This window comes from Ylistrum balloti, unplaced genomic scaffold (assembly GCF_031769215.1).
Source record: "Ylistrum balloti isolate Yb309-2 unplaced genomic scaffold, AGI_CSIRO_Ybal_v1 Utg370366, whole genome shotgun sequence".
In the NCBI taxonomy this organism is placed as follows: Eukaryota; Metazoa; Mollusca; class Bivalvia; order Pectinida; family Pectinidae; genus Ylistrum; species Ylistrum balloti.
Genome location: NW_026782258.1, coordinates 307,827 through 379,915, shown reverse-complemented (window position 1 = coordinate 379,915; position 72,089 = coordinate 307,827). Strand labels below are relative to the sequence as shown.

The 72,089-nt window shown below is 35.9% G+C and overlaps 1 protein-coding gene across 1 annotated transcript; it reads left to right on the top strand.

The window, feature by feature from the left end:
- Positions 1-30,816: 30,816 nt before the first annotated feature.
- On the top strand, positions 30,817-69,703 carry LOC132553909 (rho guanine nucleotide exchange factor 17-like). The gene is made up of 22 exons (XM_060218198.1): positions 30,817-33,048; positions 44,431-44,508; positions 50,438-50,614; positions 51,846-51,962; positions 57,822-57,914; positions 58,403-58,576; positions 58,965-59,015; positions 59,764-59,867; positions 60,020-60,108; positions 60,523-60,635; positions 61,374-61,489; positions 61,903-61,994; positions 62,637-62,710; positions 63,156-63,361; positions 63,743-64,026; positions 64,502-64,622; positions 65,887-65,973; positions 66,136-66,203; positions 66,642-66,790; positions 67,772-67,946; positions 68,666-68,839; positions 69,402-69,703. The coding sequence occupies exons 1-22, from the start codon at positions 30,817-30,819 to the stop codon at positions 69,701-69,703; spliced, it is 5,076 nt and encodes a 1,691-aa protein (XP_060074181.1).
- Positions 69,704-72,089: the final 2,386 nt, after the last annotated feature.

Here is a 72,089-nt window from a genome sequence, read left to right as displayed (position 1 = left end):
TGGTATATTTCCTGTTCTAACAAAACAGTGGTATATTTCCTGTTCTAACAAAACAGTGGAGTATTTCCTGTTCTAACAAAACAGTGGAGTATTTCCTGTTCTAACAAAACAGTGGTATATTTCCTGTTCTAACAAAACAGTGGTATATTTCCTGTTCTAACAAAACAGTGGAGTATTTCCTGTTCTAACAAAACAGTGGAGTATTTCCTGTTCTAACAAAACAGTGGAGTGTTTTCTGTTCTAACAAAACAGTGGAGTGTTTCCTGTTCTAACAAAACAGTGGAGTGTTTCCTGTTCTAACAAAACAGTGGAGTATTTCCTGTTCTAACAAAACAGTGGAGTATTTCCTGTTCTAACAAAACAGTGGAGTATTTCCTGTTCTAACAAAACAGTGGAGTATTTCCTGTTCTAACAAAACAGTGGAGTATTTCCTGTTCTAACAAAACAGTGGAGTATTTCCTGTTCTAACAAAACAGTGGAGTATTTCCTGTTCTAACAAAACAGTGGTATATTTCCTGTTCTAACAAAACAGTGGTATATTTCCTGTTCTAACAAAACAGTGGAGTATTTCCTGTTCTAACAAAACAGTGGAGTATTTCCTGTTCTAACAAAACAGTGGAGTATTTCCTGTTCTAACAAAACAGTGGAGTATTTCCTGTTCTAACAAAACAGTGGAGTATTTCCTGTTCTAACAAAACAGTGGAGTATTTCCTGTTCTAACAAAACAGTGGAGTATTTCCTGTTCTAACAAAACAGTGGAGTATTTCCTGTTCTAACAAAACAGTGGAGTATTTCCTGTTCTAACAAAACAGTGGAGTATTTCCTGTTCTAACAAAACAGTGGAGTATTTCCTGTTCTAACAAAACAGTGGAGTATTTCCTGTTCTAACAAAACAGTGGAGTATTTCCTGTTCTAACAAAACAGTGGAGTATTTCCTGTTCTAACAAAACAGTGGTATATTTCCTGTTCTAACAAAACAGTGGTATATTTCCTGTTCTAACAAAACAGTGGAGTATTTCCTGTTCTAACAAAACAGTGGAGTATTTCCTGTTCTAACAAAACAGTGGAGTATTTCCTGTTCTAACAAAACAGTGGAGTATTTCCTGTTCTAACAAAACAGTGGAGTATTTCCTGTTCTAACAAAACAGTGGAGTATTTCCTGTTCTAACAAAACAGTGGAGTATTTCCTGTTCTAACAAAACAGTGGAGTATTTCCTGTTCTAACAAAACAGTGGAGTATTTCCTGTTCTAACAAAACAGTGGAGTATTTCCTGTTCTAACAAAACAGTGGAGTATTTCCTGTTCTAACAAAACAGTGGAGTATTTCCTGTTCTAACAAAACAGTGGAGTATTTCCTGTTCTAACAAAACAGTGGAGTATTTCCTGTTCTAACAAAACAGTGGAGTATTTCCTGTTCTAACAAAACAGTGGAGTATTTCCTGTTCTAACAAAACAGTGGAGTATTTCCTGTTCTAACAAAACAGTGGAGTATTTCCTGTTCTAACAAAACAGTGGAGTATTTCCTGTTCTAACAAAACAGTGGAGTATTTCCTGTTCTAACAAAACAGTGGAGTGTTTCCTGTTCTAACAAAACAGTGGAGTATTTCCTGTTCTAACAAAACAGTGGAGTATTTCCTGTTCTAACAAAACAGTGGAGTATTTCCTGTTCTAACAAAACAGTGGAGTATTTCCTGTTCTAATTAACAAAACAGTGGTATATTTCCTGTTCCTGTTCTAACAAAACAGTGGAGTATTTCCTGTTCTAACAAAACAGTGGAGTATTTCCTGTTCTAATTAACAAAACAGTGGTATATTTCCTGTTCTAACAAAACAGTGGAGTATTTCCTGTTCTAACAAAACAGTGGAGTATTTCCTGTTCTAACAAAACAGTGGAGTATTTCCTGTTCTAACAAAACAGTGGAGTATTTCCTGTTCTAACAAAACAGTGGAGTATTTCCTGTTCTAACAAAACAGTGGAGTATTTCCTGTTCTAACAAAACAGTGGAGTATTTCCTGTTCTAACAAAACAGTGGAGTATTTCCTGTTCTAACAAAACAGTGGAGTATTTCCTGTTCTAACAAAACAGTGGAGTATTTCCTGTTCTAACAAAACAGTGGAGTATTTCCTGTTCTAACAAAACAGTGGAGTATTTCCTGTTCTAACAAAACAGTGGAGTATTTCCTGTTCTAACAAAACAGTGGTATATTTCCTGTTCTAACAAAACAGTGGAGTATTTCCTGTTCTAACAAAACAGTGGAGTATTTCCTGTTCTAACAAAACAGTGGAGTATTTCCTGTTCTAATTAACAAAACAGTAGAATATTTCCTGTTCTAACAAAACAGTGGAGTATTTCCTGTTCTAACAAAACAGTGGAGTATTTCCTGTTCTAACAAAACAGTGGAGTATTTCCTGTTCTAACAAAACAGTGGAGTATTTCCTGTTCTAACAAAACAGTGGAGTATTTCCTGTTCTAACAAAACAGTGGAGTATTTCCTGTTCTAACAAAACAGTGGAGTATTTCCTGTTCTAACAAAACAGTGGAGTATTTCCTGTTCTAACAAAACAGTGGAGTATTTCCTGTTCTAACAAAAAAGTGGAGTATTTCCTGTTCTAACAAAACAGTGGAGTATTTCCTGTTCTAACAAAACAGTGGATATTTCCTGTTCTAACAAAACAGTGGTATTTCCTGTTCTAACAAAACAGTGGAGTATTTCCTGTTCTAACAAAACAGTGGAGTATTTCCTGTTCTAACAAAACAGTGGAGTATTTCCTGTTCTAACAAAACAGTGGAGTATTTCCTGTTCTAACAAAACAGAGGAATGTTTCCTGTTCTAACAAAACAGTGGAGTATTTCCTGTTCTAACAAAACAGTGGAGTATTTCCTGTTCTAACAAAACAGTGGAGTATTTCCTGTTCTAACAAAACAGTGGAGTATTTCCTGTTCTAACAAAACAGTGGGAGTATTTCCTGTTCTAACAAAACAGTGGAGTATTTCCTGTTCTAACAAAACAGTGGAGTATTTCCTGTTCTAACAAAACAGTGGAGTATTTCCTGTTCTAACAAAACAGTGGAGTATTTCCTGTTCTAACAAAACAGTGGAGTATTTCCTGTTCTAACAAAACAGTGGAGTATTTCCTGTTCTAACAAAACAGTGGAGTATTTCCTGTTCTAACAAAACAGTGGAGTATTTCCTGTTCTAACAAAACAGTGGAGTATTTCCTGTTCTAACAAAACAGTGGAATATTTCCTGTTCTAACAAAACAGTGGAGTATTTCCTGTTCTAACAAAACAGTGGAGTATTTCCTGTTCTAACAAAACAGTGGAGTATTTCCTGTTCTAACAAAACAGTGGAGTATTTCCTGTTCTAACAAAACAGTGGAGTATTTCCTGTTCTAACAAAACAGTGGAGTATTTCCTGTTCTAACAAAACAGTGGAGTATTTCCTGTTCTAACAAAACAGTGGAGTATTTCCTGTTCTAACAAAACAGTGGAGTATTTCCTGTTCTAACAAAACAGTGGAGTATTTCCTGTTCTAACAAAACAGTGGAGTATTTCCTGTTCTAACAAAACAGTGGAGTATTTCCTGTTCTAACAAAATAGTGGAGTATTTCCTGTTCTAACAAAACAGTGGAGTATTTCCTGTTCTAACAAAACAGTGGAGTATTTCCTGCTCTAAGAAAACAGTGGAGTGTTTCCTGTTCTAATTAACAAAACAGTGGAGTATTTCCTGTTCTAACAAAACAGTGGAGTATTTCCTGTTCTAACAAAACAGTGGAGTATTTCCTGTTCTAACAAAACAGTGGAGTATTTCCTGTTCTAACAAAACAGTGGAGTATTTCCTGTTCTAACAAAACAGTGGAGTATTTCCTGTTCTAACAAAACAGTGGAGTATTTCCTGTTCTAACAAAACAGTGGAGTATTTCCTGTTCTAACAAAACAGTGGAGTATTTCCTGTTCTAACAAAACAGTGGAGTATTTCCTGTTCTAACAAAACAGTGGAGTATTTCCTGTTCTAACAAAACAGTGGAGTATTTCCTGTTCTAACAAAACAGTGGAGTATTTCCTGTTCTAACAAAACAGTGGAGTATTTCCTGTTCTAACAAAACAGTGGAGTATTTCCTGTTCTAATTAACAAAACAGTGGAGTATTTCCTGTTCTAACAAAACAGTGGAGTATTTCCTGTTCTAACAAAACAGTGGAGTATTTCCTGTTCTAACAAAACAGTGGAGTATTTCCTGTTCTAACAAAACAGTGGAGTATTTCCTGTTCTAACAAAACAGTGGAGTATTTCCTGTTCTAACAAAACAGTGGAGTATTTCCTGTTCTAATTAACAAAACAGTGGAGTATTTCCTGTTCTAAAACAGTGGAGTATTTCCTGTTCTAACAAAACAGTGGAGTATTTCATGTTCTAAGAAAACAGACGAGTGTTACATGATCTAACAAAACAGTGGAGTATTTCCTGTTCTAACAAAACAGTGGAGTATTTCCTGTTCTAACAAAACAGTGGAGTATTTCCTGTTCTAACAAAACAGTGGAGTATTTCCTGTTCTAACAAAACAGTGGAGTATTTCCTGTTCTAACAAAACAGTGGAGTATTTCCTGTTCTAACAAAACAGTGGAGTATTTCCTGTTCTAACAAAACAGTGGAGTATTTCCTGTTCTAACAAAACAGTGGAGTATTTCCTGTTCTAACAAAACAGTGGAGTATTTCCTGTTCTAACAAAACAGTGGAGTATTTCCTGTTCTAACAAAACAGTGGAGTATTTCCTGTTCTAACAAAACAGTGGAGTATTTCCTGTTCTAACAAAACAGTGGAGTATTTCCTGTTCTAACAAAACAGTGGAGTATTTCCTGTTCTAATTAACAAAACAGTGGAGTATTTCCTGTTCTAACAAAACAGTGGAGTATTTCCTGTTCTAACAAAACAGTGGAGTATTTCCTGTTCTAACAAAACAGTGGAGTATTTCCTGTTCTAACAAAACAGTGGAGTATTTCCTGTTCTAACAAAACAGTGGAGTATTTCCTGTTCTAACAAAACAGTGGAGTATTTCCTGTTCTAACAAAACAGTGGAGTATTTCCTGTTCTAACAAAACAGTGGAGTATTTCCTGTTCTAACAAAACAGTGGAGTATTTCCTGTTCTAACAAAACAGTGGAGTATTTCCTGTTCTAACAAAACAGTGGAATGTTTCCTGTTCTAACAAAACAGTGGAGTATTTCCTGTTCTAACAAAACAGTGGAGTATTTCAAAACAGTGGAGTATTTCCTGTTCTAACAAAACAGTGGAATATTTCCTGTTCTAACAAAACAGTGGAGTATTTCCTGTTCTAACAAAACAGTGGAGTATTTCCTGTTCCTGTTCTAACAAAACAGTAGAGTATTTCCTGTTCTAACAAAACAGTGGAGTATTTCCTGTTCTAACAAAACAGTGGAGTATTTCCTGTTCTAACAAAACAGTGGAGTATTTCCTGTTCTAACAAAACAGTGGAGTATTTCCTGTTCTAACAAAACAGTGGAGTATTTCCTGTTCTAACAAAACAGTGGAGTATTTCCTGTTCTAACAAAACAGTGGAACAAAACAAAACAGTGGAGTATTTCCTGTTCTAACAAAACAGTGGAGTATTTCCTGTTCTAACAAAACAGTGGAGTATTTCCTGTTCTAATTAACAAAACAGTGGAGTATTTCCTGTTCTAACAAAACAGTGGAGTATTTCCTGTTCTAACAAAACAGTGGAGTATTTCCTGTTCTAACAAAACAGTGGAATTTTTCCTGTTCTAACAAAACAGTGGAGTATTTCCTGTTCTAACAAAACAGTGGAGTATTTCCTGTTCTAATTAACAAAACAGTGGAGTATTTCCTGTTCTAACAAAACAGTGGAGTATTTCCTGTTCTAACAAAACAGTGGAGTATTTCCTGTTCTAACAAAACAGTGGAGTATTTCCTGTTCTAACAAAACAGTGGAGTATTTCCTGTTCTAACAAAACAGTGGAGTATTTCCTGTTCTAACAAAACAGTGGAGTATTTCCTGTTCTAACAAAACAGTGGAGTATTTCCTGTTCTAATTAACAAAACAATGGAGTATTTCCTGTTCTAACAAAACAGTGGAGTATTTCCTGTTCTAACAAAACAGTGGAATGTTTCCTGTTCTAACAAAACAGTGGAGTATTTCCTGTTCTAACAAAACAGTGGAGTATTTCCTGTTCTAATTAACAAAACAGTGGAGTATTTCCTGTTCTAACAAAACAGTGGAGTATTTCCTGTTCTAACAAAACAGTGGAGTATTTCCTGTTCTAACAAAACAGTGGAGTATTTCCTGTTCTAACAAAACAGTGGAGTATTTCCTGTTCTAACAAAACAGTGGAGTATTTCCTGTTCTAACAAAACAGTGGAGTATTTCCTGTTCTAACAAAACAGTGGAGTATTTCCTGTTCTAACAAAACAGTGGAGTATTTCCTGTTCTAACAAAACAGTGGAGTATTTCCTGTTCTAACAAAACAGTGGAGTATTTCCTGTTCTAACAAAACAGTGGAGTATTTCCTGTTCTAACAAAACAGTGGAGTATTTCCTGTTCTAACAAAACAGTGGAGTATTTCCTGTTCTAACAAAACAGTGGAGTATTTCCTGTTCTAACAAAACAGTGGAGTATTTCCTGTTCTAACAAAACAGTGGAGTATTTCCTGTTCTAACAAAACAGTGGAGTATATCCTGTTCTAACAAAACAGTGGAGTGTTTTCTGTTCTAACAAAACAGTGGAGTGTTTCCTGTTCTAACAAAAAAACAGTGGAGTATTTCCTGTTCTAACAAAACAGTGGAGTATTTCCTGTTCTAACAAAACAGTGGAGTATTTCCTGTTCTAACAAAACAGTGGAGTATTTCCTGTTCTAATTAACAAAACAGTGGAGTATTTCCTGTTCTAACAAAACAGTGGAGTATTTCCTGTTCCTGTTCTAACAAAACAGTGGAGTATTTCCTGTTCTAACAAAACAGTGGAGTATTTCCTGTTCTAACAAAACAGTGGAGTATTTCCTGTTCTAACAAAACAGTGGAGTATTTCCTGTTCTAACAAAACAGTGGAGTATTTCCTGTTCTAACAAAACAGTGGAGTATTTCCTGTTCTAACAACACAGTGGAGTATTTCCTGTTCTAACAAAACAGTGGAGTATTTCCTGTTCTAACAAAACAGTGGAGTATTTCCTGTTCTAACAAAACAGTGGAGTATTTCCTGTTCTAACAAAACAGTGGAGTATTTCCTGTTCTAACAAAACAGTGGAGTATATCCTGTTCTAACAAAACAGTGGAGTGTTTTCTGTGCTAACAAAACAGTGGAGTGTTTCCTGTTCTAACAAAACAGTGGAGTGTTTCCTGTTCTAACAAAACAGTGGAGTGTTTCCTGTTCTAACAAAACAGTGGAGTATTTCCTGTTCTAACAAAACAGTGGAGTATTTCCTGTTCTAACAAAACAGTGGAGTATTTCCTGTTCTAACAAAACAGTGGAGTATTTCCTGTTCTAACAAAACAGTGGAGTATTTCCTGTTCTAACAAAACAGTGGAGTATTTCCTGTTCTAACAAAACAGTGGAGTATTTCCTGTTCTAACAAAACAGTGGAGTATTTCCTGTTCTAACAAAACAGTGGAATATTTCCTGTTCCTGTTCTAACAAAGCAGTAGAATAATTCCTGTTCTAATTAACAAAACAGTGGAGTATTTCCTGTTCTAACAAAACAGTGGAGTATTTCCTGTTCTAACAAAACAGTGGAGTATTTCCTGTTCTAACAAAACAGTGGAGTATTTCCTGTTCTAACAAAACAGTGGAGTATTTCCTGTTCTAACAAAACAGTGGAGTATTTCCTGTTCTAACAAAACAGTGGAGTATTTCCTGTTCTAACAAAACAGTGGAGTATTTCCTGTTCTAACAAAACAGTGGAGTATTTCCTGTTCTAACAAAACAGTGGAGTATTTCCTGTTCTAATTAACAAAACAGTGGTATATTTCCTGTTCTAACAAAACAGTGGAGTATTTCCTGTTCTAACAAAACAGTGGAGTATTTCCTGTTCTAACAAAACAGTGGAGTATTTCCTGTTCTAACAAAACAGTGGAGTATTTCCTGTTCTAACAAAACAGTGGAGTATTTCCTGTTCTAACAAAACAGTGGAGTATTTCCTGTTCTAATTAACAAAACAGTGGAGTATTTCCTGTTCTAACAAAACAGTGGAGTATTTCCTGTTCTAACAAAAGAGTGGAGTATTTCCTGTTCTAACAAAACAGTGGAGTATTTCCTGTTCTAACAAAACAGTGGAGTATTTCCTGTTCTAACAAAACAGTGGAGTATTTCCTGTTCTAACAAAACAGTGGAGTATTTCCTGTTCTAACAAAACAGTGGAGTATTTCCTGTTCTAACAAAACAGTGGAGTATTTCCTGTTCTAACAAAACAGTGGTATATTTCCTGTTCTAACAAAACCGTGGAGTATTTCCTGTTCTAACAAAACAGTGGAATATTTTCTGTTCTAACAAAACAGTGGAGTATTTCCTGTTCTAACAAAACAGTGGAGTATTTCCTGTTCTAACAAAACAGTGGAGTATTTCCTGTTCTAACAAAACAGTGGAGTATTTCCTGTTCTAACAAAACAGTGGAGTATTTCCTGTTCTAACAAAACAGTGGAGTATTTCCTGTTCTAACAAAACAGTGGAGTATTTCCTGTTCTAACAAAACAGTGGAGTATTTCCTGTTCTAACAAAACAGTGGAGTATTTCCTGTTCTAACAAAACAGTGGAGTATTTCCTGTTCTAACAAAACAGTGGAGTATTTCCTGTTCTAACAAAACAGTGGAGTATTTCCTGTTCTAACAAAACAGTGGAGTATTTCCTGTTCTAACAAAACAGTGGAGTATTTCCTGTTCTAACAAAACAGTGGAGTATTTCCTGTTCTAAATAACAAAACAGTGGAGTATTTCCTGTTCTAACAAAACAGTGGAGTATTTCCTGTTCTAACAAAACAGTGGAGTATTTCCTGTTCTAACAAAACAGTGGAGTATTTCCTGTTCTAACAAAAAACAGTGGAGTATTTCCTGTTCTAACAAAACAGTGGAGTATTTCCTGTTCTAACAAAACAGTGGAGTATTTCCTGTTCTAATTAACAAAACAGTGGAGTATTTCCTGTTCTAACAAAACAGTGGAGTATTTCCTGTTCTAACAAAACAGTGGAGTATTTCCTGTTCTAATTAACAAAACAGTGGAGTATTTCCTGTTCTAACAAAACAGTGGAGTATTTCCTGTTCTAATTAACAAAACAGTGGTATATTTCCTGTTCTAATTAACAAAACAGTGGTATATTTCCTGTTCTAACAAAACAGTGGAGTATTTCCTGTTCTAATTAACAAAACTTTTTTTTTTTTTGCCAATGGCAACAATTAAGTTTTAAATTAAAATAAAAAAAACAACCACTGGTTATCTCTCATAAGCCTTTGAGCAACTGGGGCCTGATGAATGAATTGAGTAAAATTATTTTTGTCGTGAAAAAGTCTCTGGCCCCACGACAGAAAGCTTATCATAAGTTCAGTATAAAAAATTTTGTAGCCCTGGATGTTTTGCTAGTGGATTTTTGCTATTCTAAATCAATTAATTTTAATTTCTCTCGTTCTACATGAATTTAATATTCAGATGAGTGTTGGAATCCTGTAGCTTCTATACCAACTTTGACATGTTGAATTGAGTCAATGCAAAGGTTGATTTTCAAGCTCTGGATGTGCTTCAATACTCGATATATCCTCTTTCATACAAATTGTGAAATTCAATTGTAACCAAACCAAAACAGTCGCTTTGGTAATGGATTGCTGGTGAACAAAGTCAATTCCAAATATTTTCTTAAGAAGAACATCATATTAACAATCATATGTATAGAACATTAATGTTAAAGGAGCACAGCCAAATGCTGGGAGGTAACCCTGCAAGTTGTTCATTCTGATTTACTTATTAATTTTTTTTCACGCATTTGACCTCTGTGACCTTGAATAGACGTCAAGGTCATTTTCATTTTCAAACTCTGTTGTTCCCATCCTTGAGGAGTTCCAGTCTAATATCATTAACCGAGACTTTTCCGTTAATTAGAAGATGTTGTTTAAAAAAATCTGACAGATGATGCATGTCACACCACAGCATAAGCTCACATAGCACAATGAATTCCCAGTCGAAGTTTCCCGGTATACTCCAATAAGGCTGGTTTGTAATGTTACAAATGTGAGCTACCCAGGCTGAGGAGATCCCTGCCGTTTTTTCAGAATAGTAGGCCATATCCCAGAAATGTAAAGGCCATCATTATATTAAACTTATAAGCCTTTTACTTATTAAATATTTCATAGCAAATTCATAGTAAAGTAGATAATTTTAAACTCTCATTTTCAAGATGACCCTCTGTCAGCCACCTAGCTTTGGCAAAGTGCCATTTCGTTTGGAAAAATAACTGAAGACCATTCAGATCATTCATATGCAATTTGAGAAAGATCTCATCAACAATTTTTGATAAATAACCCACAAAAGCATTTAATTCTCAAATTCATGATAGCCATAACCTGTCAGTCATTTTGGTTTTCAGATCAGTTCCAAAATCCAAAAAACATAACTAAGGAACATGGAGATCCTCCATGACAATTAAAGAACGATCACTTCATTGCTTTTTTAAGAAATGGTGTGTAACTTTAACCGTATAAGGACATACAGTATGATTTCTGGAACAACAGCCCAATGATGATTCCAATAGCCCGTCATCCATTTATAGTCAAGGATAAATAGTGCCTTTGCCTGAAAATGCTGCAAGCCAAGTTCACTGTTCAGGATAAGTTGTGTTTTAAGGAAAAGCTGACAGACGCCCCTTTCCTCTGTTCCACCCCACACCTCTACATCTACCTGTTCCCCAAAACCCACAACCCACACCCGTAAACCCACAGTATAATCAAGCCCATGTATTTTGTCAAGACTTATTAACAAAACATGAACTCACCCAGGCCTGTAGGACCTTTCATAAGTTGTGTCCCACATCCACAGCGACACAGACCCTTTGAATCTCAGCGGTCCAAATAGGTGAGCATTGACGACCTTCATAACATCAGACTTGGAACATGTTCAAGACTGTTCTGATGGACATTAATATCTTGGATGGAACAAGAAAAAAATCAATCTATTCCTTTTCTTCCAATTTATTTTGAATTTTATACATGTTACTTGGCGAAATCAATTTAATTCTATTTATAAAGGATACAGAACTTGTACACCACGAAAGAACACAAAATACTCTAAACATAATTAGCTTCAGCACAACATGATTTTGCCACATTATCAGAAGTTGGCATATTAGTTCAATGATGAATTCGCACATCACTTATAACTGCTCTGTAAAATTATATCTAAGTGGTTGCATCAATACTACTTTTCGTTTAAAAAGACAATTTCTCTCACGATCGGGATAAATTTTCCTTACAAAATCATCTCAAGTTTGTCAAATGTTTGCGCACGCCTGTTATTTTAGGTATACACCATACGAAGGGACAGAACTCTTACAATGGCTTTAGGTCTCAAAAGGTTTTAAAGCCAAGTCCATTCAACATCAGCCGAGTGCTTCCATCAACAAACTAATGTTGTAAGTGACATAATGACATGTTTACTGTGTTAAAAATCTCTAAACATTTTCAACCTCCGCCTTATTTGCAGAAAACAGAGAAGATTCTAGGGAAGAATTGGTAGACGTAAAAGTATAACTAGTCATGCAAGAACGATAACTCCAGTTACCTTGTTTTACAGTTCCCCGGGTCGCTCTGAGGGAAAATTTGCTCTCCGTTGTTTGTAAAATGAAAAAGAACAATACATATGATTTAAACATATAAGTTCTCTCTTCCTTCGATCTTCACTGCTTACAAACGATTGTGCGACAAACAAAACAAAAAACACAAACAAACAAAACAAAAAACACAAACAAACAAACAAACAAAAAACACAAACAAAGTTAAAAGATCAAAATGAATCCAGTAAGTTAAGAACTGGATAAAAGACTTCATTAAGTGACGATAATGGAAAACCTGGTTTAAGATATCACTGACAGAGTTTCAGTAGGCTATTCGGAATCTTTTCAATGTATATTACATCAACTTTAAACGAAGAGAATGGTCCGCAATAATATAAGAAATTTTGCCCGAATATACACTGATACCCCAATGTGTGTCTGGCAATTACACCAACACTTCTCTGTGTGTCCGGTAATGACACCAACACCTCTGTGTGTGTCCGGCAATGACACCAACACTTCTGTGTGTGTCCGGTAATGACACCAATACCTCTGTGTGTGTCCGGTAATGACACCAATACCTCTGTGTGTGTCCGGTAATGACACCAACACCTCTGTGTGTGTCCGGCAATGACACCAACATCTCTGTGTGTGTCCGGTAATGACACCAATACTTCTGTGTGTGTCCGGAAATGACACCAATACCTCTCTGTGTGTCCGGTAATGACACCAATACTTCTGTGTGTGTTCGTCAATGACACCAATAACACTGTGTGTGTCCGATAATGACACCAACACCTCTGTGTGTGTACGTTAACGACACCAACACCTCTGTGTGTGTCCGGCAATGACACCAACATCTCTGTGTGTGTCCGGCAATGACACCAACATCTCTGTGTGTGTCCGGTAATGACACCAATACTGCTGTGTGTGTCCGGTAATGACACCAATACCTCTGTGTGTGTCCGGTAATGACACCAACACCTCTGTGTGTGTCCGGCAATGACACCAACACCTTTGTGTGTGTACGTTAACGACACCAACACCTTTGTGTGTGTACGTTAACGACACCAACGCCTCTGTGTGTGTCCGGTAATGTCACCAACACCTCCGTGTGTGTCCGGCAATGACACCAACACCTCTGTGTGTGTCCGGCAATGACACCAACACCTCTGTGTGTGTCCGGCAATGACACCAACATCTCTGTGTGTGTCCGTCAATGACACCAATAACACTGTGTGTGTCCGATAATGACACCAACACCTTTGTGTGTGTACGTTAACGACACCAACACCTTTGTGTGTGTACGTTAACGACACCAACGCCTCTGTGTGTGTCCGGCAATGACACCAACACCTCTGTGTGTGTCCGGCAATGACACCAACATCTCTGTGTGTGTCCGTCAATGACACCAATAACACTGTGTGTGTCCGATAATGACACCAACACCTCTGTGTGTGTACGTTAACGACACCAACACCTCTGTGTGTGTACGTTAACGACACCAACGCCTCTGTGTGTGTCCGGCAATGACACCAACATCTCTGTGTGTGTCCGGTAATGACACCAATACTGCTGTGTGTGTCCGGTAATGACACCAATACCTCTCTGTGTGTCCGGTAATGACACCAACACCTCTGTGTGTGTCCGGCAATGACACCAACACCTCTGTGTGTGTCCGATAATGACACCAACACCTATGTGTGTGTCCGGTAATGTCACCAACACCTCCGTGTGTGTCCGGCAATGACACCAACACCTCTGTGTGTGTCCGGCAATGACACCAACACCTCTGTGTGTGTCCGGCAATGACACCAACATCTCTGTGTGTGTCCGTCAATGACACCAATAACACTGTGTGTGTCCGATAATGACACCAACACCTTTGTGTGTGTACGTTAACGACACCAACACCTTTGTGTGTGTACGTTAACGACACCAACGCCTCTGTGTGTGTCCGGCAATGACACCAACACCTCTGTGTGTGTCCGGCAATGACACCAACATCTCTGTGTGTGTCCGTCAATGACACCAATAACACTGTGTGTGTCCGATAATGACACCAACACCTCTGTGTGTGTACGTTAACGACACCAACACCTCTGTGTGTGTACGTTAACGACACCAACGCCTCTGTGTGTGTCCGGTAATGACACCAATATCTCTGTGTGTGTCCTGTAATGACACCAATAACACTGTGTGTATCTGATATTGACAACAATAACACTGTGTGTGTTCGATAACGACACTGATAACCAGTGCGTGTTCGACAATGACTAATATCCGAACAAGACACACGCTTATTGACACCGATACTCCCGTGTATATCCAAAAATGGCACAATTCAGTGTGTGCGAGTCAATGACACCGATATTCTCATGTGTGTCCGAAAATGACACTTACACTTCTTAACAATGACAATGAGAATAATAACCTTTTGTGTCCAAACCTTACACCAATGTTCTTGTATATGTCAGCCATTGGCTTCAATATTCCTGTGTATCCCAATACCATTACGAGTGTCATTGACACCAATACTCAAGATATCCGCCATTGACACCTGCTGTGTGTGTCTGTCATTGACACCAATACTCAAGCTGTCCGTCATTGACACCTGCTGTGTGTGTGTCTTTGACACCAATACTCAAGCTGTCCACCATTGACACCTCCTGTGTGTGTCTGTCATTGACACCTCCTGTGTGTGTCTGTCATTGACACCTGTTGTGTGTGTGTGATCGACACTAATACTCAAGATGTCCGTCATTGACATCTGTTGTGTGTGTGTGTGTGATTGACATCAATATTCAAGTTGTCCGTCATTGACACCTGTTGTGTGTGTCTGTCATTGACACCAATATTCAAGGTGTCCGTCATTGACACCTGCTGTGTGTGTCATTGACACCAATACTCAAGCTGGCCGTTATTGATACCTGCTGTGTGAGTGTCATTGACACCAATATTCAAGAGTGTCCGTCATTGACACCTGTTGTGTGTGTCTGTCACTGACACCAATACTCAAGATGTCCATCATTGACACCTGTTGTGTGTGTCTGTCATTGACACCAATACTCAAGATGTCCGTCATTGACATCTGTTGTGTGTGTGTGTCATTGACATCAATACTCAAGATGTCCGTCATTGACACCTGTTGTGTGTGTCTGTCATTGACATCAATACTCAAGATGTCCGTCATTGACACCTGTTGTGTGTGTGTGTGATCGACACTAATGCTCAAGATGTCCGTCATTGACACCTGTTGTGTGTGTGTCATTGACACCAATACTCAAGATGTCCGTCATTGACACCTGTTGTGTGTGTGTGTGATTGACATCAATATTCAAGTTGTCCGTCATTGACACCTGCTGTGTGTCTGTCATTGACACCAATACTCAAGATGTCCGTCATTGACACCTGTTGTGTGTGTCTGTCATTGACATCAATATTCAAGTTGTCCGTCATTAACACCTGCTGTGTGTCTGTCATTGACACCAATACTCAAGATGTCCGTCATTGACACCTGTTGTGTGTGTCTGTCATTGACATCAATACTCAAGATGTCCGTCATTGACACCTGTTGTGTGTGTCTGTCATTGACATCAATACTCCTGTGTAGTCCCGATGACAATGGTACTCTTATGTGTGTCCAACAATGACACCAACATTCGTCTGTGTGTCGGACAATTTCACCAATATTCTTGTGTATTTCCAACAATAACATCATTTACTGTAATGCTAGGTATGTGTCCGTCACCAAAACTCCCCCAACCCTTAACTCCCGTTGATGAAATTAATAATATGGTTTTTTTCACTTTCATCAACACCTAGTTTATCAGCAAAGACATTAAAATACTGTCATGTGGATAGCGACAAATTCACTACAATTTGTATTTATGTGAAAAAATATTGAAGTTTATTTACGAAGTATACATTTACAGATATGTTATCACAAAGTTAACAGAACGAACATTTTTCATTCAACAACATAAGACAGCAATAGTTACAAAAAAGGATTATGAGTCAATAGTGTTTCAAAGTGCACAAAACTACCCTTGAATCGATTTCAGAAATGAATAGTTAGTGGGACACTCCTTAAAGAATGTTATAATACTATTTATTCCAGGAGAACAACACATGCTTTCTGTTACATTTTAATTGCCGTTGGAAATCTTCGTCTCCATGGCATTACGCGAGAAGGACAGTGCCTCGTCTCTGATTGGCTGTCGAGCATCTACACAGCATGAATAAAGAAGCTCCCCGTACACACATTCTGTTATTAAGAATGGATGTGTAAAAATAGAACGGAAAAAATATCTCCTGAGGTATTTCAACCTTCCATTGTTTAGAAATCTTAATTAAAATTACAAATGTGTGAGTTTACATGTAGAAAAATTGAATTTAACTTTAAATATTCTATAGAGAATCCCAGGTTTAAAAGGTTGTGGAATGAAGAAAAAATAAATCTCCAACTGATGCTCCAAATATTGCTGCTGATGAGATAGCTATAGTGTGTTTCAATATTGTACAGGGCGAAGTCTACACGGCACCGTCTACCAAGCAGAAGGTGGAAAGGTCTCGATTAATTAGAAAACAGATCGCGTCAAAATCACAGGAAAATATGAGTGTGTGGCGCTATCTATTAGACAGATCAATGGGTAACATCAGTAAACTGTAGTAGTTATACACACACACACACACACATTATATAATGATAGTCAAACTAGATGCGGCAGCCTATTCGGAGCGTGCAGAGTGATGCAGACATGTTCAGTTTGAATAAAGGATAATTTTAATAGCGGGGATGGAACAGGTTCCCCGGAGCCCCGCCGCGTATACGTAACAGACCACGGACATGGAATCAACTGTGTGAAGTTCTGCACGCTTACGTCACTAACAGGGGGTCAAAGAGATCATCTGCACCAGATCTACCGGAAGTGCGGCGAGAACTCTGTCTCTAGCACAGGTTGTGATAAATCGTTATATTTCTTTTTTTGTGTACATTCCTTTTGATATGTGTGAAAACACGTGACCTCTTGACATACCTTCAGCGTATTATATGCACATTTAAACTTTATATTCCCATGTTGTCAACGAAAGCAAAACTTTTTTCGTGTTTAAAGCAACAGACAAAACGTTTGTTAATAGTCGTGGCAGATGATATGGCTATTACTTTGACTTCTAGACTTAGCGCAGAATACTAGACAACGACACTACCCGTTAATATTAATGAAACATTCACCAGCTGTAAGCCAAGTGGTCACTCCATGATGCTCAACTTCTGTACATGTGTGCAGACACTCGACTACATTACGCAACACTTCTTCCATCGCGGGTTTCGAACGCAGCTCTCTTGAGTTCTAAACTTGCATCCACGGCATCCGTGCTCCCCCTTGTTGTGATAGTGATGTCACCTCAGGACCACACCCTGTCCCAAAACAATCTGCTGTCCTAGGGTACCATATAGGATACTTCCCAAACGCTGCTACTAAATGTAATGGTACGCCAATCAGTCACCCGTTTAACAATTTCGATACATGGACGAAAGCACTCAACCGCATAGTATCGCTGATGAACTAGCCAGCTAAGCTGCCTGTATACGTACTAGACTTCTAAAGAGGCGATGCTAATCCAAAGGATGTTGGCATGGATTCACAATCCACTGTTCATATGCATTATAGTGACTATATATACACATTGTGGACCGTGGGTTGAGAATTCTTACATAGTTTGCTAAACTACATATGACGTCAAAACCTTGACTAAGAACTTAACGGAAGCCTATATTGTTTGAACAGAGCATTAACACTAGGCTATTATTGGACTAAAATGTGCCAATATCAGACTAATCGACCAACATGTTAAAGTCTGTGAGCCACGCTCGCCATCTTCAAATATAGTCGTACTGTATACGCTCCGATACCTTCGACAGACCTCGCGAGATACGACGTGTGACTAGTACCAGATACTGTAAATACATAACTTTACAACAAAATTTCCCGCCAGAATACGAAATATGATACATAGTCCGAATGATTGCGATTATCTCTCCGCGGTCGATAGTCAGAATTCCACATAAAAGAAAAAAAAAACTCCAATTCTAGCGATCCCGGCAAGGGTCGGCATTCAGGAAATGTTTTATATAGTTTACAACAACGCGATAGCTATTAATCAATATCAATGGAAAGATGAAATGTTTTTCTACTAACTAATATGTGTCAAAACAGATAAATGTTGTAAGCCATGTACTTCCACTGTACTTCCGCTAATTTTTTCCAACATCTTTACATTTCGGCATATTTATATTGACCACCAATACGCGGAATCTCTCTAGAGTTTTCGCTGTAAATCTAACAAAAAGTAAACTCTCGAGAGATAGGCGACAATGGTAGAATTCTACCACATGGTTTTCAGATTTCGCCTAATGGCGGTCATCTTTACACTGTAGTCATGTAAATGGAGACATATGAACTGTGCTCCGAGCCTTAGTTATCGCACAGCAGGTTTGCTTTTTCGAATTCGTTTTGAAAAGTGTCATCAACTGGTGTTTCAATAGATGTGCAGTGATAGATATTAGCTTACATATCAAAATTTAAATTATAATTCGATAAAGCAGAAGACGCTTACTCTCCCATAACACCTGGTCTTATTACCCGTGTACTTGTCTCCGCGTAAACCTTTCTTTTGTTCATGCTGGTATTTTTTTTGATGCTTTCTATATGTTTTCCAATTAAATAAAGAATATTATCACAATATAGAGAACTAACATCAACGGCTTTTGGAAGCAAATACCAGTGAAAACCTCGCTATAGATTTTCTCAGTGTTCATATGTTTACAACTGCGCTTGTTTCCGTCAACGAAAAGAGAAATACATCAAATATTATGTTATTATTTCTTGTAGGAAAATGAGTGGAGGTATACACGTAAGCGTAGCCAGTCCTTTAGATTTTAATACTTTGCTACGTTAAGAGCAGTTTTTTTCTGTCTTCAATGTCCCATCTTTAGATGGCAACAAAACAGAAATAGGCTGTGAGCGCACCGCCCTGACCTGGACGTGCGAATGTCGTTTTCGTTCAAATACTTCTGCAATACTTCGTATGTAAATGAGAAGCAAAGGCATGACTATTCTATATTTGGTATTTGATATTTATAAATGAAAGATTCTGCATGAAAGCTCAGAAAGAGTACCCCATGCATGGGATGATCCCGTGGTCCTTTTAAAACTTCTTTAGAACGTTGTTCAGCAGGGGCGCGGCAACATTTCTTATTACACCGTGGACCATAGTCTACCATACGTGTTTGATGCTATAGAAATACTTCTTACTTCTTGTGTGTGTGTGTGTGTGTGTGTGGTGTCTGAGAGAGAGAGAGAGAGAGAGAGAGAGAGAGAGGATGGGGCTGGGAGAGAGAGAGAGAGAGAGAGAGAGAGAGAGAGAGAGAGAGAGAGAGAGAGAGAGAGAGAGAGAGAGAGTGAGAGGGGGTTGTTGTTACAGAATTATTACGGTACCAAAAAAACTTGTTTGTATAAAACGTGCACCTGTCAATTTTGTACTGAATGAAATAAACGAGGACGAACTTTTCGGAAGAACTGTCCCTTTAAATCACACAGATGTATAAGTATGTGTGATATACAACAATGTAATAACAGACTGTAGCTAATCTAGCACACACAGGTGAGCGAAACCGTACAACACGCGTACTCGACTGGGAAAGTTATCAGATACAGACTATAATTTTGTGCTGAAATGGGAGAACGGGGTTACAGAATCTCAAAATGGCGGAGGGTTTTACCGAAGTTTATCAAGGTGAGAAAAAGTTTGAAACGGAGAATTATAATGAAATCAGCTTTGATTGCAACCTATTTAAGAGAGCTGTATGATCGTGTTACATATATGTGACATGAGGCGAGTCCTTCGTTCCCCGCGGAACACTTTTATAAGTGTTGTGGTGTTCGTCTGTCAAAATTTCTTGATCGGGTCAGGAACCGAGTTTGCGTTGGGAAAGGTAAACAGTAGTGTGTTGGAGGGTCAGAAGAGTGACGTTGGATGTTAGTGTCGGGCTGGATATGACCAGGATTGAATACTAAACAACTGGTAAAAACTTAATATACTTGTATCATCATTTATGTTAATGAGGTAGGGAACTTTCCAAACTTTCAGGAACGAAGGAATCGATGTATATTGGGATTCTCGTGAGGGGAGGGATGGGGTTTCTACTAAGGTGATGTAGGAGGTTGGTGTGTTTAGGGGGGGGTGGGTGGGGGGGGGTGTTATTATTATTATAGATATTATTATGGCTTGAATTATATACAGAAGGCAGAGACTATCGATGCTAATCAGTTTTAATAATTGATAATTTATTTCAGAAATTATATTTTATATTGAACTTTTTTTCTCTGTATTGAATTTGAGAATTTTTGAATGAAGACATCTATTCAGTTTACATGTAGCTAGTATACCAAAACTTCCTGTTAGACTGAAAAAAACTGAAGTATGCAGATAGCCAAGCAATTAGATATAGGCCCCATAACAAAATTAATACATTAATTTGAATACAAAATGTTCATTTGTAGTTTTAATTGGAATTACTCTTACATATTACTCTTATATATGGTGGTGTAATATATTTGGTGACCAGACAGCATCATCCAGTGAACCAGGTCTGGTCCATGGTATTTCTTCTTACTGGAGATATTTTTGGCCGAATGTCTACTGTTTTGGTTAATCGTGGATTCATTTATCTTTCCTCCATGTAAATACATGTATATACTAAAATATTGCATTAGTCATGAATAGAGACGATTATAAATACACGGCTCTATCATGAAGTCAGACAGTCGGGTTATATTCAGTTTATCACATGCTTATCAAAATTAGCAATAAAACAGACTCATTACATTAAATATACTTACTTTTCCATTGAATGATTTTTTTCCTCAATTAGTGATGTTTGTACAGAATGCTAGTTATGAAGGATTAGAAGATTTACTATTATGTAAAGACTATGTAGGTTGCAGTCAAGGTCAGACTTCACATGGCCCGAAATAAGTTTGTTTTGGTTGGTTTCTGCAGGATCTTGGTGAGAAGTTTCACATGTGATCACCAGTATATGTGATGGAATGCATGTATGAGCCAGAATATCTTCATGAATTTTTTTGTATTTTTAAAAGATAACGATTTTTGTTTATAGACATATTGTGATACAGTGGTATGAGATTAATTACTCTATTCATTTAATAAGAAATTTATTTGTATCCAAAAATTCTATTCATCTCTGGAATTGTTTTCTATTATCGTTTTGCTATTTTGTTTAACAAAACATTCTATGAACTAAGACACATACATAGAATTGCAAATCATGTTCTCGCACAGAAAGGCTCTCGTTCTTTGAAAAGTTTTTCTCACCCTAGATATGTACTGGAGTCCTAAGAAAGCACACACATATATGTTTATTCGTTAACCTAGCAAACACACCATTCATTATTCTAGAGTACAAACATTTTATTGACACCGACACGTACAAAGATATAATATTACAACATGGATTCACACTGCAAAGTTTCTTACTCTCTCCTGCATAACATAATTTTTTGCATAATTTCGTATTTTTTTATATGTCATTTTTAAAAAATAAATCACATAGTGAATCAACAAACTAAATAAATATAGAGGCTTGCAAAGAAAATGGCAGAAGGGAGATCATAATTTATGCGATAGTTTGCTCTTTGGAGTGCATTGGACTGGTAAACAACCTTGTTTCTCTTGCATTCATTTACTCGCACACACACAAAACAGAACAAGTGAAGACGACAATAAACATTTGAGGTTAAAAAAGCCTTTGTGAAATTAACACTTTAAATGTGATTGCTAGAAAAGCAGCTCCATTGTTGTATGGATATTAGCTCAACTGGGTTATTAAAGATTCAAGTTATTTGAGAAGGATGTGTAAAACATATACCATAATATTTTGTCGTATCAAATGTGTACTGATCCTATTGATTTTTATTCCAAGCGGTTAAATCTATGAACAACAAAAGAGTCAACCATTAACTGTACAGGTGTGTAAAACTCGTTATGGGTAGGGGGACAGACACCTGTGTTATTGACTCTGATACACTTGGGATATACGCCTCTACAAAACTGTCTTCACAAAAATATTTACTTATCATGAATAACAATGCTGTGATAAAAGTAGTCGAGGACTGTGGAATGTTCCCTGTTAACACTACTTGTATATTAACTGATATTATAACGTACTCCATAACCTCCTGTGATAAAATCAGCTCGGTCGTAGGCTTAATGTACTTTTTATAAACATTAGTTTACTGGGGACTTTTGTTTTCTTCAGTACTGTAGTCAAAACTGACCACAGTGTGGAATTGTTTTGTATCTGTGTACAAAGGAATCTTGTTAAAGGTTTTGGGTACAGTATCATTTCAACAAAGTTTTCAATGACCCGATTGATCTTAAACCTGGGGCCACAGTCTATTCGCACAATACACAGGATAAACAACATTGTATGCCTCAATTGGTTTGGGATTATTCTTTTCTATCTTTATTGGATCATAATTAAATTCACCAGTTTTATTGGTATTGAAAAAAACACACCTTTCTTACCTTCCAGTCAATTGACTGTGTTACCATTTCAAGGTATTAAGTGTAATTATACCAATACTTCTAATACTGGTTAAAACTACTGTTAGTTTCAATTGGAGTTATTGTGATAACGGAGGAGTTATTTCCCTTTTCTGAATCCCCTGTAGCTAAGTAAAAAGATTTAAGTTTTTTCAATATACCGCAAATTTGTCAATAGACCGCAGGATTTCGGGGAGCAGATGACTTTAGTGTAACAGTGGAAAAGGTGTCTTAAATAGGAAAACTTTAATCTTAAATCTCTTCTCAACTTTAACAGATAATTCTCATAATGGAAAAGAAAGGCAATAGAGTCAAATGTTAAAAGTTAATGACACGTAAAAACTGTACTTTAATTAACTCTCAATCAAATTTTAGTCACTTTGTAATGTTTTCAATTCACCAAAGATGAATGGTCATCAGTTGACATCTTCCAATGACAGGTGCTTTTGCTGTTAAAGTCAGATACATTGGAAGAACATATGATAGTGGTGAGATAACTGAACTGCACAAACCAGTAAATTAATATTTGCCACCATACTTGATTGTTTACATAGTTGCCCCAATGACATGTGTAAAATTGCCTTCATTTCAAAGGAATTCATGATCATGATTACTACCCCCATATTGTATAAATTTATAGTTCAGGCATTTAATACTGGTATACACTGAAATGATTGTTGAACTTTCCCAGTGTATTCTTGTAGTCCCCGCCCCCCCCCCCCCCCCCCCCCCCCCCCCCCAAAAAAAAAAAAAAAATGAAACATTAACAATCATGCCCTTTTTGTCCAAATTTGCATTTTACTCACGAAAATTTGCTCTCCAATTTGTTACTTTTTATTCTAAAACCTCTCCAATTTGTTACTTTTCATTCTAAAATGAAGCAAAAAGACTGACCCAAATTGACCAAATCATAATGACCCATTTAAATGCACTGTTAGTGCGACTGTCTCTAGTCTTTCGTGAAATGGTGGATGATTGTATAGATCAAATTATTGTACTTAACTAAGTTTAGGTCCCATTTAGCAAATTGCTGCTTGGACAGCTCATTGCAGGAACACAAGACAAGTACATCAACTTACGTGTTTATATGAGGTTTGTGAATAAAACAGAGTTTCAATGCAATACACCAGTCCCTTCACAATGTAATTATTTCAAAATACATATATGTATTTGTCGTGTTTTACATTCTGTATTTTGAATACATGTTTTTTATTCTGTACATCTATTCCTTCAGGCTTGTCATATTAGCGGTAGTGTTGATTAGTCACCCTACTTCTATGACTATTTAGTCATGGTTTTATTATCATTGATCATAGTTTGTATAGTTCGAAATATTATGAAAAAGATTTGGAGATTAACAGCGGACTTAAATAGTGATTAAATGCAAAATGATTCAAATACATTATTTCTATGAAAATATGTCAGGTTATTGAAAAAAAACTACCAAAACCTCATATTAAAACCTCCAGTTAAGTATGAATTTTTAAGCTGGTCATTTCAAAAATTGTGATGACCATGCTTTCATAGATTTAAATTGATGTCTGGACACAAATACAGTGTATGTAAACTAATTGTGATGTTACCAGATAAATTCTGAAGCTGTTAATATATCAGATTAAAAGCAAAAGAGTGCAACACCATCATGCCTGCATTTTGATTATAAACCCTCTCATGTCTGTTCCTGTTCACTAGCTTTACCAACAAATGCTTTTTCATTGTCCTGCAGCAAATTCTTAACCATACATATACTTGAGTCAAACGTAATGCATTGTCCCCTTGGGCTTATAAGGAGATTTATCAATATGATACTTGAAAAAATCAAGAACTGGAGAGGTACGGGCAAAACTAACATGCAATACATTCTAGGCATACTGTACTTAAAATTCATAATATCTTTTTAAATAGAATTATCATTTTATATAATTATGTCCCTGAAAAGTTATTATCACACTGTTACAATTGATCTTTGTAATTGGCCTCTGTACATATTTGGTGTTTGAAATATATTACATTGGTGGAAATGAACAGATATTGTCCCTTTAAAATGCTATGTGTTGGTGTTTAGTTGCATAAGTTGTGTCCATTATCAACATGAAATAATAATGTGTAGTAAGATAAATTTTACAGGTAAATAGAGATATTGTTGATGGGTGAGATGGTTGTAAGATGATAATGTTTGACACTATAGAGTTAAGAATTCATGTATTTTATATACAACATATGTATCAAGGTTCATTGTGTATGACCGTGTAAGGGGATCAGCCCATCTCGGGTGATACCATTACACCAAAAAAGTCCCTTGACCTCTGCACTCGTACCTTTGGGAAAGCAATTCAATGGTGTTTTATGACAAGAAGACAAATCTTTAGGATATGAGACTAACTTGAATTGGGTCTACTTTCAAAAAATCCTGGATGTCTCATTTGTTATGTTGCAGATTTTATGTTGATAGTTGTCGAGTTAGGGAAAGATGAATGATTATTTTGAAACCTAGGTCTAGTTCTCCTGTTGTTGGTGTTAGAGTTTCCTATCCATGGATATATTATCATTGTGTAGTTCTAATGTTGCATTTACATTATGAACCAGACACAAAAGGTCAAAGTCACACTGAAGGGTCAGTAAAAATAAAAATTCACATTGAAGGGTCAGTACAGAATCAAGTTCAGATTCCTTCAGAAAGGGAATGACAAGTAGAGTAGTTTTGTAGGTTTTTTTCACGCCAATCCAGAATACTGTTTAAAATATTTTGATGAGTTCCATTACCAAGAGTATACCTGGTAGTAGAGGCCTTTGAAATTTGATTGAATCCCGCAGGAGTCTAGATGAGTTCAGGAGACTGGATGAGTTCAGGACACAAGTATCTGAGACCCCAAGAATCACTGAACAAGTGAAAATATCCATATGTATTATTACAAATCAGATTCTGTTGTGTATGTAAGTTTGTATACTACTAATGGGTAGACTACCCCAAGGTCACGTCGACAAGGTCAGTGTCAAGTAAGTTTATACTGATAAGGAAAATCACTTCAAAACAACATTGTCAAGTCTGCAGCAATACGATTTTGATCGAAACATCACAGACTTTTGCATATATTTATAGATCGTGCATTATGTATGTAATATTTACTTATTAGATTCATTCTTTGAAAGACAATGGAGGAGGGTGAAGAGGGGTGGACAGGTGGGGCCAAACTTTGTTAAGAGCTGAGATATGTGGTTCTACACTCCCTACCTGATCCTCGATACTTCAGGGGTTATGATCATTTTCACTCTCTGCACCCTTGCAACATGTCATGGCAAAATCAAAGGCACAAATGAAATAATTTTATTGGTTCCAGGACCAAAAAAATGACCAATCACAGGTAGATACGCTCCTTTTGAAGATTACAGAGGAGCAACACCCAACGTCAAAGCTATTACAATATACCACTATGCAACACGAGATTTGTTTGATGTACATCAAAGGATCAAACTAGTTTTTTTGTCTTGTCCACAAGGTATCGCACATAGAATCTTCCCTTTCGCCAAGTCATGTTCAAGGGGTGCAGAGAGCGAAAGTGATCGTGTAACTCCTAGAGTATTGAGGATGTCCCTACCTTTTGCAGTTTGTATCTGTTAGGAAGAAGAGAAATGGCCTGATTTGTGTTGTCATGTCTTTAGACAAGGTTCTTACCCTAATTGCTCTGGATGACATGCAACATGTTTCCCATATGTTCTTCATTGAGGTTATGGGACGTTGATGAGACACAAACAATTATCTTATTGTTTAACCGCCTCAGATGCATTGATCAGTTGGAATTTTTCACAATCGATCATTCATGTTATGCTTAATAAAGATGCCAATTGCTGAAAAAAAATCATTCCTATGTAATTGAAAATATTAGGAAAGTAAACACACAGTTGATTATGAAATCAATTAACAACATGGAAAAGCCTATCCAATTTCAAATGATATTTGATAATGGATTTTAACCCATTTCCCATCACTGATGTATATATAGCTATAGTCATTAATTTCACAAGGTTATCACCTTCTCTGTCCTGATATTGTTATCACAGAAAAATTACATAATGACTTACGATAATTTCCTGTGATGATGCTAATCCGAAAGGTTGTATTGCTTAAGTTCAAAGCAATGAAATTTAAAGGTCAAGTCATTCTTAAGTCTAAACAAGGAAAATTGAAATTAAAATGACTGAATATTTTACAAATCTTAAATGATATATACATTAAGGGATGAGAGATGAAACACTCTAATGATAAATTGGGCTGTTTTGTTTAAAGTTCCTGAAAAGTGTATGTTCTAATGATATACCTATCCATAATTACAAAATAAATCCCATACATAAAGGTATTAATTAAAGATCTAAGCTTGCTTTCCCATTCCATATGTAAAACAAGCATTTTATTGAACATTGAATAAAAATATTCCTTGCAAGATAATCCTTCATCATTATATATCATTACACTTATACCTAGAGGATAATTAAATAATTCAAATCCTCGTTAATATGGAAAATGATAAAAAGTGCTTTAGTTCCACTTACTCTCGATACACCTTGCTAGAATGCATTTTATGTCAAAATTTCATGTTACATTGAAGATATAGTACTGATTCATTAAAATCAATTGTTTTGAGATATAATTGATGATTAGGTTATTACAGATGTATACTTTATACAAGAACTGTTAACAGGGGGTTTACTTTGTCAGTCAATCAGACTGAAGTCTTTCTTTTTATTTTGATATGAAAATATGCTTGGTGGGAGATCAACTTGTAGTGGATTTAATTACTGATAGAGTACAAGTATTCACGAAGGATTTCTATCCCAGAGGTGTATTTCTATGAGAAATAGAACTTACGGTTGTGTATCTTCACTAATTGTCTGCCTCGGAGCTGTATTCCATGTTCTGTAGACTTTAGCTTGTATGTGCAGCATTCTCCACACCTTATTTTTTCATCACCTTGTGGTACTCTCTGTTCCCGAGTAGATTGATGGCAAAAACACATGGAGAGATGATGCTTAAGGCATTATTTCACTGTAGAACCTCGGAATTTGTGATGAGGAAATAATATATATACCATTTATTCTAACTTTCTGATATACCATGGTTAGTTCATTGTAATAATCTTTGAAAATAGAGATTTAAATGCAGGATTTCAGATGTAAGTATGGTATGACCTTTTTATCATCAGCATCAATCGCAGAGATCTAGAACCAAGTTGTCTGATCGGATTAACGTGTTATATATAATTGTATATATATTATAATAGGCTTTCAAGTCACAAATTTGAAAAAAATGCACAAGCAAGATATAGATGCTTCTTACATTAATTGTGCAAGACTGAAGTGGGAAGTAAATGGAGACAAGCTATTAAATAAGGTCAAAATTTCAACTTAACCAGTTTGTGTAAGAACAATTCAATGAGGCCAAATAGCTAGTTAACTTTACTAGTTTTGTGTAAGAACTATTAAATTAGGCCAAATCACAACTGAACCAGTTTGTGTAAGAACAATTGAATTACGCCAAATCACAACTGAACCAGTTTATGTAAGAACAATTGAATTACGCCAAATCACAACTTAATAAGACTAAATCAAATTCAATGTCAATTAAACCTTACTTATTAGTGTAATAATGATAAGATAGGTTTATTCCACTTTTGACCAGTTAGTGTAAATGTGTATTAGGTATATTATTTGTATTACACCACATGTCTTTGGGTGGTGGTTATCCTCTTGTCTGTGGTCAGTGTATGGTTATGGAAGGTAAACATGATAGAGGTCATTCTAGTTATACTATATCAGGGAAGCAGATCAAAGGATACGTGATCTGGGCATTCATTACAGTTTCTGTAATTGTTAGAATTCTCTTCGTATTATACTCCTGATATTTGGATTTTGAAATATTAATGGTCTTACTGGTATCTGTTAGAAATAAACAATAAGATTGCACAAAGTACATTTTGATCAGGAGAAGGTTGACAAAATTCTTTAAAGCTTTTAATGGGAAGCTGTGGCTATTGAAATTCAAGATGAAAATGATATTAATGCATCGTTGAGCATGAAGTTACTCACATTGACACTGAATTATCCAACAGATGAACTATACCTAGGTGAGTAGGGCTGGTTCTGAGGTGAGATACAGGATTCTGTCAGAGAACACTACCCAAATAAGTGTGTCCATCAGGGATATGGTAACATGCTGTGAGTGTTGTATTCATTTAACGTCTTCACCAACAAACAAGGTCAATTCTGCATGATTAATCAAGGAATCTAAATACCAGCTCTTGCAAATGAATATGTGCAAAAAGAGGACAATAAAAATTCTTAGTGGAATGTATCAGATGTATATCATGTGTTGAAGTGTCTTGTCAGGTATACTGGATTGTGTCAGCTTCAATATAGACCTTATATACATGTTTATTTTACAACACACGCACAAAAAATATCACTGTCAAGTAAAGAGTTTATTTTACAACACATGCTATAAAATATTTCTGTGGAGTATGGAGTTTATCATATAACACATGGTGTAAGTGATGCATTTTTTCTTGTTATAGCTATTGGAAATGGTAAAGTATAGGTAAGACTATTGTGATAGGCTTAGGATGATAATTTGTCTTAAAAACCCAGAGTTCAGTCATATGGTGTTTTTGCTTTCTTAATATATCTAACTTTGTAACTCAAGTTTTCACTGTCTAACATGATGGGATTCTGCCAATTATAGACAAGTTAATGAGACAAAGTTTCTATAAATAAGATATGTTTTTGCATGTAGAACTATTTTTTCTAAACCTTTTCAGAAAAAATAAAGTTTGTTTTATACTCTAAATGTATTTCATATGTGTAAGTATTTACTTTGGCAGTCAGTTTTTCTAAGTGATTATAGAAGACTTTTCAATTTAAATTCAGGGATATACTGTATCATTGCAAATATATGAGTGGTTGTTGGAGGATCTTTAAATATACTTGTAAGTGATCAGTTTAGTTTGAAAAGCATTAGTGTAAGGCTGGTATAAGCAATATGTAACAAATTGAATTTTGACCTCTGATCGTGAGCCTCTTCAGAGGTCACGGTCAAGTGTACATGTGCTATATACCCATGAAGATACAAAGGCTGGAAATGTTGTGAAAGTGTTTAACGCTCCCTAGTATAAACCAGACCCCCTAGTATCTACAGCAAGCCAAATCAAATTACTGTGTTGTAGGTACTATGTATATATTGTTAGAGTAGTATATAGCTTACATAAGTTTATGTGTAGATCCAGTTAAACATATCTAGAACACCTACACTATGCATGTGTATTTTTGTGAAGATATTAAAATTGACATCATAATAGTAATTAGAAATTATTTACAATGCCATATATACGTAATATATGGACTTCTGTGTTTTACTTTGCATTTCAATGAAAATGTTCAGCAAGATCTGCTTTAGATTTGATCAAATATTTTGTTTTGCTGTGAAAGGTAAAATGATTTGGGTGTTACATCAGTGACCATGGACCATAAGAAATCATGTTCAGCACTGTTTCTCTAGTAACTCTGTGTACTGTGGCAACCATATTAGTTGTTTTAGAACATTGAGTAAGACTGGTAGTTAGGTGATGTAGTTGTAACATACAGGTTCAATTGCTTGATCAGACAATAAAAAGTATGGGATTACCCATGTGACAATTGGATCACCCATGTAACAATGGGATCACCCATGTAACAATGGGATCGTACAATGGGACCACCCATGTGACAATGGGATTACCCATGTAACAATGGGATCATACAATGGGATAACCCATGTAATAATTGGATCACCCATGTGACAATGGGATCACCCATGTGACAATGGGATCATACAATGGGATCACCCATGTAATAATTGGTCACTCATGTGACAATGGGATCACCCATGTCGTCAACAAATATTGTCTGGAGAACTCCCCCTGAACTGTGACTGAACTGTGTACTTTTTATATCCAAACACTTAAATAATATAACATGCTGTCTGCTTCCTTGTTATCAATTACACTGCATTGCATTTTTTCCTTCAGATGAGGTGATATAATGACAGGAGCATGGTGGAGGCTAGTGAAGAGCCGAACTGTGGTCACTGTACCAGGAGACCGATGACCACTGCTTGACTGAGGGGTTCTCTGGACCTGACAGACCATGTAGTGGGATTTACTTGTTGATAAGATATTTCATGGTGAATTTCATTATTATATTTTTGGAAGCGATTGGAAGCTATGTTTTGTTTGTGAAACTGTGAATCTTTCCTTTTTGTACATAGTGTGTATAATTTTTCTGTGGTATTTATCATTGTTGTGTACAGTGCAGGAGATGCTGATTTTTGAAATTCAAGGAATGTTACCAGTACAGTGTTAAAAATATCCTTATATGTTGTAAATAAAGATGGAAGATCCAACTATGAATGAACAGAACGAGGCAAACATTGATCTGGAAACAGAACAAAATGACGCCACTACAAATCCAGATTTAGATCCAGAATCTGACCAGGAACAAGAGCTGAAAGATACAGAAAATAAATTCAGTTCGCAGGACCAGCAGGATTCATTAGAAGAAAAACCAAGATGTTCTGTCTCACCAAAGGTAGCCAGGCCTAAACTTCCAGAATTTACAGGTAATGGACGAATTTCTAGTCATGCTCGTTCAAAAACTGATCCAGGACGGGGAGGAGAAATCAAAGCAATCATTGATAAAACTATGGAAGACATTAAAGAATTAAACAAAGTGGACTTCACCATCTATAACCGTCCAAAAGTCTTCCCTAAACCTTTACATCAAAGATCTCAGTCCACTCATGCTTCCCCTCGTGCTTCCCCTACCCCAAGTTCTCCTTCTGTGGAGGAAAAAGTCTCCGCCCTCAACAGGAACCGTAGTCGTAGTCTTAAAGTGCTCACAGATATGTTAAAAAGTGGACGAGGGGGTAATGATTTCAGATCGGGCAACATTCCAGATGTGGGAAATGAAGTCAAATCCAACAGTGACAGTCAGTTGCTTCCTCGTCGTCAGGGTAAGGAATCAAGTGTTGAACGTCGGTCAAGCTCGGATGGGCAGCTGCAGGCTAATCGTCAGGATTCTTCAGGGGATGTAACTGAAGAGTCTGGAGTTCATGATGCTTGTACACCAGACATTTATTCCCATCACAGGGAACATGGACAGTCAGATAGACACTATAGTGATCGCAGTGAACACAAACATAAAGGAAGCACAATTCCTCGTTACAGGCAAGAGTCAGGTAAATTCAGGCGTGCTAAAAGTGAAGTGCGTAAAGCTGCACCCATATCTGATGATGAAGGACTGGATGTAACATCAGATCATGAATCTGGAGGTCACGGTTTAGTGAAACCTTTTCATTCAATTGACACGAACTCAAAGTTTTTCACATTATATAAGACAAATCCTTCCACGAGAAGACCTCATTTTAGTGGTTTTGGAAAGCCTCGCTATAAATCAAATTCTCAGGGCGAAGAGCAGGCAACTAGGTCAGATGATCAGATTGGTTCAGCCAATAGGAGATTCACTCGCCTTGAACTTACACCCCTCTCCAGCAAGAACACTAAAAGTCGAATTTCAACCCTCAGACATGTAACTCATCCTCCGCAGTCACAGACAACATTCCGAGAGGGCGGAACAATGGACTCAAATGGGTTTGGCACGCTTCTGAAGTCTCCAAGCACAGAGAGTCCTCCACCTTTCCCTGGAGAGGTGGAAAAAACAAGTGACCTGTCATTGACTGACAGTCAAACAGGCCAGAGTGACAGCATGGACGAAGCATCCTATGGTGAGCAGGATGAGCAGAGCGAGACTCGGACAGAATCCTGTGATAATGCCAGTGACGTTGACACAATCAAACCAACAGAGAAAAAAGGGAATGGAAAATCGTTAAAACAGAAATCCAAAAGTGATCCAAGTTCTGATAAAAGTCAGTCTGTTGATCAGTCAGAACTGCCTCAATTGATTTCTGTGTCTCAGAGTACTCCTCATTTGTCAACCGATGGTAGCCAGGAAACAGAGGAGGAGGTAACTCCAGAGGCAACCCTGGACACAGACAGTCAGGAGGAAGACAAACGCCAGCGGACCCTGAGTTCTCACGAATCCTTTGATGATGGAATGCCGCTACAGTTTGATACCACATGTAGTACAGGAGGAAGTGGCAGTCCCATGTCTTATTCTATAGAGGAGGAGGGATTGCTGTCCCCAGATAGTGATGGCCCTCCCCCTAGTTTTGTCTCAGTAATGTATGGGGTGACTTCTGCCCCGTCCACACCTGTGAATCAGTCCCCAACAAACACGTTGGAGCGTACAAACTATCTCAACGTTCCTACTAATGTCACAGTCACCAGCACAGCAAACAATAAGAAGTCTATTGGGCGAAGTGCAAGTTCTGCCAGTGTAATGAATAGAGAACGCAAGTTCTCCGGAGGTAGCAAAGACAAAGACAGTATACGCAAACACAGTGTCACCATAGGTGATGATGCAGCAGCCACGTCTAAACCAGAGTTGTTCCCCTTGGGGGACAGTAGTGGCATGCAGGCACTAAGCATGCCCAGTATGACAACGACATGGAAGAAGGAACGAGGACCCTCTATGTCTCCAGAAAGGGACCAGTCTCTAGTCAAGGTAAGCCAAACCTGTCATGTGATCACACCTCTGATCCAATATTATAACGACTATATGCTTCTTAATGTTTTTGTTATGATGATTATTTTGGAGATATCAAAAATATGCAATGTGTAAAAACTTCCAATGTTTTCATGGCAGAAATAATTACCATAATTTTAGTATGCAAGTACAGCACCTGCAACCATCTTTGTAGCCCAAAAACAAAAGATTAAAAAGTCTTGCCCTCCCTACAGTCCCATGAGCCAAAATAACAGAGACATATAGGGAGATCTTCTTCTTTCTCTTCTGGCACTCCCTGATGAGTTATGTTTTACAGGTGAGTTCTGTGCTTTTTTTGTTTTTCAGTCACTCCGAGTTGGTGTTGTAGGAAGGGTATCAGAGTTGGTGTTGTAGGAAGGGTATCAGAGTTGGTGTTGTAGGAAGGGTATCAGAGTTGGTGTTGTAGGAAGGGTATCAGAGTTGGTGTTGTAGGAAGGGTATCAGAGTTGGTGTTGTAGGAAGGGTATCAGAGTTGGTGTTGTAGGAAGGGTATCAGAGTTGGTGTTGTAGGAAGGGTATCAGAGTTGATGTTGTAGGAAGGGTATCAGAGTTGGTGTTGTAGGAAGGGTATCAGAGTTGGTGTTTTATGAAGGGTATCTGAGTTGGTGTTGTAGGAAGGGAACCAGAGTTGGTGTTGTAGGAAGGGAACCAGAGTTGATGTTGTAGGAAGGGTATCAGAGTTGGTGTTGTAGGAAGGGAACCAGAGTTGGTGTTGTAGGAAGGGAACCAGAGTTGGTGTTGTAGGAAGGGTATCAGAGTTGGTGTTGTAGGAAGGGTATCAGAGTTGGTGTTGTAGGAAGGGAATCAGAGTTGGTGTTGTAGGAAGGGAACCAGAGTTGGTGTTGTAGGAAGGGAACCAGAGTTGGTGTTGTAGGAAGGGTATCAGAGTTGGTGTTGTAGGAAGGGAACCAGAGTTGGTGTTGTAGGAAGGGTATCAGAGTTGATTCTGTAGGAAGGGAACCAGAGTTGGTGTTGTAGGAAGGGAACCAGAGTTGGTGTTGTAGGAAGGGTATCAGAGTTGGTGTTGTAGGAAGGGAACCAGAGTTGGTGTTGTAGGAAGGGAATCAGAGTTGGTGTTGTGGGAAGGGTATCAGAGTTGGTGTTGTAGGAAGGGAACCAGAGTTGGTGTTGTAGGAAGGGAACCAGAGTTGGTGTTGTAGGAAGGGTATCAGAGTTGGTGTTTTATGAAGGGTATCTGAGTTGGTGTTGTAGGAAGGGAATCAGAGTTGGTGTTGTAGGAAGAGTATCAGAGTTGGTGTTGTAGGAAGGGAACCAGAGTTGGTGTTGTAGGAAGTGAATCAGAGTTGGTGTTGTAGGAAGGGAATCAGAGTTGGTGTTGTAGGAAGGGAACCAGAGTTGGCGTTGTAGGAAGGGAACCAGAGTTGGTGTTGTAGGAAGGGAACCAGAGTTGGTGTTGTAGGAAAGTTGGTGTTGTAGGAAGGGAATCAGAGTTGGTGTTGTAGGAAGGGTATCAGAGTTGGTGTTGTAGGAAGGGTATCAGAGTTGGTGTTTTATGAAGGGTATCAGAGTTGATTCTGTAGGAAGGGAACCAGAGTTGGTGTTGCTGGAAGGGAACCAGAGTTGGTGTTGTAGGAAGGGTATCAGAGTTGGTGTTTTATGAAGGGTATCTGAGTTGGTGTTTTATGAAGGGTATCAGAGTTGATTCTGTAGGAAGGGAACCAGAGTTGGTGTTGCTGGAAGGGAACCAGAGTTGGTGTTGTAGGAAGGGTATCTGAGTTGGTGTGTAGAAAGAGTACCAGATTTAAGTAAACGATGGTATTCTTAGGTTGGTTTATATTAGTACTGTACTGAAGTACTGCAGTACCACCTCAGTTTGGTAATGATGAAATCAAGGTATACATTGTATGTACCACAGTTTGGTATATTTTGGTATAATTGTAGTACCAAATTGATATAGATTAAAGTGATTTAGTAAAGATATCTCAGATTGTTTTTGGTGTTGAATTTGGTAAAGATACCATTGTAAATACGGACATACAAATGTACAAGGGCACCAGATGTGTTTATCAGTGCTAGGCCTTTACCTCTGACCCTGTGATGTACTCGACACATTGATCCAAATTGGCGGGTTTATCTGAGATGTTTACTAAACAAACAAGGTTGGGATAGACTGTTTCTGGGTTATAGTGCTGTGTCCAGGTATAGCACCCCATACTCTAGGGAGAACACATGTAACCAACTGTATTGGTCAAACCACTGTAATGTAGCTTGCTCCTTATCTCTCGCCATTGTCCAAGTTCAAGCAAAGTCAGAATTGATCAGGGGAATTTAATACTCTTTATATTGAACTATATAGAGTTAGGAGAAATATAGATTGAATTATCCCTGTCAATCATTGAAAACCAGATTTTCAATTTTAACTGTACTAGCAGATATCAGTAAATTCCTGATTTAACTAACCTTGAATAAAACCCACATTAATTTACTCTTATTCAAGGTTAAGAAATTTAAAGTTAAGCAAAATCAATGGTTAAATATATTTGTATTGAGTTAGCTTACAATATATAGGTCAAATTCTGATCCAACATGCAATGATATGTTTGCAGACGTGTAGTGTCTAGTAATCTTCCTTTAAATGGCTGTTTTAAATAGCCATGGTCATGTTCAAGTACATTAACAGCCTAACAAGGCTGTTAAGATGCATCAATTGAATGACCTTGACCCATTTAAAGATCTCGGGTCAAATGGACTGGATTATTTCAATGGTCTACAATTTAGAGCTGAAAGATGGTCTTATAATGTTATTATATTTATAAAAGGGGACATTGCAGGGTCAAATTTGGACCATAGCTGGGCACTGTAACACAGCTTAGGCATATTATAGTTAAGGTATAAAGGTGATGTGACTTTAAGTGGATTCCACTGTACTGTGAAGTAAAAGTACTGAACACACCAGTAGCGGCAACAGCTATATCTACAAGTTGTTGAGGTTTCTTGTCCCAATATTTACTGTCTAGTTTGTTTATAATTCACCCATCTTGTCCCATTGATCCTGTTGCATTTTAGTACTATTTGCTTTTGACATGGGGACAACTTTTGCAAAGGAGAGTCACTGCCAGTTATCAAATACAACGACATTTAATGATTAGGTAGACTAAGTTGTTAGGTTTAATTAAGATGACCCTGGGTTCAAATCCTGTTCTTTACCACATTTTTTTTACATAATAATAAAATTATTAACTGTAAACCAATATAAAATGTTAACTGTGTTCTGTACAGCCAAGATATATGACATTGGTTTTTCAGTAATTACAAATGTATGTGTGAAAAAATGTGGAATACATATTTTTAATGAGGGAGAATTTGAAAGTAGATTTTTTATAATGTACTTTAGGGAATATATATAGAACTTTAACTTAAGTCTGAAGAGCTTAGATTATTGAAACTATTATTATCAAGTGCAGAATTATGCCTGTGTACAGGAACCTGTTCATATCCTTATGGAATATATGCTTTTTAAGCTTAATGATATGTTTTACATTAATACTACACACATATGGTAATATTCCAAAGTGTCCTTCGTTTTGAATTCAAAGCATCATTTTCCATTGAGGATTAGGAATCGTAAAATATACATGAGGAAATGGTAGTGGGGTTAGCAATAATGGAACAAAACCATATTTGGATATCAAAATCAATAAATGTAAAAATTTAACAAAGAATAATTTACTTGGCAACAGTGGAGGAGGAGATCATATTTGAAGGTACAGTGTATTAGGTTGTGGGAGGATGAGACCAGACAGGATTAAGTATAAATTGGGACATTATACCCTTGTGCTATCTTAAATCTATTGCTACCCATGTTTTAAGGACAGCTGAATGTCGTATAATGAGTTTTGTATATTGTTGACCATTTCAGCAGTAAGCTTTATCCTCCATGTAAGGATTTCTCCACATAGCCAAGGTGTTTATACATGTTTGTCAGAAAGGATTATATCTGTTGGGCCTATATAGAGGTCATTGTGTATGGACACAGAAATACATTTTTTAGCTCATTACATGGTTATGAGCTCTATTTCTTCTGGTTGGTCCTTTGTCCCTTACCTGTCCTGTAAGCTGGCTTACTTTGTAGAATATGTAGTTGTTAGTGTACTATGTCGAACTATGTACCCACAAGAGGTGTGTCATGGGACGACACCCAGTATGTGATGGTGATAGATCAAGAAGATGTAAATGCAGTTAACTTCTGCTACAAGTCACTCATGGTAAGATGGTAACAACCTACATATCCTGTACTTCTGTTTGTCGAAATAATTTCCTCAACATGGATTGATATTTTGGTCGAGTGGTGACACTATAGTTCACTATGTTTGTAATTATGTTCTGGTATAAGAAAAATAGGTTACTTCTTTCAAGCAAAAAATGGTTAGTTCTGAGCCAAAAAATGGTTACTACTTTTGAGGGAAAAAATGGTTAGTTCTGAGCCAAAAAAATGAGGAAAAATGATTAGTTCTGAGGAAAAAATTGTTAGTTCTGAGAAAAATGAGGTTGTATCTGAGGGGAAAAGTGGTTACTTCTGAGGAAAAAATGGTTACTTCTGAGGAAAAAAATGGTTGCTTCTAAGGAAAAAGGCAGTTACTTCTGAAAAAGATCCAACTAGACAGCATTTATCTACAAATGTGATCATGTATATAGCAGGATATACATGTAATTAGTTTGAATCATCGAGATGATCTCAGCTGTGATTTTGATAGTAGAATCCAGTCAAACAAGTTAGAGATCACTGTTGGGGTGGCCAAAGTTTGTGTGGAAGTTTACTGTAAGCATACGTTGAAGTACACTTTCACTTCTTGGTGTGTAATTATGAGATCAGTATGTTATTATTTGTCTATTTTTCTTTCTAAGTAGACATTCATTTGAAACTGATGCTTGTATTTGTACACATGGAATATGGTTCCTTGTATAATTGATTGCTATGCTTTCATGGGCAGGCCTGTTTTAAATATTAGCCACCATATGTGTTGGAGATAATTGCATGGTAGGAAACATGCTATATATATGGTAATGTATGTAAATGACATATAAACAGGTAGTAAGTAGATACTTGTTTATCAATCCAGTACTCTGAATTAACTTGAGACAACAATGGGAAACACCTGTAACAACTGATACAGATAAGTGCTTCCCCTACCCCGTCTGGTCCTGTACCCACATAGACTACAGGTCTGAATTCCATCTATGCCTTACCTTGTCCAGAGCATGTATCTCTCGTATATCTGTACAACTAGCAGATTTTGTAGGTACCAATTGCAGTGAAATGGTGAACTGTTACTCTCGTATTTCAAATTCAGCAATACATTCATTTGTGAACTATCATCTACAAATCCGACCTCCAATTGAGCAACTTTCAGGATGATTGAAAGTGATTGTTTTATTCGAATTTCTAACATTCTGATATTAGTACAAATGCCTCACTACAGAGTTACAGCCCTTTGTTAATTTATCAGGCAATTCATTAGTTTTTTGCAATAAGCTTATGAGTTAATCTGTTGATTAAATTAGCAAGATTGGCTGATAGAATAATAGGTAATTTTACTGTCACTAGAATTGAAAATATTTCAAAGTTTACCACCATCTTTGAAGATGACATAGTTGACCTAGTTCCGATGGACATATTATCTTTAAAGCTACCATTTATAGATCAGCAGTAAGCCCTGGGTACCAACACCTAACTTTGAATTGAATTTTTGTCGTAAAGTTGGTGAGGGGCTCATTGCAGGTTAACAAAATAGCATTGGTTCGTAATTTCATTGAACAGACTCATTATCCAGGTTAAGTTTATTGCCAGATAGATACGGAATTTAGGGTTATGTAAATCGTTGGTGAATTTTATTTTTTGAGTTTTTATATTTCATTTTCAAATCAAAGCATAAAGTTTATGCTAGAAATTGTAGATATATGTTTGAAAAGTACAAACAATTTGGAACCACAGCTGATCGGGCGATGGGTGCAATTATTTCACAAGGACTTTGTACTTCGGTTTGGTATGGAATTGAAAAAGAATCTGGGGAACCTAAGATGGATATGGAGTTCAGATATTAGGATGGCTGACCACACCAAAACCTAGGAGTCTTCGCTTCATTACCGCTCAAGTCACTAAGGTCCGTCACAGGGCTAACAGCAAGCGGATCATATTCAAAGAGATAAACAATAGTAATGAATCAGAGGTATTTGTTCACCTGCCAAGCAGATATAATAGAGAATGGGAAATTACAATCATTGACTTCTGTTACTGTGTTTGACAGGTGTAGGAGATGAACTGATATGAAGGCCAATTTCAATACTATTCTTGTAGCATGAACTTGTAAGTGTTGCTCCATTATTTTGTACTGTCAATTTTAACGAAAGATAAAGCTGACTATAGTGTTACCTTTTGTCACTGAAATGACAGATTTGCAAGCTGAAGACATTTCTGGTAGCCTGGGAAAGCATTCGAGGATGGATGTCTCAAAAAACAAACAATAAGAAATAAAAATCACAACTTTTTACCAGTGGAGGCAAATAGATTTTCTTTGCATCTTCCAGGATAACTTCAAATAGATCTGTTGTTAAGGAAAGAGAATTTTCTTAAACATATTAAAATATTTACACTTACACAGTACTTTTTAAATAAGTACATTGACATGTAAAGTGGATGAAAATTTAACATTTCTAATGGAGGGTGTTTTGTCTAATTTTTACATTCAAATAAGATACACAGATTTTAACTGTTTAATGGATATGAATATACCTATATTCACAGGAGATTTCCCATTGTTGGGAAAGTACTATAATTTATGTAAGTGATAGAGATTTCATATTGCTAATGGAGTATAATATTTAGATAGCGTTCACAGGAGATTTCATATCAGTGGGGGAGATTTCACATTTCTGGTAGGGAAGCTAATATTAACAGGAGATTTCACATCAGTGGAGGAGTTTTCACATTTCTAGTAGTGAAGCTAATATTTACAGGAGATTTTACATCAGTGAAGGAGTTTTCACATTTCTGGTAGGGAAGCTAATATTAACAGGAGATTTCACATCAGTGGAGGAGTTTTCACATTTCTAGTAGTGAAGCTAATATTTACAGGAGATTTTACATCAGTGAAGGAGTTTTCACATTTCTGGTAGGGAAGCTAATATTTACAGGAGATTTTACGTCAGTGGAGGAGTTTTCACATTTCTAGTACAGTAGCTAATATTTACTGGAGATTTCACATCAGTGGGGGAGATTTCACATTTCTAGTAGAGTAGCTAATATTTATAGGAGATTTCACATCAGTGAGGGAGATTTCACATTTCTAGTAGAGTAGCTAATATTTATACATCAGTGAGATTTCACATTTCTAGTAGAGTAGGAGATTTCACATTTTTCACATTTCTAGTAGAGTAGCTAATATTTATAGGAGATTTCACATCAGTGAGGGAGATTTCACATTTCTAGTAGAGTAGCTAATATTTACTGGAGATTTCACGGATCTTTTGATGGAATACTTAACAATATTTATATTAGCAGTGTAGAAAGAAGTAATACACCTAAACAGGTGAAAATTTCACAGGATTGAATTCCTATATAGATCTACAAGGAGGTGCATTTGCTTCCTACAGAAGATCATTGTGACCTCTTGCAGAAACAGAACTCCTGACCAGCTTTGTAAAATTTCACAGTCAGTGGGATAAAATTAAAAGGATGAGAGACTCAAAACTCAAAGGTCACCCAACTTTTGGTAGTTTTGGCAAGGCTGAGTTATCAACCCCAACCTCTATATATATATATATATATATATATATATATTTTGTTATGAAAGTTCCATAGCTGTCTCCCTTACAGTAATAATATATTTTTTATAAAGTAATATTTAAAAGTTACATAAATGTATATGAAGTTCATATTTCTTAGATTAAATAAATATAGCTTCAAATACATAAGTATTTTCTTACACATAAGATATACATTGTTTTTGTACAATGAGTTGTCTGCTGATACAGTTTGTAAGTTGAGATTTATGAAGGTTAAAAATGCCAGTCAGTGTATGTACCATGGATACCCTATAAGAATTGATATAAGCTTGATGATATAAGACATGTGAGAATCAGTCTACTGTTATTTAAACCTAGACATGTATTTCATACAATTTTATACATTTCCTGCTGTAACAAAAGAGTTATTGAAGCTGTTTGAATAAGGACACATGGACCATTTAATTAAGGAGATTTGGGATGGAATTTATACATACACAGGGTGAGGTAATAGCACCGCTCTCCCAACACCTTCAGTTTAGAAATTATTGGTTGAAGAATGTTAGAAATTCAGAAAATGTCAATCACTACAGACATGCATACACAGTCCATTGCTGGCTCGAGGTGCTACCTGCTGTGGATATGGACTGAGGGTATGTACCTTACTGAACTCACTTTAATGTTCTTTTATCCACTTTGGTACAGCTGTTTTGGTGATATCATATTAAGTCTTCAGAGAGTATCAACCAAGTGGTTTACTACCCAGCCGGTGTGGTGGGACAACATGGAATCAAGATGGATAACATCTCTAAATCCATCCATTTCTCTCTGTTCTTTTCTGTTTCTTTTATATCGCCCCCGTATATATAGATAGTGTAGAAACTTGTTTGTTTCTATCTTCAACTCTTGGTATATACTCAGTGGCTGTCTTTCTCTCAGAATGTCTTGAGATTGTTTCTATCTTTAAATCCTCTTTTCTGTATCATACAAACCATATAAAATGTATAGCACAGAGCGGAGTGTGTTTATAAAGATGTTAGTCCTCCGTCTTTCTGTCTTGGAATGTAAAAAATTAAAGATATCTCACAAATTATGAATTATTTGTACTACTTTTTTATAGTTTTATTTCTTCCTCATAGTATTTATCTTAGATTAAGTAAAGATAATTCTCCTAATTGCATATGCTTGTGGATCTGTATATTCATTTACAGTGGTTAGGTAGTCCTTGATTTGTAAATTCTGCTTGTCATATTGAGACTTTCAAATTTAAAACGTAAGAGTTTAATCAATGTGAATAGTGTTTCATGTTTTATAACAGTGTGTCATAAATCTGTGGAAAAACAGGTTGATAAATCACTTTTTGAAAGCAGGTTTCAGATAGATTTACTCAGGATCTCTATGCTTAAGGTCACAATGTCAGGGTCACAAACAGGTTTACAGATATGATATATTGACCAGTATTCTTAAGGTCAGGGTCACAATAATGTCAGGGTCACAAACATGTTTACAGATATGATATATTGACCAGTATTCTTAAGGTCAGGGTCACAATAATGTCAGGGTCACAAACATGTTTACAGATATGTTAATTCAAGAATCTGTAATCTAAAGGTCAGGGTCACAATAATGTCAAGGTCACAATAATGTCAAGGTCACAAACAAGTTTACAGATATGTCAACTAGAGGATAAGTATCCTAAAGGTGAAGGTCACAATAATGTCAGGGTCACAAACAGGTTTACAGATATGATATATTGATCAGTATTTTTTAAGTCAAGGTCACAATAATGTGGGGGACACAAACAGGTTTACACAAACGGAAGTATCTGTATCCTCTAATTCAGAGGCATCCTAAAGTTTACAGTTACATGTGTACAGATATTTAATCTGTTTTGTCTGCATTCTCAAGGTCAGGGTCACATTAAGGTGAAGACCACAGACAGGTATACAGACATGTAAACTGTGGGTCTGTTTCCTCAAGGTCAGGGTCAATGCATCATAGTTTCTAAAAATTCTGTAATTACAACCCAATGAATACGATTGCTAGATGGTCATTTTTCTGCCTTAAACGTACAACGTGCCATATCAGCTCAAGGAATAAAAGTCTAAATTTCTTCAAGTTGAATCATGAATTAGTCATGTAAAATTCATGTACAAGGTCAAAAACGTAATGATTGACAGTTTGTTAACATGATTGCACAATATGTGTCTTGTGAATTGATTGTGAGATGTTATGTCACTGATCATTGTATCATGTGACTAGACATACTCAGTAACATGTGACTAGACATACTCAGTATCATGTGACTAGACATACTCAGTATCATGTGACTAGACATACACAGTATCATGTGACTAACACAGTATTATGTGACTAGACATACTCCGTATCATGTGACTAGACATACACAGTATCATGTGACTAGACATACACAGTATCATGTGACTAGACATACACAGTATTATGTGACTAGACATACACAGTATCATGTGACTAGACATACACAGTATCATGTTACTAGACATACTCCGTATCATGTGACTAGACATACACAGTATCATATGACTACTCTCTGTATCATATAACAGGACAAGATACATTGAATTATTCCTAAATCTGGGTACCCCCAAGCTCTTTAGTGGTTATTAGGTAGTGCTACATGTTGTGGAAGTTATTAATCAAGGTCAAAGGTTACATGCTTTATTTGATGAGGTATCTGTGGTATTTTAAGAAAGCAGATGAGGCCCACCCTTTTTTTATTACATGGAAAATGCATCTTTGCCTGCATGTTTACTGAGCATAACTTGACTACATGGTGAACATCGCACACAAGGTAGTGAAGAATAAGTTTACTTTTGGTACTGATGAGAAACAAATGCCGTTAAATGGCGAGGCAGTGTTGATAATTAGAGGTTGAGAAAATGCTGTTTGTGAGGCAAGTAGATCTTGTGTGTTGTGCTCTGTCTCTGCTCCAGATATATATATATATATCAGCTGATAGGGGCCATCTCAAAACTTAAACCTCTGTATATCTTGGCTGCATTAAATGCACTACAGCCAGTCTGTGAGATATTGTGGAGTTCCAAAAATTTGCTGCTTTTAGCATATTGATAATGATGATAGATTTGATATTATCAAATTTTGGTACAGTAGATACCATATAATTTATCCAATTAATTAAGCAATTAAGATGAAACCTGGTAATATTTTGCAGTTTCAGTATGGAAAGCAAGCAAATACAACATTAGCATTGTCCTGTACTAAGCCCCCCTCCTCCCTCCATCTTCTTTGAGTCAGAGGCAATGTTTGCCCCCTGGTCTTAAGCCTGATAAATACACTACTGCTATCTCTACCTTGACCTTGACCTTGGCTCTTTGGTTTAATTACTTTACTTACATGTAATTAGAGGGATTATACACCTATAGGAATATAAAAACCAGTATAGCCATTCATTTATAAATCGCTAGAGAAACTTTGATTTGTTTCAAGTAGTTAATTATATATCCCCCCCCCTCTTAAATGTTGATAATTATCAAATTAATATTTGTCATACTGAACATTAATATATGTCAATGTGTACTGATTTTTCTGTTACAGGACAAGCGATATCATATTGTTGAAGAATTTTACCACAATGAAAAAGAATATGTAGAGGCTTTACAGAAACTCAAAGATGTAAGTATTGTATTACGTATTTTGTATTGTAGCGTTATCTAATGCTTCATGTGAAAATCCTTTGGTGTCAATAAATAAAATTCTTCTTTCCAAAGTCCAGAATTTAAAGCTCTTTCTAACTACTGCTGAGAAACAGACCAGTTTGTGTTGAAGTGGTTGTGTCAAAGGACAAAACACATGACCCTAATTGTTCTGGTGGCATGTAATGGCCTTTCCGTTCAGTAAAGTAGCCACCGCCTAACACAAGGAGACCTCTGTTCAAAATGACCCTGGCTCAAAATGACCCCAGCTGTTCAATAAACTTAGCATATTGATGTGAAATCTGCTACATCACCAATTAGAAAGGTGTCGTCAAGTTCTAATTTTGGTTATATAAAACAGGTGACTAGTGCTGTTATTGATCAGCATGGAGGTGAAGGTTAAAACACACTTAGTCTCCTTACAGTGATAGCAAGGATTAATGGGGTGATAAGGCTGTGTTGTATGTTGCCACTCTATTCTATGGAACTTTTAAAGACATTTAACAATTATTAATTCAAGTCTTCGTTGGGTTTTTATAACAATGATTTTCCTCTGGTGTCAGTAGATACAAACATTCTGAGAAATGAAAAAAATATCCATACTCACAGTCCCCATTAACTGCTCTCTAATCAAGCTCTTTGTAAGGTAGCATTAGAAAGTATAATTCACTTAACAGATGAAAACTTCATTGCTACCAAAATGGAAAATGAATTTAGATTTAAAAATTTTTGTACAAGAAACAAGTCAGGCACATCAAAAATAAATAAATATCACATTCCTGTTAATATCTATGTCTTCTTCTGAGATATGGGACATAATATTCTGCAGATTTCATGTAAGCTAAAGGCACCTGTACATGTTATGTTAGTAGTTATGAATACAAAAAATGGATTAATATAACTGGGACTGAGTCAAGTTGGTATTGCTTTAGGATTGATTTGTGGTACATGGAAAAAATTAGAGGATCTTGCAAGAATTTCCATTAAAGTGAGTTAAAATGAAATTACATATGGAAACAAATGTAAGATTCTGTTTTTCACAGATAACACACATAATCTCTTCCAGCATTTGTGAAAAATTATTTAATTTATATTTAACCGATACAAAATCTGAAGTAGCTTTACTTTGACTTTGCCCCCTCTCTCTTAGATAAACGTCAAAATACATATGGCGCCATGAAGTTATGATCGCAATGAAAACAACAGTAACCCAAAGTCAGTCACACCTTCACAGGTCCTATATATATATATATTACATATGTGGTATATAAAGTCTATAAAGTATTATTACATTAATGATAGCGTAGTCATGTGATAAATACAGATATGTGTGATTGATTCTGTGTACTTGACACTGCTTCTAACTTGCCCGTATTGTACATCTGAAGTACAACATTTATTTAACAACAATAGGGATGTTATTTTGGATATACAAAAATGGCTTATCAGGTTAACTTTGAAGCTGACATGAATTGCCATATCATATTGAATTTATTATCTACTTGTTCCAGAACATGATATCACAGAAGAATGTCATCAATATATTGTTTAATCTAATATAACTCACAGCTCAGTATTGAAGGAAAGGTCAACCAGGATGGGTCGTTTTTCAAAATTGTGTCATGTCATTAAATGTGTTTTACATTTGACACAGGAGCATCACATTGGAAAAGATGCTAGTTATATAACATAGGTATATTTATGTCGTCGGACAGATCAGGGCGTATTTACTGCTATTATAGGTCATGCTTGCTGTACTAGGTAGATAGATCTGTAAAGCTGGTTGATGTTGATATTCTCCTTGACTGTTTAATAAGGATATAAATCTGACTTCAAGGGGGTACCGTTCAACTGTCCACTCACTAGCACTTAGACAGCTTACAAGTTTTCACCCAGCAGTTCCACAATATCTCTTTAAGTACATTACCAGTGGTGCAGACAGGGTACTTGTCACTGGATGGGCCTGTCTGAGTGACCTTCAGTTGACATAAGGATTATATATACACTGTTCAAATGTTAGCTGTCATGTCTAGAAAATTTTCATCATTTCAAATTATTAATCAGGCTTGAAATCAATGATGACATGTTTAATTAAATGCGCTAGGTTTTTAAGGCTTCACACATATAAAGAATTAAGAGTATATTTTAGACTTTCAAAGTATTTATGTAAAATGATATAGCAAAAAAATAGAAAAAAAGACCAGCATATGTACTTGTATAAAGAAACCCAAGGTGGATGAGAGAAGCAAGAAAACATGTTCATGTATTCAACAAATTTGACACATTTACCTCCTAAGAGTGTGAAGATCACTCTGTCATTTCTTGAGAAAAAAAAGACAAGCAAAAAATAGATTAGGTGAGAAAAGCAAGAGTAAGGGTATATGTATAGATAAATTTGACATTTCTACCTCTGAAGAAGACGAAGAAAAAATCAGTTCTCTGTACATTTATTCAGATTTCAGATTTTACTTCGTCATCAATAAAAATTGAAAAAAAAAGTAAAAAATGTGTTCAGAAATATGTTGACATTACAATAACAAACTTTTAAAGATATTCAGTTCAAAACAATTTCAAGAAGTTTTTCTCCAATGAAAATTGCATTAGTTGTTTTTTGTACTTCATTTTCATTTTAAAGTAGACTTGTCAGAAAGCTGTTTATGATCCAGGTACAGTATTGGTTTGAAAACCTGAGTCATTCTTCACGTCAAAGTGATGTGTCCATGAAACTAGCTGTGACTTCCTATTTCAAAAACAGTCAATGATTGGTAAATGTACATATATAGGCATATCAATGTTTTTGTGATTATATAGGGTTACACATACATTGCCACTGAGTTAGCTGATAGATTTGACTATCGTTTATTTATATATATATATCACTAGGTTTTCTGGTTTGAATTTTTGCAATTTTTGTGGTCTAAGTCGTTGTTATTGTGTAATGCAATATCTATCAGCTACTGTTAGAGGTGCGTCACCCAGACAACAAAGCAAACAATTATGAAGTCATACACAAGAGAATAGGGACAGACAGCTACCGACTGATCTTACTTTGAAAATGTTCACAGTTTATTTGATTAAAGAAGATAAAAAAAGGCAGAGCATCAAATGGTGAATACAGAAAACAGATAAAAAAGACGGTTAAATGTAGTAAACAGAGAAAACACAGTCTAAAATATTCTGTTCAAGTATAAAAAGTGTTGTATTTTGATCTGACTGGTTTGAACAACATAGGTCCAACTGGAGCTAATGAATGTAAAAATAATTTGTTTTATGGCAAATCTCTGTGCAGTTTGTCGACATAAATATTTTGTCTGTTGTTTTTTGCTTGACTGTATCCATGTCTTGAGCTAGGTGCTGTGAGATACCGACAGAGATACACAATCCGTATGGAAGTGCTTATATCTAGCCCCGTCTGATGTGCACCGCCCTTCGGTACCTACACTCGACCATGAACTAGTTAAATTGCTTACTTAACATTGAGTTTATGTCTTTATTTTTTTCCCTTATATACAAAGTTGATTTCATCATCTTTTTTGTCTAATTAATGATAATATACAGCAATATCATAATGGCTATATCTGGTAAGAATTCAACTTGGCGGGTAGGTTTACATTCATGTATATAATAATTGGAAGAAATGAGACCCCAACTTATCAAATGAATGTGATTACCACCACTGTATACACGTAATGATGGAATTTCCTTTTTTATACAGAATATATATATATACACCAAACTGAGGTTGTTGCGTGCACTCAATGCACACTCTGTGTTAAAAGATTCTTCATACAGGTCCTGTAGACCTGTTAATTAAAGGTTAGATAATTTGATCCTTCCCAGGTGTGTCTGATGATGTCATTGTGCCCTAATATAGCACCTTGGGTTTACATATTTCTGTATACATAGAATGTACTTTTACACAGCAATCATTCACTCACTTTACAATTCTTATCAAGTCAGTCTTATCTCATTATATAAACAGTAAAAGATGCTGACTCTGTGTTTTCTTTCTTCATGTTAGAATTGTTAAGTAGCTTAATGACTCTTGAAACATTTGAAATGGTATGTTACAGCAAAAACTGATTTTTGTGTGTAAGAAACACAAAGTTACATGTAGATATAATAACACAGTATTTGAAGTTAAGGGATTCATAAAAGTTTCACATAAAATGTACTTGAGAAAGGTCAGAGGTTGTCTGAAGACTTGATCAATGTACTTGAGAAAGGTCAGAGGTTGTCTGAAGACTTGATCAATGTACTTGAGAAGGGTCAGAGGTTGTCTGAAGACTTGATCAATGTACTTGAGAAGGGTCAGAGGTTGTCTTAAGACTTGATCAATGTACTTGAGAAAGGTCAGAGGTTGTCTGAAGACTTGATCAATGTACTTGAGGAAGGTCAGAGGTTGTCTTAAGACTTGATCAATGTACTTGAGAAAGGTCAGAGGTTGTTTGAAGACTTTATCAATGTACTTGAGGAAGGTCAGAGGTTGTCTGAAGACTTGATCAATGTACTTGAGAAAGGTCAGAGGATGTCTGAAGACTTGATCAATGTACTTGAGAAAGGTCAGAGGTCGTCTGAAAACTTGATCATGACTATTCAACCAGTCCAACAAAATGGGAAGTTTCTCAAACTACTGTCAACTAGAGATGAATCTTCAACTTGTAAAATTTTGCCCGTGAAATTGATATTTATAAAGTGACAGTTACCTCTATTCAACTTCACTGAGGTTTGATTAAGAAATGATTATTCAAATTGTTTTGAATCGTTGAGGTGACTGTTTAAAAGTGTTAAGCTTGTCTAAGTTGACCTTGAATACAGTAGTCAAGTTCTATTCATTTCTGAAAGCAGGGTTCTAGAAGACTGCACCATTTTGAAATTTTTTAATGGATATGAATGGAGGGTTTAATACACTTTTACATTCATGTTTTGAGAAAAGAAAGCAAAATTTACTGATATTGACCAGGATAGTCCGATACCTATGTATATGTATTGAAAATTGATAATTTTCGAAAATAACTTATCAACATCAGTGTTTTCCCAGCCATTTTGGGAAATTGCCATCTTGCAGAAATTTCGAATTTTTTTTTTGTGATTTTGTGAAAATTGGAGAGAAAATGGAAAATATAGACTTCTTGACTTTGTTTCTTGACATAGAAATACCAAATTTAAAGATTTTAGGAATTTTGGTAACTTTTTCTTGTTGGGGGTGGGGGGTGGGGGGGTTGCAGCAATAAACAGCAACACAATTTGGAAAAGATTCTAAATTTGGGCCCTGAACATGAATTTTACCCATATTTTATTACCGCTACATGTAATATTGTTCTTCTCCCTCTTCCGCTTTCCATGATAAATGTTTCTGACACTTTTCCCCAAAACTGTAAGCTATCACCAAACTTGGAGGGATTAATAAGGATGGTATTAAGATATACAAAAAAGTTTTTCCTGAGTTGGCAAGATGGCCACCGTTTTCTTGATCTTAGTATAGAGCATTGAGATGAGAATTGGCAGAAATATCAACTGTAAGACACTTTCAAAGATTTAAAGACGACATTGGAACCAAAATGGTTGCTAATTGGAGGCTGCTGATTGGTTAAAATTTAAATACATTCTGATTTCAGTGAAATTAAGTCTGTAAGTGTAGTATAACATCTGAGACATGATAGTGATGTCTTTCTTCTGATCAGACAAAATTACCATAAAAGTGTTCATAGAGGTTCCCTGTTAGTGTCAAGTTTATTGTTTAAATTTTTTAAAGGTGCCAGCCTATTCCTTTCTTTCCTATGTTGAATTATTTTTTTCAATTTCAGTTCAAAGTCTTCTTAAGGATTCTGTGAACAATGCATCATGATATAAATAAACTCAATTAGGTTAATATGAAATGTGAACTTTATGATTTCCTTTCTTCACAGAAATACATGACCCCACTGAAAGTGTCGAGTAATATAGATGAGGCAGTAGTGGACAACATATTCTACATGATCCCAGAGATACTCACACATCACACCATATACCTGGACTTCCTGGAGAACGTGTGGGCAAAGTGGGACACTAAAACCAGCACCATTGGAAACATTATCATTGGCATCGTAAGTAACCTCTAATGTCATCCTCATATCCTCTAACGTCATCGTCATATCCTCACCATCATATCCTCAAATGTCATTGTCATATTATCTAACGTCATCGTCATATCCTCACCATCATATCCTCTAATGTCATCCTCATATCCTCTAACGTCATCGTCATATCCTCACCATCATATCCTCAAATGTCATTGTCATATTATCTAACGTCATCGTCATATCCTCACCATCATATCCTCTAATGTCATCATCATATCCTCTAACGTCATCGTCATATCCTCTAATGTCATCGTCATATCCTCTAACGTCATCGTCATATCATCTAAGGTCATCGTCATATCCTCTAACATCACCATCATATCCTCAAACATCTTCATTGGCTTTGTAATTACATGTATCATGTGACATGATGTCATCGTTGGTTACCTGTAAATATCACCCCTATTACCATTGGTATTATATAATCATTTCTGTCTTCATAGGTACACCTGTAAAATTGTTGTCTTCAGTAAAAATCAAGTCAGTATTACAGTATTACAGCAGGAAAGATTGTACCTTGGTTGATTTCTCTAAATGGTCACTTTGATGAGAGTAAGAAATAGAGATGTTATTGAAATGTCATAATGACATTTGTATACAGGTAGATTTAAGGTGTAATGTGGTCGTTACGGAGATATTAGATAAGAAATGAGAGAATTATAATTTGAAGACTATGTAGTCCTAATATAGAAATTTAGACTTAAATTTCGTGGTCTTGTAATAAGCCCTCCCCCTGACATTTTAGTCGGAATTTAATGCTGGTCCCCAGGGCTATCATATGATATATAAGATACTTTAAACAGTTTGGTTGTGTACTCAGAAATGAAACAGAGGAGACATTTTTTACATTGAAATAATTTTTGTATCTGATTACTTGACCAAGAATCGAAGGTCTACAGTGTTAGGATTCAAGAGACTTGTTGTAGCCGCACTGATGTTACATTATGTACTCATTAGCTATAAGTATAATTGTTACAAGTGTTTTGTCTCTGATAGTTGTACATATAAGATAAGAAAACAAACTTGAACAAACATTAGATAGATGTGTTTATATATTGTGATACCGGAATCGGCTATAGAACACAAAGACCCGACTGGTTTTGATGTACTTGTGTAGTAAAAAGGTTACAATAAACATCATGTAGATATTCACTCTGATTAGAAGAACTATTTTTGTGGCATATTCTTTTTGCAGTTTTCGAAGCAGACGGTGGTTGATAGCTATCTGTCGTTTGTGGAGAACTACAGAACGTCAGGAAAGGTCATTGAGAATGCCCTACAGACAAAATCTTCTGTACAAAAGTTTATAGAGGTAAGAAAACTAACTAGACTTCCTGTTGCCCACATCCTTTATACTTGTTTGTCAGGATACGTATCTGTTTTGCTTACTGACTGCTATTAATGTTTGTCATTTGGTTTGGAACCAAACATAATTTCTGACTTTAAGCTTAATTTTAATTTAAAGAAATTTATAAAAAGTTAAAAAAAAAAGGGGGGGGGGGGGTGGGTTTATGTCCTGTACCACTGCTCATTAGACTTTCTAACCAACTAAATTTCTTTGATTCTGAAAGTCCCTGTCATCCATATTTTTTCTATGTGCATTAGGAGTTCTAAAGCCTCACTTAGAAATTAGGTCACAGCATTTTTTTCATTGACATGAGAAATTTGTTAAGTCTCTTGGTAGTGTTCATCTCTGTATTTGTATATAATTAGATTACCATGGAACACAGGCAATTTACAACAGTTGTCAAAGTTCTTATATGTATACATCTTTAGAAATTACTTAGATTATAACCGATATTTTCTGCTTCACATCTATTTCCATTGTGGTGGAAGCAGGGACATATATTCAGTGTACGTCTTAATACTTAAAAATACCACACAGTCACAAATTGATTACTGCCCAATAGTGATAGCTTTACCATTTAACAGAAAAATAAATTTTCTTTCAACATTTTCTGTGTACTTGTTGTACATGCATAGATGTGAAGGACTTTAATCAGTATATGGCAACAAACTTTGAAAGAAAATCAATTAAAAGGGAGACAGTATTGTATATCTTCAGGCTAAATTTGCACATTCACAGCTGCATTTTTTTTCTGCAGGTATGTTTAATGGTAAGGGACTACATATGTGTAGTGGTAAGTCACTGTAGGTATGTGTAGTGGTAAGGGACTACATATGTGAAGTAAGTCACTGTACGTATGTGTAGTGGTAAGGGACTGTAGGTATGTGTAGTGGTAAGGGACCGTAGGTATGTTTTGTTGTAAGGCATTGTAAGTATGTGTAGTGGTAAGGGACTGTAAGTGTGTGTAGTGGTAACGGATTGTAGGTATGTTTAGTGGTAAGGGACTGTAGGTATGTGTAGTGGTAAGTGACTGAAGCTATGTTTAGTGGTAAGGGACTGTAGGTATGTGTAGTGGTAAGTGACTAGCTATGTTTAGTGGTAAGGGACTGTAGGTATGTGTAGTGGTAAGGGTATGTAGGTATGTTTAGTGGTAAGGGTCTGTGGGTATGTGTAGTGGTAAGGGACTGTAAGTGTGTGTAGTGGTAAGGGACTGTAAGTGTGTAGTGGTAAGGGACTGTAGGTATGTGAAGTGGTAAGGGACTAGGTATGTGAAGTGGTAAGGGACTGTAGGTATGTTTAGTGGTAAGGGACTGTAGGTATGTATAGTGGTATGGGACTGTAGGTATGTGTAATGGTGAGTGACTGTAGGTATGTGTAGTGGTAAGGGTCTGTAGGTATGTGTAGTGGTAAGGGACTGTAGGTATGTGTAGTGGTAAGGGACTGTAGGTATGTTTTGTTGTAAGGCATTGTAAGTATGTGTAGTGGTAAGGGACTGTAAGTGTGTGTAGTGGTAAGGGACTGTAGGTATGTGAAGTGGTAAGGGACTGTAGGTATGTATAGTGGTAAGGGACTGTAGGTATGTGTAGGTATGTTTAGTGGTAAGGGACTGTAGGTATGTGTAGTGGTAAGGGACTGTAGGTATTTGTAGGTATGTTTAGTGGTAAGGGACTGTAGGTATGTGTAGGTGTGTTTTGTGGTAAGGGACTGTAAGTATGTTTAGTGGTAAGGGACTGTAGGTATGTGTAGGTATGTTTTGTGGTAAGGGACTGTAGGTATTTGTAGGTATGTATAGTGGTAAGGGACTGTAGGTATGTGTAGGTATGTTTTGTGGTAAGGGACTGTAGGTATTTGTAGGTATGTATAGTGGTAAGGGACTGTAGGTATGTGTAGGTATGTTTAGTGGTAAGGGACTGTAGGTATGTGTAGTGGTAAGGGACTGTAGGTATTTGTAGGTATGTTTAGTGGTAAGGGACTGTAGGTATGTGTAGGTATGTTTAGTGGTAAGGGACTGTAAGTATGTTTAGTGGTAAGGGACTGTAGGTATGTGTAGGTATGTTTTGTGGTAAGGGACTGTAGGTATTTGTAGGTATGTATAGTGGTAAGGGACTGTAGGTATATGAAATAGTGAACTATTAAGAAATATTAAGCAGACTGTTTGAATGGTCAGTCTGTGTATAATCAATGCAATGAACTGAAAAGAGTTTTCTTTAAGTTATTAGATGACAGAACAAAACTTAAGAGTAAACAGTGTTTAAAGTGATGAGATGCACTGTTAATCTTTACATTATGATATATTGAAGTTGTCAGATATTGGTAGGATATAAACTTGTCTTATCCAGATAAAAAAATAATTGGAAGGATATTAGAATCTAAACATCAATCTCATTTCTGAGATTTAGCCCATGAAACCCATTCATGGTTTTCCCACTATGGGTTGTCTTATTACACTACAGCTACTTCTGTTAATGTCTAGAATCCCTCCATGTGATGACCTGTAAATACAGGCCTACATGACCTTTTCCTTTTGCTGACACCTCTGAGTATACAGCTGTATTCCTGCTCTGTCTCTAGAATAAGACATACTTTTTAACAGTGTGATGATGTCATCATCTCTCAGCTCATTAAGAGGGATTTATTGATTTATCAGGTTACAAGCTGAGAAAATTGGGCTGTTGAAAGTTGTTTCTTTATGCATATAGTGTAAGAACCAGCAGTAAGCTGACCTCCATGTGTAGTTTGGGATGATGTAATCATTTTCTTTTACATTGTAATTGAAGCCAGGAAAGTTCCTTATTCCAGTTTAGTTTTGTGTGTGATCCATGTCTTATCTTGATCAATGTTACAGAAAATGGTCATAACTATAATTTAGCAGGACTTCAAGATCCTTACAGACCTCTCCTTTACTTTGAACACCTGTAATTAAATGTGGAATGATCCATAACACAGCCTAAGTTTTGAAAGCTACACAATGCTGTTTGTTACTTAGCATTAATGATAAAGATTTGTCTGAGAATGTTTTGGCATGTGTATAAGGGTGGGATTAACTTCAGTGTAGTCCATCCTCTACTTAACACAGTGGGCATAAAAGTCCATGTGACCATTATGGTGTAATCATTATATCATGGGACAAAAACACCATAAAATCCCATCACTATACTCTATAGCAAGGTATTTTCCTGGTTGAGGATTCTTGGTTTTTTTTTCTTTAAACGAGGAAATTACATTTTTAATTCTCACATAAAACATTTTTTTCTTTTCCATTGACATGTTTATGACTATCATCTTTTCTTGTTAACTATATACAGACAAATATTGTTATCTCGAACCTGTTTAACTTGAAGACCTTATTTAATTTGAAGCATTGATAACTGAGGCTAACTTTACACAAAACATTTAAACTCACTAAAGCAAACACTCAGTTATCTGAAAGTTTTCCCATAGTCTCGTTGACTTCGCGATAATGAGGTTCGACTGTATTGTCAAACACTTTTACGAGGCTGCATGTCAAATGATGCTATTTTAACAAATTTTCATATACCACTTTTTTTATCCATTGGGAAGTCTTAAGGTGCTGAATATACCTTTCCATCGGCACCAACATTAATACAAAAGAAGCTTACTCTTCCAGAACACCTGGTCTTGTTGTTGATCTTAATATTTTCTTTGAACTTTTACTGAGTCTTCTCTCTTAGTCATTTTTTCAGATTTTGATATTTCGTTGATTGTGGGTTTCAGATCTTGTTAACCTGTTGGTAGTCATTGTGGGTTTCAGATCTTGTTAACCTGTTGGTAGTCATTGAGGGTTTCAGATCTTGTTAACCTGTTGGTAGTTATTGTGAGTTTCAGATCTTGTTAACCTGTTGGTAGTTATTGTGAGTTTCAGATCTTGTTAACCTGTTGGTAGTCATTGAGGGTTTCAGATCTTGTTAACCTGTTGGTAGTCATTGAGGGTTTCAGATCTTGTTAACCTGTTGGTAGTCATTGAGGGTTTCAGATCCTGTTAACCTGTTGGTAGTCATTGAGGGTTTCAGATCTTGTTAACCTGTTGGTAGTCATTGAGGGTTTCAGATCTTGTTAACCTGTTGGTAGTTATTGTGAGTTTCAGATCTTGTTAACCTGTTGGTAGTTATTGTGAGTTTCAGATCTTGTTAACCTGTTGGTAGTTATTGTGAGTTTCAGATCTTGTTAACCTGTTGGTAGTCATTGTGAGTTTCAGATCTTGTTGACCTGTTGGTTGTCTCCTTTTATTTTCACATTAGTTAATCAGAAGGTTTAAGTACTTGAAGCAAATTGGTATAGGTTTGTAGCAGCTTAATAATAATACAATAAATAGATTGGGATTACTTTGGTCTATGTAGTATGAAAAACAATGAAATTTTATTGGATTTTAAGAATAATGATACATCTCCATCACTTATTCTCCGATTGATTTGAACACTTCCAATAGACATTTGTATTTGATATATAAAACAGGGTCATTATTTTGTGCTTAAGTTGAATATGTTGCGAGATTTAATCTTATTCAGTGTTGAGACATTGAGACTTAAAATTCTGCAAAATTCTTGTTAATTCTAAATTAATGGTATGATTATGTTATGTATTTCATTTTTCTGGCAATAAAACTGCAGTTGTAGCCTTTGAGAACAGTTGAATGTAGAAGATGGTACAATGTTTTGGTAGAGATCATCTCGATGTTTTCTGCTGTGGATTATAAATCTCACAACTTCATCCTCTCCAGTAGTTCTACATCATTTTAATGTCTCTTTTATTTCTTTTCATGTAATGATAAATATTCAAGTCTAATTTGTGTAAAATTATGGTATGAGAAAAGCAGAATCACAAATAAAAACAAATTCTGAGCTTATTGAAGACATAAAATTCTAAACTTTTGGATCAGAAGAGTGAGTTGGTTTAAAGAAATACACATTCTACAGGTATCATGTGACTTTCGTATTACACATGTGTATGTGGGTGTGAAACAGAGAGGCTGATCTGTCCAGAATTAAGTTTTATGCTACTCCTTGGTGATGGAAGTGGAGATATTTCCTTGTTATGTTCTACGGTATCAGGGGAAGATAGGCTAGATATAAGGCTTTTGTATCTATTAACCAATAAATTCATTATATTGCTGTCCATAGGCTCTATAACAAAAGTTATTGGCTGAGGTCTCATTAACTTTGTGCTGTACTGTGTATTACCGTAGTATTTTCAGGCCAAGTTTTGTTAATTATGTGTTGTGTGTATCACTTAAAAGGTGCTTTGTGGCCAAGCCTTGTTAAATTTGTGTTGTTTGTATTATTATTGTGCTATATATATATCATTAGTTAAGCCAAGCCATACTAATTTTGTGTTGTGTGTATTTTTCAAAGGTGTTAAAGGGCTAAGCCTTGTAAATTTTGCATTATTTATCATTTACAAAGGTGTTGTAAAACCAAGCCTAATTGATTTTGTGCTGTGTATTTTTCAAAGGTGTTAAAGGGCCAAGCCTTGTAAATTTTGTGTTATTTATCATTTACAAAGACCAAGCCTAATTGATTTTGTGCTGTGTGTATTTTTCCAAGGTGTTATAGGGCTAAGCCTTGTAAATTTTGTGTTATTTATCATTTACAAAGGTGTTGTAAGACCAAGTCTCTTTGATTTTGTGCTGTGTGTATCAGTTTCTTGTAAGGCTGAATCTTTCACGTGTATTTATACGAGACCTGTTCGACTTGGGCTGAAGAAGTTCTGTGAAGGTGTATTACACTGTCATAAGACTGAAAGGTTTTTATTAACTTACTGTTCAAGCTTAGTACTGAATACTTCATTCTTTCTTCCTTGTTTCAGCAATGCCAAAGAGACAGTGGGAGCAAATTGTCCATGAAGGACCTGATTGTCCGTCCAATCCAGCGAATACCACGCTATGAACTTCTCATACAAGTAAGGAAAGCAGTTGCATTTAATCAGATAGAATATTTGTCACATTTTGGGGTGTATTTGCATTTCGTTATTGTTATGAAATTAAGGTTAAATATATACAGTGAAATCATAGGTGCATTACAGTCTTAGATAATTATCTGAGCTTTACTAAAACTAGTCTCTAATGTCCATCAGTAATTGCTTTTGTTAAAACTGTTTGTATATTTCTGTGCTAGCAAGTATGTAACATACCATAATAAACTAGCATTAACCCATGCCTGGTAATAAGCCCACCCATGCTTATTAATGTTCAGTTAAGATTTTAACATAAAATCATGCTATTGTTCCTCAGTATGCCCTACCCCTACTTTGAGTGTACGAGTATGTCTTGGCCCTGAGGTGTATAGAATACACAACGTAATTTTGCTGTAGATTTGATTTTTTGAATAACTAACTCTTTTAACTCCATCCTATGATTACTTTTCCACATTTTCCATTTCCTCTTTCAGCGTCTGATAGAGAACACGCCACCTGATCACCCAGATTTTCCACTATTGAAGGAGGCAGAGCGAGTGATGCACAATTTTGCCATCAAACTGGGAACAGTAAATGAAAGCCAGCATGAGGAGGACCAACAGAGCACACTCAAGAAGCTTGAACTGCTTGTTCCAGATATGTCTCCAGTAAGTCTCTTACATATTTACAGTTAGTGCTTCTAGTGAATCATGTATATATGATGTTAGGCATAATACTCTTCATGGCAATATCAATAATAATAACTCTGGGAATTTTATTTTCTCTGAGATAGGAATTTTCTGAAAATAATAAATATTGTATTATACAAATTTCACAGCTTTCAGTTGGAAACTAGATGTTATGCATCCATTTTTGTTATTGTAATTCAATTAGACAATGAATGTTATTAGTTTTATCATGTTTAAGACAGCACTCCCTAGCCCATGGTGTGTAAAGTTGGCATGTATTATTACAAGCGTACCATCTGTCATATTTACAAGTAAGCCATTTACAATCTTCACTTATAATGCAAACATTGTTATTTCTTTGTTACAGTTGGTGGCCCCTGACAGACAGTACCTCAAACATGACATGGTTCAGATCCTGGTAAGTGCCTTTTATTGCCCTGTATGGGAGATGTTTAAAGGGCAGATAACTCCTTTACTTTTTTGACAAATGAAATAAAAAATCAAATATTTCTACATTGTGAAATTTAGTGAAAATCTGATTCATTAAGAGAGAGAAGTACAATTTTACTATGTTGACAATCTGTATTTTATTCTATCAGATGCATTGCACTGTAGAATGTCAAGACTCTTCAAAAGGTGTTTTGTTAGGAAATAGTTTGGATATGTTATTTAACGCTGGTTTAGGTGTTTGTGTTTTGCAGTTTACAAAGTAATGTATGAATGCAAAGTGATATGAAAAATCTGTTATTTCAAGAATGTACAGGTTTCCCAATCATTGGTTGTTATGTACTTTAAAATATTTGTTTTTCATTACGGTTATTTATGTTGGTTATCTCTGTGTCCTTAATCATTGAATTCATAGGTCCGTGAACTGTTAAAATTAGTGTTAGTAGATATATAGAGCAATATCTTTCCATGAAATCAAGTTTCCTGGAAAAACTTTTGGTTTTTTTAAATCCACGAAAATTAAACTCCAGGGAAATGTATCATTTTACAGTAAGATCTTGTTATTCATTATAATTTGTTTCGGATGGAAAGCCAGATATTTTTTATCATGCTGTTTAAATAGAATTTTTTAGTGTAAACTTCCAAGAAATTGCTAATTGGTTTGGAACTTGAAATGTACTGCTAGAAACATTCAGAATCCGTGTTGCTCTATTTAACAGACTAAAAAGGACCAATGTTGTATATGGATATTTTCCGACCTGGTCATATTTAGCAGTATTAAGCGGCGCGGTGGACCAGTGACACGCAAAGTCTCAGTTATTCTGTAAGTATGATGCACAGTTTCTGTTTTGTTTAAAATACTACACTTGAAATATCTGTTGTGATAAATATTAGAAATAAACTCCATGTCCTGCTATTAAGAATTTCATTAATATCTCTGTTGTGTAAATAATTTGCACTTACTTGGATTTCCAGGAAATCTCCAACCGGAAATGAATATGCAGAGAACATTAAACACAAGGTTTGGCTGCGGGTTGGACTTGATAACATAGAGATAGTAAAAAGTAAGTAATCTGCTGGTTTCTCAAGTCAGCTCATAACATGAAACTGATGTCAGGGATGTCAGGAAATTTGCCCTGTATTAAACTAGTTTCAAAAAAGTTTTTTTATACTATGTTTTTTACATGGAAATATTTTTTTTAATAAATTGTCAAGAAAAACAAAGGATATTTTAAAAAAAATGTAGAAGTAGGACAGTCATAAATCAAATCCAATTTCATATGAGGAATACGAGGAATACATACTGAGGAATACGATACCATAATACTATATTTCCACCTGCCACTTTTTGTCAGGCTTAGTGTACAACTGTTTTTCCATTAAATCGGAAATGGTGTAATATACATAAGTTAATGCATGTCCAACATAAACTTTCTTGTTAAAAAGATATTTTACTGACTATTTCTATCTGTTTCCAGGTCAAATTCCTCCCAGTAAAAAGAGTTCACTTGACCCAGATCAACTGGAGGAAGACATCAACATTCTGACAGAGATCACTGACATGACCAATAAACTCAATTATCCACATTCTGTATGTACACATGTAACAACTAAATTGTAGCATGCTAATTAAAGAAGAACAGTTTAGGTTATTAGGTAATACATAGAGTTGGTCTCCCTGAAACAACCAGTTTCAACATTTCTGATATCAGGGCAAAAAACTCAAATCGACTTTGAGACTGCAGCATTTGCTTGGTTGTACATTCTGGATTAGCGTCTATTAATTGTGATTGAACAGTTTGTTAAAAACTGAAGTAGGTTATTCAGCAGTGTTTTATGTCCATCATGTGTTCAGAAAACTTTACCATATTTATTACACACTACACAGATATTATCAGTTCCTGGTGCCCCTGCATCTTTATGGCGACAGCTACATGTGCTGTAATCCTGTATTGGGTTTTGTGAGATAGGCAAATTTGATCCAAGGGAGATAATCCTTACAATTTATATTTTGTTGTTGCCATTACATGTCTGTTAAAAATCATTTTACTTTAAATACATGGGGATTTTCTTGTAGCCCCTTCAACTATTTTTCTGCCTGAATATTGTTATTTTGTTACATCATGTTAAAGTCTTCAAAGACTTCAGCTGTTAACCCTGACTCTGTAAATTGGCTATCTTGTGCAACTAATATTTTCATATGGAGTTTTGACTTTTTTGCTTTCAGCACATTTTAAAAATTATTCTTTCATAATGTTTTGTCAAGGCTGTCATAATAAATCAAATATTTCAAGTTGTTTTACTCATGCTTTGGGTGATTATGTTTCAGAGTCTTGATGATGTCGTAAAGGAGATGCTGGCATCTTTAAATAAACAATTTTCTGAAGTTTGCATACGAAGTCCAACCTTAGAGTCAAACAAAATGGAAATTCTAGTCACAACACAGTAAGTATTTGGACCCATTTATATATTGTCTACTTATTGAACCATAGATAGCAGATGTTGATGTTCAGTTCATTCACCTTTCTGGTGATCCATTTTTAACCATGCTGTTAAGACATAAAATTATTTTCCATTTGAAATGTCAAGATATTTTCACAAAAATAAGAATTGGTTGATTTAGTCATTTCATCGTTGAAGGCCATTGGAAATATCTTAATTACTACTCATTGATAAAGAATGATAGGTCTTTGTTGGAATCAGAGAACTGAAGCATCCGTTCCATTTTTCCAGAAAATTTTCCTTAATTTTGTCAAGAAATTCAATATTTTGATATTTACATAGAAAAATTAAACAAATTTCATGTTTTTTAATGTGTTAAATAGTCTTGTCTCTCAATGCATTTTCTCTGTTCTTAGGGAAGGGGTGTATCCCTTGGAGATCTGCTTTAGTTCTGCTGAGAAGCGAGCCATCTGGGAATCAACATTGCTGGATGCTAAACAGAAATTATGTATGTTCACCTGTAATTTTATCACCTATGTAACATAGCTACACCTTACTATCTGTAACTTTATCTGTTATCACTGTCTGACAAGTTTCTCAGGTGTTCTGACTGGTACTTTTTACCTCTATGCTTACTTACCTGTAGTATTTATACCTGTATGTGTACCTGTAGTATTTGTACCTGTATGTTTACCTGTAGTATTTATACCTGTATGTTTACCTGTAGTATTTAAACCTGTATGTTTACCTGTAGTATTTATACCTGTATGTTTACCTGTAGTATTTGTACCTGTATGTTTACCTGTAGTATTTATATCTGTATGTTTACCCCTGTATGTTTACCTGTAGTATTTATACCTGTATGTTTACCTGTAGTATTTGTACCTGTATGTTTACCTGTAGTATTTATACCTGTATGTTTACCTGTAGTATTTGTACCTGTATGTTTACCTGTAGTATTTATATCTGTATGTTTACCCCTGTATGTTTACCTGTAGTATTTGTACCTGTATGTTTACCTGTAGTATTTATACCTGTATGTTTACCTGTATGTTTACCTGAAGTATTTATACCTGTATGTTTACCTGTAGTATTTGTACCTGTATGTTTACCTGTAGTATTTATACCTATATGTTTACCTATATTGTAGCATTACTGTCTGACAAAAGAGCACCAGAGTTCCAACAACCTTTACAGATTACAAAGACAAGAGCAGGAATGCAGGTAATTTTATTGTATACAGTGTAATTACAGTTAGTTAAACGATGATAATTGTCCTTATTGTGAAGAAGACAGATCTTCAATGGGAAACCTGATCACTTCTATTCCATATAAAAATACAAATATAAATAAAGGTATTGTTTATTGTTTCAACTCGGTTGGAAAGAGTTTTGCAAATTTTGGGTCTATATTGCCGGAGTAAAAAATTTGAAAGATCTTGGAGTAATTAAAAGATTTTTTTCTTTTAGATACAATGTTTAAAGAATTTAGTATGGGTATATGTAGCATACTCCATGCTGGAAACATTTGTATGCACTGACACAGACATTGACAAGTGTTATATGCATTAGTATCTTATGCGAAATTTAATGCAGGTGTCTGTTAGGGACAGTTTTTCTGTGCCTAAGTATATCATAGGAGATATGATATGGTTCTGTTTTGTTGACAGTTTTCTTGTGCGGCCCCCATTGATGGCTTGAACAATAGCGGTTACCGTGACGTGTGGGTGTGTAATAGTGATGGATATGTGGGTCACATGTGCCTGCTGAGCCTTCAACCTGAGCCAATCGTTACCTTAAACACACCTGTACCTGGCTGTAATGCCCGTATACTGTGTATATGTGCCGTTCCAGCCTTCAGTGGTCCATTTAGGAGGTTTGTCTTTCAAGAATATAAATTTGTGTTTACATGTGGGCTGTCAAGAAAGATGTTATAATATTCTCTTATATGGGACTGTTGTGGCTGAATGATATAGGTGTCTGACCAGCAATTCAAAAAATAAATGAATAAGTGAATAAAGAAATAGTAACTCTCATATAATGATTTCTACTTGGCATCTATTCTTCATAGCGTTATATCACATTTAAACTCCATTTAGGTGAAGTTTCTAAATAGATTTATTTTCACTATAAAGATTTTGGTTCCTAAACATGTCCTACTCAACAGAATATTGAACTTATATCAGAATACAACGATTGTAAAACATACATTGATGTTGAGATTGCCCCAGACTTGAAGTCTTTCCTTGCATTACAGAAAGAGCAGTTCTAAGAAAAACCTCCACAAACACTCAGTTCCACCAGTGGCAGAAGATGGTCCCCAGATCAACATAGAAGAGGTGGATGATGTGTCAGAGCCTGAGGAGGATGCAGCATCTGGATATCAAACAGATTCAGAGTCTAGCGATGAAGATGAAGAAGAGGAATTAGAGGAAGAAGGGGAAGGAGAGAAAGAGTTAGAAGGGGAGGAAGAGGCACCACAGGAGAAGGAGGAAGGCGAGACTGTGTTTGATAACAAACCTAAGGATCTGTACTTAGGAGGTTAGAACCTTATAAAGACAACATTTTAAACATTATATAAGCTGTATCGTGGTCAGTGTCTATGTTATGTAATACTTCAGGAAATGAGATTGGAACTTTAATTTTAGATTTGAAACTTGGATATGTAGGTAGGTGGTATGGACCATATATAGAAGACACTTAATACAATATATAAGCTTATCATGGATATGGTCTCTGATACATAATACCAAAAGAGATTTGGACCTTCAGTTTTATTTTTGAAACTTTCTGTTTTGAAAGTTTTGTCATAACATTTTCTAAAAGTTGAAATACTTTAAAGAAGTATGATAGAATTTCTTTTATAACATTTGAAAACACAAGTAGTACTGTTTGAAAGCTCATTGCTCTAATCATAAACTTAAGTAAAAAGTCAAGATTGCCAAAACATTCCAGCAATATTGTGATGAAGTATTTCTGAGAGTATAATCACTACTAACCTAATGATCTATCACAGAGTCAGAGGGTAAAGCAAGTCCAGTGTCACAGCTTATCAACCTGGACCCCTTCACCATGACTGGAAACTGGCTTCAGGATGCTCACAAGAGTACCATGTGGTTGGGCACGGAGGATGGCTGGTAGGTTTATCACTGAATCAGCAGGAAGTGTCATTGTTCTTTAAGATGTTGTTTTATTGTTAGAAGATGTGTGAACAAGGAATTTGTATTACCTATCTGTTGTGTGTAGGGTACTGTGAGTCACTGTAATTAGTGTGTTCCCATCGATACTTTAGATATATATAGTTAATGCATAGCTACTGTGTGTTACCATAACTACTGTGTGTTACCATAGCTACTGTGTGCTGCCATATCTACATGATTTGTGGTTTGCTATATATGCTGCGGCAGTTTGTTAACTACTGTGTGATACTTTTAAGTACAATCAGGGGTCCGGAAAAGCACTTGTCTGGTCGTCGTGGACGAGTGAAAATTGTCTCGGACAACCAGATTTATCTTTGTTTGTTGTCCGTCGGACAAGTACTTTTTTCCAATGATATTAATGTTACAACTTCAATTTCAATAAAAATGTAAAGAAAATTTAAAACAAAGAAACGTGTTTACAGTACTTCGGAAACAAAATATTCCAGTCTGCACTGTAACTTTTGATTACACTGGAACTCCCATGATGTCAAATATAGCATTCGGAATACCTTAGTCTTTTTCCTGCGAATGATGTCAGGAGCTCTCGGGCAGTACAAACATGTACCGGTCTGTCTTTAGCAGCACCTAGTTAGTCGGATGTAAACAAACACTACAGCTAGGCATAAGTCGTGCACAATGTCTGACACAAATCAGCCATCACTGCATAGTTTTTTCACTAAAATTTAAAATAAAAATAGGAAAAATGTCGCATGCCACATCCTTGCTGATTAAGTCACCATTTCATAGATGAATTTGGACGAGTAAATTTCCAATCCGGACGATCAGCCCACTAGTCCTGTGCCTAATGGTTTAAAATATTTTTCCAGACCCTTGTCAATATTTAATGGACTTGTTCACCAATATGATCAGGGTATAATTCTCTCAACTGGATGTGGAAAGGTATGGAGTAACATACCTAACCATGTTGACTGTTTCCTTGGTAACCATGTTTCTTCCCACTTTGGCACCTTATAGTCTGCAATCTTAGCTAACAAGAGTGATTTATATAAGTTGAAATAACCTTTTTCCCAATTGTTGGAAATCAAATAAAGATTATGAATGCTTTATAGGTATAGTAATTGTCGGTTACCATAACTAACTTGTTACCATTATTATCATGTATGTGTGTTACCATGACTTAATTGTGTACATGTTTCCATAGTTTCAGTTTATATGTAATTTCACCATTTTATCTTTTCAGTATTCACATATTCCAATGCACAGACAATATCAAAACCACAAAAAATAAACTCAAGATTCACCATGGATCCCCAGTGTATTGTATAGTGTAAGTACAAGTTTCATTTTGAATGCCCAAGTCTAAGAGTAGGCCTACTTGTTGATCAAAGTAATTACATTATCTTCAATTACGGTTGAAATGGTGTGGATTTTTAGTGATTGGTTTGTGTTATTCATGCTTAGTTGATATCAGTTTTGATTTGTGTTTCAGATATTTAGACAACAAGGTGTTTGTTTCCTTAGCCAATGGGGACTTAATAGTGTACAAGAGAGACTCAGGTTTGAAACGTCATTACTTTAGATGTCTTTTCTTATTTGTAGAAGAATGCGATGTAAGGAATGTTAATTTAAAACTCTTCTAATTTGAAATAAACAAAATTTCAAATACTTCATATCATAAACCTATGCTCCATGATAATCTTACAAAATAAAGTTTAATGAACTGTATTTAGATAACAGTATTACCTTCTTGCTTTATATCGGAATGAGAACATGCTACTAAGAGAACTCTCAGTCATTTTGTATGGTTTGAAAAAACATACAGGGAAAAAAATGATGTGCAAGGAAAAAAGTTTATTTACACAAAGTCAACTTCATGAAGTGGAATCCATTGTTGTGAAAACACTGATATTAATTCTTTCATTGCTGCTGATTGTAAATTCTAGTCTAAGATGTTTTCCCGCATTAGATTCTGACCGTGTCATATGTTTGTTTTAGATGGTATCTGGGACACCGAGAACCCATATACACGTACTGTTGGTAGTGTCATCTCTCCTATCAGTCGCATGTTAGCAGTGGCGGGCAAGCTCTGGTGTGGCTGTCAGAATATCATGAATGTCATTAACCCTCTCACATTGCGAATAGAGGTAAGTAACGACACTCACCACATAAGAAATTAAAATTGTTTTGTTCCTGTGTGACAGCTTAGATAGCATATACCCTTAAGTCAGGTTTGCTCTATATGTTTTATTGTATGGGAGACTGTTATGTCTTGCTGGTTTTTTGGTGGATGTGGTTCCCATTTTTTGGGATAGACGTGTTTCCCATTTTTTTGGGTTGACAAGCTTCTCTTTTTCTTGGGTTGACAAGCTTCTCTTTTTTCGGACGGACATTTGACATGCTTCCCATTTTTTGGGATAGACATGCTTCCCCATTTTCAGATGGACATGCTTCCCATTTTTTGAGTTGACATGCTTCCCATTTTTTGGGTTGACAAGCTTCTCTTTTTTCGGATGGACATGCTTCCCATTTTTTGGGATAGATATGCTTCCCCTTTTTCGGATGGACATGCTTCCCATTTTTTGGGATAGACATGCTTCCTTTTTTCGGATGGACATGCTTCCCATTTTTTGGGATAGACGTGTTTCCCATTTTTTTGGGTTGACAAGCTTCTCTTTTTCTTGGGTTGACAAGCTTCTCTTTTTTCTGATGGACATTTGACATGCTTCCCATTTTTTGGGATAGACATGCTTCCCCATTTTCAGATGGACATGCTTCCCAATTTTTGAGTTGACATGCTTCCCATTTTTTGGGTTGACAAGCTTCTCTTTTTTCGGATGGACATGCTTCCCATTTTTTGGGATAGATATGCTTCCCCATTTTCGGATGGACATGCTTCCCATTTTTTGGGATAGACATGCTTCCTTTTTTCGGATGGACATGCTTCCCATTTTTTGGGATAGACATGCTTCCCATGGCAACCTTTCAACAGAGTCGGTTCATATTTACCCAATAGTATCACAACATTGAGTTTTACACTAGATTGGCTTCTTATTTTTGTATAGGAGCAGAAATCTTGTGTAAACACATGTAATCAACTGAGAGAGAAAAATCTGTTTGTGTTACAGACAACGTTCCAGGTGACGTCCGACTCAAGTCGCTGTATCCAGTGCCTGGTGTGTGCAGGGCAGGGTGTGTGGCTTGCCTCACAGCATAGCTCAAAGATCTCGCTTTATCATGCCACATCCTTTGAGCCACTGCTGGAGGTCAACATTGCTCACTCTGTAGCCCAGAAACTTCAATGTAAGTATCAGCCAGCTTCTACTCGAATTCTTTCTTCTCCACTCGTGCTTTCTACCCAATCTGATCTCTAACTATTTTCAACATTACTTCTCCTATTTTGATCCCTCTAGACAGAAACTTATCTCAGACAAAACCCTACAAGTCTCTCTGTTTGCTTACACTACAAACATTAACTCTGGTCAGCCGGGTACTCCATCTTGTCCCTATAAACTATATGATCACAAGTTGCTAGTTGTGTGACATACTATAGAATCATAAGGAGGTAGCTATATGTATGCATTTCATTTTCATTTCAATGATTAGTCACTTTTGTGATTTTCTTACTTTTGTCTGATAGAATCACATTTCTTGAAAAAAATCATATGCATAATACCGAAGGCCGTTGTGACATTGTATTTGTTTATTTATAAGAACTCCTTTAGTGTTAGTGAGTGGTACAAATAATCATGGTCACACTTTTGTTGAGACTTGGTTTGAGCAATAGCCATGACATTTATAGATTTGTTTTTGTTTTTTGTTTTCTGCAATTTAAGTACCTGGTGTTTCCAGGAATAGTGTGTCAATTTTAGTACTAAAATAAATAGATCAAAATACATGGTGATATCTTACATGATAGAATATAAAGGGATTTCAAAGTTGTCTGGAAGCCAGTATTAACTCTGATTTGCTTATGGTGATTTTGGAGAAATTAAAAGTTGTTATGGCTATGATATTTGTAGCGGCTGACGACATCATTCGACAGCACAAGGCGGCTTGCCTGCGGATCACAGCTCTACTGGTGTGTAAGGACTTGTTATGGGTGGGCACCAGTGCAGGCGTCATACTCACTATACCGATGCCCCGCATCACGTCCACCTCCACAAGGGGCTCCATATCCACCCCTTCAGTTACTGGTAAGTTGTTTATCCCCCCCATATAGAGCTTCATATTCGCCCACATAAAGGAAAGTAGATATCAGATTAATAAATTCTCTCACCTTTATGAAAGGTAGATAACAACATCTTAAACATGTGTATGGTTTACAAGATTAAGCACCAGACTATAATGATAGAAAATATCTTGATATGTCTTTCTGCTTCACACAAAACTAATTGATTATTTTCCTACCACACCTTATTTGTTGTTTTAAGGAATTAAATCAATCATGCCATCTTAAATGCCCATGAAATGTTTTATGAATTGATGACTTTATCCAAGTTTGACTTGTGCTGTATTTAATGAAAATATGACTTTTTAGAGTCGACATCTATTGAGAATGTTATCTTTTCCAAGAAGATAATGACAGATTTGTATTTCCCCGATGAATTTGTGAATGAATAGAATGTTTCAGAGAGAATTGTCCTGTACTTGTGTAGAATTTCCTGTCCTTGTGTTAATCAGGATAGTTGACAGGTAGATAGGACAACACAGAAGTTTTAAGAAAAACACTGCTATAAACATCCTTCTATTCTCAAGGTCTGGTGTTTGGCCACACGGGACATGTAAGATTCCTGACCTGTGTAGAACTAACAGCTCCATCATCCCCAACAACACCTAAACCCCGAGCTGAGGATGAAGAGACTGACAATAAACCAGACAATCTGGCAATTCACGACATTCATCGACGATCCTCAATGGCGGCAACAACAGCTACTATGGCAACAAGGATGCTGGTCATAAGTGGAGGAGACGGATATGAAGACTTCCGCAATAACTCAACCAATGAAGTCGCAGGACGGGATGATAGTACCAACCATTTATTACTTTGGCAGGTGTGATAATGGAGAGAAATGTTGGGTAGAATGTCATATTGCCATTTAGCAAATACCAATTATTTAGTTTCTTGTGTTAAACATGAGAAACTATTGTCAAGTGTTATTTAATTCTGGAGCGAGTATGTAGACTGACAAAACATGGAGGTCATTAGTGTGAATGAAAGAGATGACGGAGCAATTTTAATTTTCTTACATTCTATCTTTCCTCGTTACAATCCTACAGTAGACAAGAGGATCAGTATTTGTGATATTTAAGTACTCAACAATCTACCTTGTAAGGTTTATTGTTGTAAAGCTGTGACTTTTCTTGAGATGTCTCGTGAACTCTACAGTCAATGTTTATCTTCCAGTAGAGAGGGCTGTGAAATACAAAAGTGTTTTAGTACAGGAGTGTAGTGGAGGGTGTTGATTAAAACCCTGCTCACAAACAATACTCTCAAAACAGTTTCAGCTGTTGTGATGGATGTTTGCTTTACTGTGTAATGGTGTTGTAAATTGAAGCAACATTTTGTCAAGCTGTAAGCTACATTTGACGCTTCACAGCCACATGGTAGTAACTTGTGAAAAAGAGGTGCCTATTCAGGGGTGAATTTAGCTGAATTTTAATTGGTGCTATTGACAAAAAAAATAATGTTTGCATTTAGTAAAATATTACTGGAATTAGATATGGTTGTTTGTTTGTAATGCAATTTGGCAGAAAGTCATGCAATTGAAAAAAGGTGCTAGAATTTAAAACTATGCATTTTATATCAGTAGAGACCCACCCATACATTTTAAATATTTTAGTTACAACTTTTTTCTTACAGTTGACAGTAAATTCATTTTGTTGCTCTATACAGATTGAACATTGATGCATTTTAAAAACTTTATACAAGAAAAACTCTTCTCTTGTAGACTTGACCTGTTTCAAATTTTTTTCTCCAAAAAACTCCAAGTTAAAACTTTGGTGTAAATAGTAAATATCTGTAATAGGATGCAGAGTTTGGTTCCTCAACATTAAAACATTGATTCAGGGAAAGAATAATTTATTCAATTTTCATTTTTAACCATTTTTGAAATGTTCCTTTTATGACCAAGTCTGCAGTTAAACAAGAAACAAGATATGAAATAACACATTTCTTCTAGAATGATATCTGTTATCCTCATTCTCTTTTAAACATAAAATTCTATACAGAATTGTATCAAAAAATTTTATGTTTAACTTCATAATTCTCCGACAACTCCAGTTTTACAATATTGTCTTAGGCTTGTCCAAAAATAACATTTTTTAAAAGATTAGTAAGGGAAAAAAGATCAATTATTTAAAAAAATTATTGCGTTATTTTTTTTTTTTTAATTTGTATGATTGAAAACAAAAATAAGTAGAGTAGGTAGTCATTGACACACTTCAACAGTCATTCTGTCATGTTATAAAGCCAAATACTGATCATATTACTTACTAGTTATTGCAGGTTGTTTCTGGATGATTTTTTACAATTTGCTGTAGTGGACCAAGTCTGTGTAGGATGGGATGGTGGATACTGATTATATAACCAAATTTACTTTCTGTATCCGTTCAGGTGATACAATATCTGTTACTTACATTTGCACTCTCCCTGTTCAGTCCGCATTAAGCTCTCTCATTTGATAGTCCCATCCTATCTGATTGAAGTAGAACACACCCAAATTAGTTATAAATCTTAATATCATGTACCATTTTATGATTCAGTGGCAGAAAGAGTCGCACATTATACTCTGAATATTTGGCTTTAGATTGTATTCCATTAGTAGAGATATAGGGCTGTCACAGGTACCAAGGTTGCCCATAACAGGACAAGTTTGAGTGCAACCCGGGTTGGAAAAGTGTGTCCCCCATAATATGTCCAGTTGATACAGTGCAAACTACAAGTAAAAGAACAAAGAGCAATATTTAACAGCCTTAACTTGCCATTCATATTTACAAAACCTATTGTGTATTATTTTGTGTTACTACTGCGTTCTTACAGAAACACGAAAAGTTTGATTCTTAGAAGCATGTAGATAGCCTTACAGTTTGTTCTTACCGATGTATAAAGCATAATACATACTTTCCGAAGGCACGTCCAATATCTCAATCCTAAACTTCCTGTCACCAACAGTGACGACAGACATCTTTGCCATAAATTGACGTATTTCCAATTATTGAACAATATAAACAGACTCTGTTCCACAAAATTGTCTTTTTTTTTATTTATGTTTTAAAGTGCTTTTTAATGTTTTATTTATCAAAAATCTTATGTTTTATGCACATTTCTGGTCGTGCAGAAAGCTATGTTGTAAAATAAAAAAGATTAGTAGATTGAAAAATGTGAATTGGAGATTTTATTGCAAAACTTAATATCATTACAAAGCTGGTAAATAATAATATTGA

Coding starts and splice junctions, on each gene's coding strand:
- LOC132553909 (XM_060218198.1), top strand. CDS start 30,817: ATGGAAGATCCAACTATGAATGAACAGAACGAGGCAAACATTGATCTG. Junction 44,509..50,437: donor CTTTACAGAAACTCAAAGAT/GTAAGTATTGTA, acceptor CTTTCTTCACAG/AAATACATGACCCCACTGAA. Junction 61,995..62,636: donor GGATGCTAAACAGAAATTAT/GTATGTTCACCT, acceptor CCTATATTGTAG/CATTACTGTCTGACAAAAGA.